Source organism: Ptychodera flava, chromosome 13, assembly GCF_041260155.1.
Source record: "Ptychodera flava strain L36383 chromosome 13, AS_Pfla_20210202, whole genome shotgun sequence".
NCBI lineage: Eukaryota > Metazoa > Hemichordata > Enteropneusta > Ptychoderidae > Ptychodera > Ptychodera flava.
This window is the reverse complement of record NC_091940.1, coordinates 22530756-22602844: the sequence shown is the minus strand read 5'-3', so window position 1 is coordinate 22602844 and position 72089 is coordinate 22530756. Positions and strand designations below refer to the sequence as shown.

Sequence of the window (72089 nt, the reverse complement as noted above, 5' to 3'; positions counted from 1 at the left end):
TAATATTATTGTCAGTCACAAAGTCCTGCCTTTCTGTACGATCTGGTCACCTGTTTGATTCCGTCGCGAAGGGTCGAGGAAATGGGGTCGCGGCACATCCGGGTACCTTTGTTCACGCACCGCTTGTAAGATAGGAGACTCTTGCACGGATCTCCGCCCTGTCTCAGCGTGTGGACGAAAGTGATGTCACAGCTCATGATGGCCGCCCTGCCGCAGGAACCGTCTCCTTGACCGTGTTGCAGGGCAGCTGTGAAACGGAAATGGAATGCGATAGAGTTAGGCACAGAATTGTCGCTTACCCTTTTTTGACAAACATTGAAAATGTAATGGAGAAAAGCGTACCAATCATAATTTGTGATGTTGACACCATTTCCAAAAGTCGTAAGTCAAAACATCATCATCAGACTAGAAATTATCATAGATTTACGCTATCCTCTTTCAGAACAACAACATCATATAATTCCTTCATTTATCATACTATTGAAAATTTCAACAGTCTGTTTTTAACGGTATCACCTCTTTACGGCAATTTAAACATCCTCCTATGTGAATTTTGTGTAGTTTATTGATAGTGCTGATTTTATTGTGCATGTATCGTGTTTTGGTTTGCCATGTGATTTTAATTGTTCTAGCTTGAGTTTTTATGTATTATAATATTTTATTTTATTCACACTGGTCCACCCTACCAATCAGTACAATTTTTACTGAGGGAACTAACCAGTATAAATATGAATAAATAAATGAATAAATAAATAAGTGACTGAGCAACTTCAATAACTCTGTTGAGTTTATTACTACTAAACTCCATTTTTCGATCAAGGAAGACGATGAAACTCCAAAAACTTCTAATTTCAATGAGTTTAGGAGTTGTTCACGTTTACCTTCTCGCCTTTGTCGTAATCGGAGTTCAGAATTGATCAGTGTCTGTAAACCTGCCGAATCGACACTGGAGCAAACGTGTTCTGCCTTGAATGACGTCACGACGTCCAGAACGGCTAGCGTGAAACTCTCGCTTTCACAGACGTGGGTGATGAGATTCCGCGAGACACAGTCTACATAGACCTGTCAAAATAGAAGTTAGCAAATAAAAAGATAAATGAGAATAAAACTTGTTGTTGGAAAGTATACACCAAGCATAGCGCTTCCTTTATTGTTGACATGTACAATATGTCTCACGTTTAATGGTTTTCAGACACTTTCACGCACAGTTACACACGTAAAAGGCTTGATCACCTTCGATACGTAAGCTTATTGTCACAGAGGAACATAGACAGTCTATGTTTCTCTGTGGTATTGTAGGGACAGAAGCCGTAACTCTTGATATAACATTTTAAAATTATTCTTCTGATAAAGAAGACCTTGTTCACTTTATTTTCCTTCTCCCTGAAGTAAGATGAAACTGCCGTTTCACACACAACGCTTCATGTATGATAGTTTATTGTCATTGGTCGCGGCTGAACTCTGTTTCATTTTATTTTATTTTATTTTTTTTAAAAAATGAGTGAATAAACTGGAAATGTGTCTCACCTGTAGAGCAAGGCATACACCTTCACTGTTGTCGTTGGTCAACCTGACCGCCTTGATGAAAGAAACACCACACTGGTGCAGAGCCATGACGTCACAGCCGACCGAGTGGGACACTTCGAATTGACCAAAAAAACCTTAGTTGTGAAAAGCAGCAAGGCGGTATCCGATGTGGTCCGATCGAAGCCGATGTATAGCGAGGCAGGCAACCGGCAAGAGACACAGCGTTTTGGTTTCAGGAAGCGATTTGCCACAAGGAGTTTGCAGAGAGAGAAAGAATAGGACGATAATTAGCATGATGCACGTTTTCCGTAGCAGCGCTTTACTGCAAAAATAGACTGATTGCATGGCGCAAGAAATATTACGTCGCTTCCATAGTCTCTGAGAGACAAACAGAGACAGACAGATACAGACAGACTGATAGACTGACAGACGACAGATAGATAGATAGATAGATAGATAGATAGATAGATAGATAGATAGATAGATAGATAGATAGATAGATAGATAGATAGATAGATAGATAGATAGATACAGAAACAGACACTGAGAGGAACAGAAACTTGAAGGAGACGAGAAACGAGACAACGATGGAAAAATATCGGAAACCGACAATGGCTTATAGTCAGGGTAGAATGTCACATGGATAGACAGACAGTCAGACAGACAGACAATAGGGCAGAGAAAATAGCCAGCCTACACTAATTTTTACGAGCAAAAAGAGGGGAAATGAGCCAGGAAAGAAATAAAAGGGGGAAAGATGGATGAAGCTGATAGGAAAGCCAGATTAAGCCATTGAAAGTAAAAAATGCGATTTCAGCAACATCTTAAGAAGCCGTACGTTTAAAGCCAAATATTTAAAAATACCACCTGCAGAAAATACTGCAAAGGATAAGATCTAATATGTAAAGGTACACTCCGAAGATATAGGCAATATTGCGAAGGTTGGCTTAAATTTATTATCAAGGTCTTGTAAAAGAATTTGAAGGGATTCTTATCGTATGCATGTTTCTTTAACCTTTATACAGATATTAATAATTTTGTCAACTTTCCTTTTTGCGGGAAATATTCACAATCATTCACAAATTCACAAACACTCCCGAAAAGGGATGGGGTAAAAGTATCTCATGTTAAGCTACTCGGAGTCATTCCGATGAACTCGTTAATATCAATTTTTCCTTCAAAACATTATCAAAATCAAGAACATTATGCAAAGTGTAATTTTGCAAGGTTTCAGAAGACTAAGTTCCAATCTTTGCTGCAATATAGTTCGTGCAATTTCCTTAATGCCATGCAGTTTTACAATGAAAAAGGCAGGTGTGTGTTGACACTTTTTTCAACTACGCAGGTGCAGCGTCTTCCCTATGGCCAATAATTTTGAATGATTTGGTTTTAGTTTACATAGCTATTTGTGGTATATATTATACGCAAATAGAAAGTAAAATATCCCTATATAAAATTTAATCAAGAATATCGCATGCCATTCTCTACTAAAGCTGAAGGGATAAATATTTTAGGTCCGACTTGCATGGAAGTGCCATGAATAGGATGCTCCCATGATACTACTTTAGAACCATGAAATGTTTTCAATAGAATTTACAAAGGCGCCAATGCCTTGCGATACAATCCCACAAACACTGTTTATATGATGTTTCCCATTAACATCTAACACAGTTTGAAAGTCAAATACAGTTGGAAATTACTCATGCGATTAAAATTGTCATCGAATGAAGACTAAAATCTAGTCAACTTTTTCCTATCACCACAGTTATAATCATAATGTAACGAATCGCGTGAGTTTCTGTAAAATTCTAAATTGTTTTGGTACATAATTCGCCTGTCTCCTCAATTCTTTGCTGACTATTGTTCATTTACAGTGAGAACTTTTCAACCAAACAACGCCTCTAAAATAAATCTTTGGCCACCCAATTTTGATTTCATTTTTTGATCTCCCCGCCTTTCCTGGAAATGTTTGTGAACTAGTACTCTTCCTTCAAAATCATACTTTCAGGGATGATTTCTATATCGATGTAATATTGATACCAAGTGTCAAATGACTTGGAGATGTAACTCTCCGTTCAGAAAACAATCCGAGGGAGTTCATTGAAAATTATAAAACTCACCAGCATTGCCTTCGTTAAGAAACTCTGACTGAGAGACTCTCTTGTCGCCATTTTTGTCGTACACTTCCATCACGATCCTCGTATCGTCCTCGGTCATTGTCGGGTTGTTCTCGCGGTATTCATCCGACGTGATGAATCCGTCCGAATTTGAATCGGTCTTCCTGAAGATCTGCAGGTGACCTCTCTGCGAATTTGCGTTCTGCAGTTGGGGTATCTGTCTCCTTTGCCTGTAATACAATGCAAACACAAAATTGAGATACGGCCTAAAGGTCTATACTTTGTTATCCTATACATCACGTGATGCTCCATTAACTATGAATTTTTTTATGTATTTTCCACCAGTTTATGTTCTGCTTGCAGTAGTTTCTTGTTCTCCTCCCAATATCATATCGAAATGCCCAGCTTTCAACTGTTCAATACAGCATACACAGTAGTGTCTATGAACACAGCCTGTATGTGTATAATGATATCGTTAATTCTGAATTATAAATCACTTGTCAAAAACAAAATGGCAATGCATTTTTTGTAAGGGATAATAATTTGTGTTTCAATAACGGAGAACAATTAGAAACAATGAAAATGAAATCAAAGACCCGTTCATCGCCATTTAACAAAATCCTAGCCATATCATTTAGGTCTTACACACAACCTAAACGATTAAAAATATCTTCATCAAAAGTACTGTTGTACCGAGTCACGAAAATTGATATACCTAATGTATTTGGTTACCATGATCATACCCTAAGAATGCTGTAAGAGAAAATGAAGCTTTACGCAGCCTGTGAAGAAAAAAGGCATATTGCTGTAATTGTCGAAATGAAAAGACAGGGGATAACATGACCACGAAAATAAAAAAAATGCGAATAAAACTAAAGAAAATGAAAGAAAGTAAAAACTGAAAACAGAATCTCGTCAGCGCATGACTGTACAAAAAGTCAGCCGTAACAATTTTTCGTCTACTTCTTTCCATTTCTTTCGAATCCGTGCATTGTATCTATAACCATAGAGAAAGATAGATGTTTCTCTGTGCTATAACTGACTCAGAGATAACTTTTGTCATCTCTCAAATTTGAAACTTCATGACGTGACCATGCAGGTTTTGAAACGCAAGCGGTCGTTACACCGTTACCGCCAGGTACGAATCCATCATTTCATCCGCCCCTATGCACATGACAAGATGTTTGATATGCTATTGTGCCGTCCGAAACATGATACAAGTTGCATGCCCGCTTGCAGGAGTACAAATAACATTTTTGTTGGTTTTACGGGGTGCTGAACTTTTTATCCTGCATGTTATCTGCTGAAAGCCCGCATGGTGTTCAAATCCGTCGATTCGTAATGCCAAGATAACGTCCGGGGACTACATTCCATTGGTAATCTTCGAAACATGTTATAAGGTATGGGATAAAAGGGAGCAAACAACAGGAAATATCTCTGTCTACAGAAACACTAAGGATCATGACAGTTGTCGTGTCGCGAGGTAATAACCGAGCAAATACCAACACAAGCATGCATATAGAAAACTTTGAAATTGCAATGCCGGAACATGACGACTGAAAATCATCGCAAATCTTGGCGATTTTCAAGCATTTGGTAATTACCCGCAGGTGAGAATTTCTCCATCCAAAAACGTGACTCACCTGTAATTATCGTCATCCTCCCATATTTGGCTCAGGACGTCAATGTTTACGGGCATTTTTTCATCGCTCTCTGTCTGTTCTTCGGCCGTGGGCAAGTCTTGCGTCCCAAGTCCCTTCGTGTAGATGGGATCGAATTCTTCTCCCTTGGCTCCCACGTTAAACCTCGTGCATCCGGTTACCATGACAACGGCGCAGTACAGTAGCAGAATGTGCGTGTATAGTCTGGTCCTCTGCATTGTCTTTGACCTATAACCCAGAAACAATACAAACGGCAAAATGAGCGAGGCATCGCGTTGATGTGTCTTGAGCCGTCTTACCAAATGCAACCAGACTCACGTCACTACACGCGTCATGGGTGATATGCCTGCCTGTCCACCTGAAAAACACTTGTGATTACGTTTGTGTCAAAAGTTAAGTCTTGATGTAAAAGTTGGACTGGGTATCTTTGTTTCGATATCAATATTGGCACAGGTATTAGTTCGACACAGAAAGCCAAACGTCGCACATGGTCGACTAAGTCTATGAAATACTCAAGAGCATCTGACACCTGTTGCAGTGTATTGCTAGAAATTTTAGCGCAAAATATTTCAGTTCGAAAATTCAAGAGTGGCGCTCCTCGGACGCGCGTTCCTCCTGTATATGTTTGTAAGTCAGTTGGCATGTCTGTCAACGTCAATGCTCTGCCCTCTCCCTTCCGCCTCGTTTTCGTCAATTTTGCGAACGTGCTCTCCTACTGAGACGGCCACGGCTCCTGTAAAATATTTAATTCTAACACTCTTGCAAATTAATCCATGGTACTCCGTTGCTATAAAATATTACAAAGACAGAAAGTTTCGGAGATAGACTCTGATAACACTGTAAATGGAACACTGCATCTGAAAAATCTATCGCTGCAAAAGCTGCAGGCTCCCACGATTACAGTGAAAAGCCTACTATTGGTTTGAGCAGATGACGCTCTTAAACACGAAATTGAGAAGAAACAGGCCTTTGCTATCTTTACAGCTCTGTATTGTGTCTTCCGTTCAGCTGAAATGTCTGGTAGAGATGGCTGTCTACGCGGTTGTGATCGAATGGGTCTTGTGTCTATATAATCTAGCGCTGTTTAGACAGCTTGAGCTAAGACGAGCTCTTCAGGCTAAATCGCCCGCTTCTTCATTTGCCAGTCTCTGTTTGGCATTCAAGGGAAACTGAAATTTCTGGATAATTCACCTGAAGCATGGACGTTATCGTACACCTGGAATACTGATCTGCATAAAAGAAATGAACAAGCTATGTCGACGCATTTTCAAATTTTCGGTTGATTGGTTATTTAGACAGGGTCAGCACAAAGTATGTGCGGGCATGCTCCCGGGTTGCCTAAAATTCGTTGAGAATGTCCCCTGGATGTTGGATATCTTTATCTCTGAGCAAATAAACTGCATTTGGCGGCTGCCCAGAGTGTTTGTCGTTCAAACAACCCTTATGCAATATAACGTCCCCAGGTAGAACCGACTTTATTGTGTAAGCCCTTCTTCGTGACCAGGACAGAATCAAAAAATTCTGTCGAAATATCTGAACATCTGAATGACAGTCGTGCTTTCTATATTTCACATGCCCGGGGAACAGCCTGAACAGCAGGGCTCTGAACAGAACACGCAAGCTGCAAATCCGAAAAACAGCTAGAGCTCGTCTCAACCGTTAGTTTCACGAAGTCAATTCACATCCAAAGACGTCTCGCTATTATCCAATTTAAGGAGGGCGTGAGAAGGCCCTTGATTACTTTAGCGCTTTTAGTAAGAGCAATTCGAGCAAATAATATCGACACATACTCGTACATCGTGTCCTTGTATTGTTTATTGAGCCGTGTTTTTACCAATAGCAAAACCGTATTGAGCTTGGTAACAGCGGATCTGCCGCAAGTGGGATGAATGGCGAGTGTAATATTGTTAAGCGCAATTTCCCGTCCTCCTTTCATTTTATTTCTCGGCGTAATTCTTTTCTAACAGTGAATATTCAAAGGAAATGCTGAAAGTCCCTCAGTGGTTACTCTTTCTCCGACGTGATGAGAATTTTAAAATCGAAAATAAGCCAACACGAGGAGACAACTTGAACAGACCGGATAGCCTGTCGTCAGGGCGGTAGAATTTCCCGCGGGGCTTTTTAAGGATAATAAGTTCAACGGCTTTTTGACAATAAAGTTAATTCGATTTTCGTTTTTTTTCCTGTACATGCTTTAGCAAGCAAAACGTGTTTTCTTTTTTATTGAGAAAGGTGACTGTAGCCTATTTCAAGATTTCAAATTAAACGCTGAGGTTGATAAACCGTAGCATAGCGGTCAAGTCGGTCGTTAAATCGAAATAAAAACGGAACACAATCGATTGTTGATCGCTTGTCTTCTTTATGTGTCTCAAACGAGGCGTGCACATAAGTCTCAGACGGGACCAATTTCAATTTACAAATTTCCGCACAACACGAACGAAAAAATTCCGAATCAATATCAAAAAACCCACCTGCGTGCAGTGACGAAAATCGACTCTCTCAAACGCCGGCTGTAAGATTCAGCAGGATTTCTTCAAAGTCCGTCTGATATATCACCCCGTTTCCCGGCAATATGCAAGACTCCAGAAACTATCTCCACTTGTTGTATCTGCTAGTCAAGATATAGGTAGCTGCAGTCACGTCTTGGCAGAGAGTGGTCTCGCTTGATCGGTTAGCTAGGTCGGACTCCCGGCGAGGCAGTCTGGGATCCACTTTTATACGTTCGGAGTGGACGTAAAGCGGATTGAGTGTTTTCCCCTCTTATCGTAAATCTGCGTCAGTGCCCCATATTCTTGCGTGAGAGAATTTATCGCCAACTTGATTGATTAAAAATTCATGAGCTTTCCCCGAAAGCAGACGGTTGGCGCGATTTGTATACGTTGTACTACCCCGGAAGTGCTCCGCCTACAGGACCGGGGGACGGGGGGGGGGGGGTTGCAGGAAACGCTTAGCGATATCAAACAGGGGCGAGATCAGAGAAATCTTAATACTGCTTCTAATCAGAATGAAAGGGTCCACAAGACGATGGGGGAGGACAATAATATTAGGATATCGCGAGAAGCTCGATGAGGTGTTGCCAAAGGTGGTCACTGAACTTCGTTGAGAAACCCAGCAAAAAAAGGCGGTGAAAAGTTTACAGACTGAAACCTGTGAAAAAAAAACAGAGTAACACTACAAGTGTGCATAAATTAAATGAAAGCCACTTTTTGTCCTGGGAGTGCATCAAATTTTATGTCACATGCAGTGATAGTTTTTAGTTGAAATTTATTTTCCATTAATTTTACAATCCGTGAAACACAGTTTCCTGTTCCACCCAATATCATGTTTAACATGCCCAGTCTTCAGCTTGTCAACACGGCCTGGGTGTGTATAATGTGCAGTGCTATCGTTAACAACTATATTTTGGCGCCAAACTAAAATCCATTCGCCTGCACCGAAATAGTATGATACATTGCGTGGCGTTTGTGTGGCCAATATTTTGCATTTCCAGCCTTGTACGTTAGGAAGAATACCAAGAACAAATAGTGTTTCTTTGTTTTCTGAAACAAAATGCCATCTATCGACTCCTTTTATATTAACTTTATGTATGTATGTATGTATGTATGTATGTATGTATGTATGTATGTATGTATGTATGTATGTATGTATGTATGTATGTATGTATGTATGTATGTATGTATGTATGTATGTATGTATGTATGTATGTATGTATGTATGTATGTATGTATGTATGTATGTATGCATGCATGCATGCATGCATGCATGCAGGCAGGCAGGCAGGCAGGCAGGCAGGCAGGCAGGCAGGTAGGTAGGTATATAGGTAGGTAGGTATTGAAATCATATATATATATGTATATATATATATATATATATATATATATATATATATATATATATATATATATATATATATATATATATATATATAATGTAAAGGGTTTCGATATGCCAATTGAAGTAACATAAATTACAAATTTTCACTGGGAGACAGTTCAAAATAAACCTAGACAGTTTCTTGTGACTACTCGGAGATATCCTTTGACAAGCAAGATGAGATTCACTTTGGAGGCCAACATCGGTACCGAGGCAACGTTTGACCGGGTCAAACCAATTCAGGGTCGACGTGCAATTTGTATATCGCATTGGCCCTTGAAGAAGGGTGTTACGTCATTTTGCTTTCTTTTGAACAATTCGGATTTGCACGTAAACCGTTACTTTTATGGTCGTTGTACACGCTACTTTACAGGTTAAGTACCCATAACTTTTGAACTTTGCGATAAAAAGAACGCCAGGTATAGTGTGTCTTCCGTTGCAGTATTTACATTTCGAAAGAATCGGACCACGTTATTTTGTGGGTTGTCGTGGAGCGTCGGTTTGTTTCGCACGTATTCGATTCCGGAGGTGGTTCAGTTCTGTCGACTTCCTAAAGGTTTTTACCGCGCAGGTGAAAAAAAACGGAATGTTTTTCTTGTAACTAAAGTGGGAATGTATCACAGTTTGCTGTCGGAATAAGAGAGTTCTCCCCTGGGAAAATATTTACATGTATTCAAAACAGTAGTGATCTGCATAACAAACGGTTTATCGGTCGAAAAACAACGACGCAATGCGTGGAGTTCATTACCTGTTTGTATATCGGGCATTGCCCCCTGTACAACGGTTCGGTCGAGGCATGGCCGGGACCTCCATGCTCACAGAAAAGCAAATCCCGTCAAACCGGTGTCAAAAGGTTTCTTTGTTTCACACTTTCCGTCCTGGATATTAATATCCGATAATATCAACCCGCGGGGCTTTTGTCTCAGATTTTCACCATTGTTGGTGTTTGGACCTGACGAGTACCCGTGAGCCGCCTTGCTTTTGTCAACGCGGGAAGTTATTAACGGATGTACAGATTTTGGTCGATTAAAATCTCTTTTGTACCGCTTCACACCACAGGTGACTTTACGTGCCCTCTGAGTGTTCAATACCTTGCCTCATCGTTTTCCGGGCAATTTGTGTTACGTTTTTTTTTCTTGTTGTGGTTTTCTAAAAACATCGGTTCCACCTTACTATATAACACGAAAGGTAACTATTTCAATCATTCGTGTTTTGTTAGCCTTATTTCCTATAGATAGCGTGTCCTCCATACATGAAGGGTCACTTTTTTTTCTGAGCATCCGTGCCCTCGCCGTGAACACCGTGTCATTTACTCCACCCTTTTTTACAAGTCTTGCCTAACGAGGATAAATAGTTTGGCAGATTTGCTAAAAAGGCGCAATTCATCCAATGATTGTCAAAGAGATGACGGAACGAAAAAAACTCACGTCAAAAGTCTTCTACGCCAATTGTAGGGCGAGGAATTTATGAGCAGTCGTCTGCGTATGTCAACTCTGTACAGACATCGCTCTGTGCTATCTCCAACCCAGTAACATGGTTTTCTTGACGTTATTGGCCACTTAAGTTTCATTGACGTAGATTAGTGTCTGTTTGTGATAAACGATATGTTTATTTGACCTTTGACTCCTGCTCTCAAGCTCTGGAATCGACTTTTCGAATCGCATCCACTCGGAACGGACGTTGTCTTTCGTACAGTGGAGTAAATAAATTTCGCAATAATATTTAAGAAAAAATCATTTTGTCATACTGACGTTGTACCCTCCCTTTATATACATAAAGGTGTAGCCCACATACAGACCAAAACAATCGAGTGTCGCAGGTGAATTTTTCAAAGACGCGACCTCTTGACCGCGTCCTGGTTTGAACTCCGCGTGGAATCGCAAGTTCACCGAAGTTCAAACTGGGCAACCCATACCTTGAACGCCATTTTGAAAGCATTTCAAAATATGCGCACCGCTGCGGAATTCATTCGAGCACCAAGACAGGAGACTGCGAACAGCGACTTTCCGAGATATTCTTTATTTTCCTCAGACAATATCTAACTCACAAAATTGCGAGATACCACACAACACATCATCCGTTTCTGAATGATGACCAGAAACATTCATTTCCGTCAAATTAGCTTGGGTCGGAACTTTTTGATGGGTAACTTCTTTGGTGGACTCTGCCGGAACTTTGTTTCCTAAGTTTTTAGGATAGCTGCACGTAAATCATTGTCCCGGCGACCTAAAACATAATTCGGCGCGACCTTGGATACCAGCCTCTGTAGGGAAAATACCGCCCTACTAACTCAAAAATATAATAACTGAATTTTATAAGCATTGCATTCACTGACGGCGTTTCTTCCGCCTTTGGATTTCCTTGAAGTAGGTAGGTCCCTAAATAACAAGACCTGAATTGTTTTCAATCTACGTTATGTATACCTCCGGCTCATAAATGCTCGAGTAAACGTCGCGACCTTCTTAAATCGAAGCTAAACATCTCAACAAAATAAAAATGTCCTTCGGAGGAGGTGAAACCGCCAGAGGGCTTGGATTTCGAAAGGGTCATTTCTCCAATTACAATCCTGTAAATCCGTTTCTTAATCCATTTCTAAATCTCCACTCTAGATCTGCGCACCATGTCATCTAACATGCTCACAACAGGCGTTTTGACTGTACCATCACTAATTGCACTACTATTTAGTCATCTCAAGATCAGGCCATCCATAAGAGAAAACTCTATGCAGTTCTACGGGACACACATTGCATTGCCACCTCTCTTATCTGTAGGTTTCACCTAAGCATGTATTTCTCAAAGTTTCAGACCTTACTTGAACATGCCCACTTTCCGCATATCTGTCTGTCTGTCTGTCTGTCTGTCTGTCTGCTGTATGTATGCATGAATGTATGTATGTATGTATGTATGTATGTATGTATGTATGTATGAATGTATGTATGTATGTATGTATGTATGTATGTATGTATGTATGTCTCTCGGTCTGTTGGCTCTAAACTCATATGCATCTCTCTCTCTCTCTCTCTCTCTCTCTCTCTCTCTCTCTCTCTCTCTCTCTCTCTCTCTCTCTCATCTCTCTCTCTCTCTCTCTCTCTCTCTCTCTCTCTCTCTCCAGTTTCCTGCGTGGTGTTTGCTGACATATCACTTTGACAATTTAGAAAACAATGAGTAGAATTCATCGAGAAATTGAGAGTCCACAGATTCACAAAAGCCCTTTGAAGACTTTTTTCGTCCGCCGAGACTTACACATGACTTGTCAAATTCCAAACGTTATCTACTAGGTGCAATCTTTGTATCACAGATCCGACCGCCAGCGCCATTCAAAGCGGTGCAAGGGTCAATGTTCTCCAAGGCCGATGAGCTGTCCTTGGGAATAATCTAATAACGCAAATCTCAAAACATGCATTCCTGTGGTCTGCACTTGGCACACTTATTACACCGCTACACAGCCTGTAATTAAAACCTAAGACACTGTTTACAAACTTTGGTGACGCCTCCAGAAATCTTCACGTTCTCTCGAAGATAAAATGACGTCACCACTGGAAAACATCCGGATTTTTGGTCGGGTATAACACACTCTTGACTTAAGGTTTGCTTCGAACATCAGGACATCGAGGCAATGCATGTACGAATACTTCAACAATAGTGGCGTCTATTTCTTATTTTCTCCGTTAAATTTAATTCACGGGGACAGCGTCATCCTATTTGGACATTATGTGTTTTGGATATTTGAATGTATGTGACAGGAACAGTTACAGTAAACATTGCTCGGAATCATGAAATATAGTTCGATTTTTATCCAAACTTTCCGCAAGGAAACTTTAAACCATAGTTTTTTACAATCAAGTATAAAACCCAGGGGTCACGGAGCAAATTTGGTACTAGTAAAACAAATTATCCACTCTTTACCGACACTTGAAATTCAAAATGGCGGCTGTCCCTATGTTAACTCTATGAGGAAAACACAATTTTCGATTTTCACAAAAATAAGCCAACGGAAATTTCATTTACTCCATGAACTTAAAATTAATGGTAGAAAGAATTATTTTAAAAGTTGTTGAGGGTCCGAATATCTGTCTTCGAAACGAATTCTACAGTAAGGAAATCCATAAATATGTCTTAACATATCACAGACGGAATGGACAACTGATGGGTATTTCCTACGTCTACCAGAAATATGTCAATTCATGGCCTCTAGCTGCAAGGTAAAAATCCTTGGTCTATAGGTGATAAGCTTACACTCACGAATATCGCATCAGTCATTCTGAGCGTTCGTGGTGAGTTTTAAGAAGGTAAATTCAATTTTCTATTTGCACAAAAAATTCTCATCGGGCGTATGTATGATATTTTTTCATTATTTAGATTTTTTTTATTTTTTTAATGTCGACCACAGTTCTTGTTCTATTCCCAAAGTTATGTTGAGGTGCTCAGTCTTCAGCTTGTCAACTAAAACTACACTTGTGTAGACTTGCAATCTAATTATTGATTGATCAGTCAATTCTGGTCCGGGCTAGAATTCAAATGCATACAATAACAGAGCATTTTACACACATAAGTGTTGTGTTGACAAGCTTGACTAGGTGTTTTAACATGATCTAGTGAGTTGAAAAAGAACTTGCAATTGGCATACAAAACAAAAATAGTGAAAAATATCAAACATTAAAGCTACTGGCCCTTGAACGACAAACAGACGGGTTTTGCTTTAAATATACAACATCACCTCTCTCATGTATACCTTATTAAGTATAATACTTTGTTCAGTACTAATAAAGGTCTATAGGTTTTAATGATGATCGCGTGATGGCCCCTCCCCCATCTTCCCTTGATATAGAAACAGTATTATATCTTAAAGTGTGAAATTATTGTAAACATAATTTTTACTGGTGTCACGTCATTTCAAAAACCAAGATATATTTGATCTCCGAATTAAGTTCGATCCCTGCCCTTCGCGCGAACATTAATTGTTACAGAAAATGGACACTTGGAAACTCGTTTAAAGATCTAAAATATTCCAAAGAAACTAGATGGAGAGAAAAATCCTGAAAATGAAGAAACATCAGTGAATAGACGGCAGAACTGTTGGTCAAGCTATCTTATAAAACACCCAGATAAAGAAATCTGCGGCTACAATATAGCAAGGCACATTACTTAATCAAAGTTTGAAGAAAGTCGAAGATATCTTGGAGAAGATACAGAAGAAGAAAGAAGAAGATATCTTGGAGAAGATACAGGTTATACGAGAACTACGTAAAAATTCTAATGTAGGAGGATGTGTAATTATGTGACACTCGACAAGCGCCACTGTAGAGCTATGCCTTCGGTCCGGGACGTGAATTCGCGTTTTTTTGTTTCAAAACACGTTTATGACATGCGTAGATGCAAATTAAACTTTTCATGGAGATAACTATAAAGGCTGCGCGTTGCCTCGTTGTCAAGTTTACAGTTCCAATCTATGAAAAGGGCGGAAATGACAACAATACTTCATTGCTCGTACTGTTTTTATCGAAAAGGAAAAACACTGCTTGCATGATCGATTGCCGGATCCCATCCTGCAAGCATAAAAGAAATCACGAATTTCACAAGACAACCTACTTTTGTCCGATTTTTACGGTACATGCAGTTCACTTCCGAAATTAAATTTACACGATACTTTTATTTGCGGTTATCAAATTAACCTCACGTGATTCAAGGTTTGACGGTATTTTGAAAGAAGGCGAGAACGGAAGTTTTTTTTTCCTATAGATCGACGAATTTCCATCAGAGCAGAGATACACACAGAAAACACTCCACTGCATCGTAGCTTCAGTGGCTACTTAAAATCTCTGAATCAATTCGGTTACATCTGACTAAATTGGGTTATGCTTCCAGTAGCAAACAAGTGTCAATTAACTATCGGCACGCTATCCACATACGAAGTACACTTTTGTCGATGTAAAATGTATCTACGCCGTACATATGTATGTATGTATGTATGTATGTATGTATGTATGTATGTATGTATGTATGTATGTATGTATGTATGTGTATGTATGTATGTATGTATGTATGTATGTATGTATGTATGTATGTATGTATGTATGTATGTATGTATTATGTAACGTATATGTTTCTGTGTTAATTTGTATATGTGTAAGTTCAGAAAATATGTACTTGGTTTCATTAACAGTAACAGTAACACCTCATTCGTTTGACATATATTAATATTCACAAAAATCATGGACCACACATTGGCCTATCTGAAAAAAAAACGTACCATTAGACTTACGCAAAGCTTTTATTCAACGGGAGTTGGGTTTTCGCAATCACGTCACTGTGACGCAATCATGGAAATAAAGACAAAGGCCAACATCTGCTGTCAATGGACTTGAGGATGTACGTAACATATGCCAATAGACTATACCAACGCAATTGGAACTAATTTGGGATAATTGAAGGTGAAGTAACGTCTTGAAAATCTGCAAATGTAAGCTCATCTGTTTTTACCTTACACACTTGTTTTTATGAGTAATGCGTAAAATTGAGACATTCAGCTATAGGACACCTAACATTTTTGAGAAATTTGAAAAATATGAAGATCCAATTATCCCAAATTAGTTCCAATCGTGTTTATCGGTAAATGTAACGTTAGATAATTTGTTTCTCTTGTATAAATTTCACCCATGATTTTTATTTTCAATTTGGTAAGAGAATGGTTGAAAGTTTCGCTGAGGAAAGTTTGAGCAAAAGTTAAAGTCTTTCACTTTCAATGCACGTATTAACTTAAAAGAAACATGCCGATTTTAACATTACGTGCCATAATTTCAATATACTGTGAATAAATCAAGGTCAAGAATATAATTAAATTGCTAATGATACACACTTGACTTTACTCATTCGATGTCTCAGCAAGTTATAGACTGAGTTGCGAGCAGAGAGGTGAAACTTTTACTTTTAAAAAAAAATGTGAAAATTAAGTGAAACTCATCGAAAATTACGGATAAAGCAGGTTACATGAAAGTGCCTCAGATGTTGTAGTTTGGCGTTCAGGGGTCTAAAAAGCACCAAAATTGTACACATAATGCTTGTTCTACTCATGGTTTGATATACTCCCTCTAGCGACGGGTTATGTGTCACGGTATCCAATTTTCAATTGCTTGTTTTGACATTTACGAACATCCTATCATATCATTAAACATGTCGCAGGAACATCGCTCTAGAAAAGACGCTGTTGAGAATAATAAATAATGAAAATGAAATAAAACACATACGTCATAGTATTATGCCGAGTAGACCCAATAAAGTCACCGTGCCCTTGAACGAGATGTTCCCGAATGTAAACGATAAGGATCTGATTCTGACACAAGGATAACGCGCCCGATTTGACGTGTTCACCGAGTTGCAGTGACCAACGCTGAGTTTTGTAGTCCGTCGTAACTTGTAACCTTGGAATGCCACCCCTTGTAATCTTTACGGGCGCGTTACCCTAGGCGTTGCACTACCGCAAAACGACGAGCGCTATATGGCCACAAACTGATGATGACTGTCGTAACGTTTTGATAGACCAACAGATCCGACTTGTACGGTGAAAGTTTGAGACAGACCACGGTTTGTAGAGTGACCATGGACAGACCTACCGGTACAACGCTTTGAGGAACTAAAGACATGGCAACAGTTATACGGCAGATACATGTGCATTTAAAAGGGATTTGAGCATTGGAAATTTAGGCTGTAATCATAGACCCTCTGTTTCCCGGGTCCAGTGCATATAATTGTATCTAGTCTTTCATATCGTTTTCAGCTTTGTTCGTAAATAAAGATATGTGTATAGCATGTTTTAAGGTAGTACGCGCAAGTGAGAGACTTAAACTTTTGCTCAAACTTTCCTCAGTGAAACTTTCAACCATTCTCTTACCAATCGGGGTCACCTCGCAAAGTTTCGAACTAGAGAAACAAATTATCCAACATTTTGAGATATTTGAAATTCAAAATGGCCACCATTCCTGTGTTAAATCTGTGTGGGAAAAATTAAATTTTGGATTTTCGAAATACTACGCCGGTAAAAGTTTTTCTTTCTCCAAGAGCTTTAAAATGAGCCTCCACAAGTGGTAGATCAGAAAAGAATTGTAGAAATTTGAGAGTCCGACTATCTGTCCGCGAGAAGAAGAATAGGTCTTTGGAGCACTTTTTCGTACACTCATTTTTTAGAGTATTTTTTTCCAGGTCTGCTGCTCATTTTGACTCATTTTGAAGACTGGTTTAAAAAAGTCTTAAGTTTATATACCCCTTCGAGTAAACACAGGGTATATAACGTCCATTTTGGATTACATATATCGTTAATTCCCATTGGCTATTAGGGAGCCGTCATTATTTATGGCCTGGGGGGTCGGAGGAATCTGAGGGGCGATCACTCAAAAAATCGAAAGCTACAAGGGGGGGTTGCTCAAAAGTGGAGAACAAGAAAGGTGGGCTAGTCAATTTTGTTGATATGTACTGAAGCATTTAGTGGAGCTACGAATTAATACAACAATAATAGTAAAAATATGTATATTCATACCTGGTATTTGTGTACACACACACACACACACACACACACACACACACACACACAAACACACACATAATATATATATATATATATATATATATATATATATATATATATATATATATATATATATATATATATATATAATCATAATACAGGTAGTTTTTCAAGTAGAAACTAAAATCTCATTACACTATGTGTTTCACGTTATTGTGATCTTCAGACGAGAATGATCAGCTATTCGACGTGGCAAGCCTTATGTTAGAGGCTAGTACTGAGTACATTTTTCAGTATTTCCTGATTAAAGATTGATATACTTGCCTGATCATTAATGAGAAACGTCTGCTTTCTATATTCTACATTGTATATATATATATATATATATATATATATATATATATATATATAATATATATATATATATATATAAATCATAATACAGGTAGTTTCAAGTAGAAACTAAAATCTCATTACACTATGTGTTTCACGTTATTGTGATCTTCAGACGAGAATGATCAGCTATTCGACGTGGCAAGCCTTATGTTAGAGGCTAGTACTGAGTACATTTTTCAGTATTTCCTGATTAAAGATTGATATACTTGCCTGATCATTAATGAGAAACGTCTGCTTTCTATATTCTACATTGTATAGGTTACCGATAGGGGAAAATGTGTAAAGCAAGCTTACTGTGATGCTATAAAGTTTAAAACCAGTTGAATGCCTTGACAACAAACCCATCTTTTATTGCAGGAAAATAATAATAAATAAAAAATGTGAATAAATATATGTCTGTCGCTATTAATCAGTGAACTGAAATATAAGTTTTGGAATACTGTCTCAGATTTATTTTCCTTTGAGTTTTTTATACGAAAAAAATACTCCCCAAGTGCCACCAATAACACCATTTTAATCTGTATTTTTCAAAAGCTCCAATGGCAGGAGGGGGACACCCCCTCCTGACCTCCCCCCGCCACCGCTTATGTGGTCTCTTGTGGTGCTTTCGCACCAAATCTTCCCCCTCTTGAAAAAAAATCCTACAGAATAACTGCATGTCACCAGAGCACTGGATACAGACCTGTACATCAGCCCCTGCCACAGCAATTGGAACCTCCTTCCGACAAAGACCTATACCACAGGGTTTAATCAGGGTCTGTACAGGGCCTGTCGCAGCAGCAATCCATTTTACTGTATAGATATTTAACTTTCCCAATTTTTTGGGGGGAAGGGGGGTCACTCAAATTTCTGTAGCAGAGAGGGGGGTTACTCAAACACGTCATGGTTGGCAGGGGGGTTACTCGAATTTTGGAGTTTCGAAAGCAATTCCTCCGACCCCCCCTCCCCAAGCCGTAAATAATGACGGCTCCCTTAACTTGTTTTTCCTGTCCTATCCTGTCCTTTAAGTTGCATGGTGACCACTTATTTTTTTCTATTTTGAAGGGGTCGGTTTGAAAGTTTCTTTGACGAAAGGTCAAGCAAAAGTTAAAATAATTTATTTCAAGGCACGCATCACCTTAATAATATATACATTTTGTTGAAAACAAACTACTTTAAGAACTTCAAATGATATGCGGTGGTTGTTGTTTGTTGTTAATGAAATAACACCAACTTACGAGGCACCGGAGACAGTGGTTAGGGTACTGGACTCACCATCAGAGTTCGAGACCCGGAAATCCAGAGCAACGGACTCACTGTTGAGGGATGGTGAGTTCGAGACTCTAACACGGTGTTGTGCTTTTGACCAAGGCACTTCTCATTAATTGCTCCATTGGGTAGTGGGTTATGGGTACCTCATCCCTTAATTGGGCGTTCGCCTGTTGGATGAAAGACTCACACGGCGTGGTTGCGGCTACTTGTACACATGTCCGACATACAACCATTGGTCCGCCACTAGACACACCACATACATACATTCTCCAAATATAATGGGAGGTCTATACTTATAATCAGTTAATATCATTCAGGGTTGAATTAACCCAAAGCTCACTATTTTACTAAAATAACGATAAATAACAACATAAAGCTCGTTGTTCAATAGATATTCATTTTCAACAAATTAAACATTAAAAAGTGTATATACAAGGAAAAAAAGAACGCAACAAAACAAACAATGATGTGTACAACTAGACCAGAGCCTAATTTCCATTCGCGATGAAAGTTAGTTTTTGCTTTATTCGCCTCTGGTGCTCATAAGACACTGATCTTTACAGGGACAAGACTACCGAGCGCCCGCACCGAGATGATACCCACAAATTTTTTTACGAAAGACAACGTTCATCTTTTTGTCTCGATGATTCCCGCAATTCATGATGTAAGTCCTTCTTGTCTTCGTACATCTTGTAAGCCCGGGCTTTAATGGGCCATAATAACGCTGATGAGCACGCTAGCGGAAACCATTATTGTTGTACGCAATCACAGATTTCCTGTAAGTAGTCAATATGGCTTTATGACGGCAGTTCTTCATTGACTGTCGTAAAAGACCGATCTTAAGAATGCACTACTTTGGATTTTAAGACAGCAAATCCGCTACCGTCGTAAAAATGGTCCCAGCGTTCGCGCCTTGCAGCGTTGCTGCACGCCGCGGAATCCTCTATCAAAATATTGCCGTTTTATCAACATCGTAAAAAGCGTTCCCGGTTACGGATAAGCGGCGCCCTTGCACCGTAGCCGTGGTAATGAAACCCCGTCACCTTGTACGGTGACGAGTTTGCCTCGCCGTTGTCATGGCATCCGCTCATTTATTGATATTTGATGTCTTGATGGGGAGTTAATTAAAATGAATCACTCTGTCAGATAATGATCTTTAACGGACACTTGCCTTAAGTTAGCAAAGGAGGCTTAAAATGCCTCAAGTTGATTTAAGGTAGTACGCATGTCGAAATTGAACGACTTGAACTATTGCTTAAACTTTCTGTGTGAAAACTTGAAATCATTCCAATTCGATACCATTGATCACAGTGCAAAATGTGGTACTTAAGAAACAAGGTACCCTATATTTACCAACTTTTGAAATTTAAAATGACCGCCATCCTTGTGTCAACTCTATGGGGGTGAGGTTTTCAGTTTTCACAACAATAAGTCGGTAAAAGGTTAAGTTACTTAATGAGCTCCCACAAGTGGTAGACCAAAAACAAGTATCTTAAACTATTGAAAGTCCAAATATCTGTCCCCTTGGTGCATTCTTCCTTAATAACAAATTATCTTTGTTACTCCAACATATACTAGAGTCGACAAGATGAAGCGTAAAAATGCAAAATAAATTCACGATGTATTAACATGTGAAACACTCACGATTGCTTATAACACAGTCCCTCCTGTGGTTACAAATATGACAGTTTTTAACCGCTCTTCTTTGATGATAATATATATATATATATATATATATATATATATATATATATATATATATATATATATATATATATATATATATATATTATATATATAAAAGAATCAGTTGCCATAATGCGACTGGTGCAAAACGAATTTAGTGGTAGCGCTTCGCAACCAGTTAGTTTAGAATACAAAGATTGATTACACCGATATATTGGAACTAATACCGTATAGAAGTGAAAACTTTCAAAAAAAGATCACTTCTTACCAATAATAGCATGATCGTTTTCGAGTTTTTACTGACAATTTAAAGGGATATAAGACATTAATGTTACGGATGATAGCTACGTGTATTTTTGCTATCGGACCATTGGGTTCGCTTTTCAAACTAGGAATTATAAGACATGACAATCTAAAACAAAGCAAACCCATGAAAAACGTAAACAACATTTTGAATATGGAATTTAAAAAAATCTGTGAAAACCATTGTGTATCTTCGTCTATTGAATGACTGGATTTAGTGTGAGTATAGGCCGGCGAAACCATAAACCCTCGTGTTTTAGAGTCTATGACGAAACCCAGCCAATATGTACACTTAAGTGGTGCGCCTTCAGCGATCGTACACACTAATTCTCTCGTTGTACGCAATATGTGAAGTGTGTTATGTCTGATGATTAGACAACATCGTTTCGGCATTTACAGTAATGTTACATGATGTACAGAGATTAAAGATAAACGTCAATTTAAATTTTAAAAATTACCCAACAGTACACGCTCAATCGTCAAAATTAATCTGGATAGTAAGTATTGTTAGAGGCCAGACAAAATATTTTAAATGTAAATTTTCCAGTATCAGGGAACCCAGTATTAATCTTAACACCATAATGCTCACTCCGGACGTCTTTCACAACTGATTGACAAACTTTCGACAGACCTAAAGATTTCCCACCATTTTGATGACTTGAAGTAGAATCATACTGAAGGCATCTAAAAATCAAAAGGGAAAAATAAATATTCTTTAAAGGGGCTTTGTCATCATTTATTATCACTGTCGTTAAATATCGTCGATGACTGTTGCTTCTATCAGTGATGACGAGCCGATCTGTCCCAATATTGAAGCGAAATGACAGGTCAGAAGCGACCCGTGCTTTGTCTGACCCATGTCCCTCACGGCTTGAACCCGGACTGCCAGTCACCAACTAACCCTGGGTTATAATTTAAACGGGTACTATAGTGACCAGATATACCTGGTAAAACACAAAGGAGAATATTAATACGGCGACCTCTGGTATTAATTTAACGGTGCATTAACGGCCTGGCACGAACAATGAGCAGACAAAAGGCGGACCGCATGCCAGTTGGTTGTGCGTTATGCTTCCAGTGACGTGACAACACCTGTTGGTTTAAATTTATCCAAACAATGCGTTCGTCACAACAGCAAACATGGTGGACTAATATCGACTGAAATATCATTGCCTCGCGCGTGAAAAAATATTTGACGAGTGGATCTGAAGACCGTGCTATCCGGGTTAGGTAATTGTGCGGAGTTACGTTCGTGCGATACCAAACATTTCGTCAGTGGTCCAAAGACCTGTCGTCTGCCACACCGACCAAGGGCGAGACCACAGAGGGCGTGTATGTTGCCAAGGACGTTCCCTTATCCCTTATGGTGGAAAATCATCACGTGGATATTTTTTTTTTCCATATTGCAAAATATTGATATTTTTCTGCGTATTTCTACCAAACTATTCTTCGACTGTTTTATCATTTTGGTGAATTTCTCCGAAATCCGGTGGTTTGTTACAGTGTTTGCCCAGGCTGTACTCATGAACAGGTGAATTTGTGTCACATGACGAATTTGCACTTCGAACCCATCCAATGTCTGGCAGTCTATCATCAATCGATGATACATCATTTTTGTTTTCACTTTATTGTTTGACTTTTTATTACGTTTTTCATTTCGCTGCACAACGGTGATAAGAAAGCAAGGCCGCATAACGACTTATGTAGTATCAAACTTTCTTGTTTTACGAGCAAAGCGATCCGGGTGTATATGCTGACTAGTGTGAATTTTTTTTGAATTTTAAACTGGACCGTGTCCCACTTAAAACCAACTGCTATCCACATAGTGTGTTCACCTAATGTCATGGACTTCGTCTCGACTGCTGCAACAATCTTGATGTTTCAAATGAAGTGGACGTAAAATGGCAGCCTCTAGTGAGCACTCTGTCGTGCATTTCCCGCAATATTCAATACAAGGGGACTCACATTATCAACGTCGCTCACAAACTTCGATACTGGACCGAGTCACGACAAACCAGACCGACGTAGAAGTCAGACACAGCAGAGCTGGGCCAAGATCTCGGAGACCACGTGGGCTGATTCAGCCCTACGTTTTACGAAGGTAACAAAATAAACATATTTTTTGAGTGCGAGACACAATATACACACGCGAAAACATTATAAGTCTATAGCGGCACTGATTTTGGGGCTTTGGTGATTTGCGGAGTCCCAAACCATTCGCGAAGGGTAGGCCACAAGCTCAGGTATCCAGCTAGGCCTACATCAGAATCATTAACATGGGGAGGGAGGTAGATATTAAAGGTAGATATTCCGTCGGAACTGCGCTCAAAGGTCGCATGGGACCCATACGACCAATGTAAACACTGTATCCAAGGTACGATGGTGATTGATGAAAATTAAAACATGTGTGTCATAATCTACATCGTATAATATAAATGTTGCAGCTATGATGATGAGGTGTATCTAGATATCGTGCACGAAATAATGTACATTGTTTGAAAACAAGAAACTCGCACAGGCGCAGTTCCTACGACGGTTTCCCCCTAATAGGCCTATCGGATAATATTTAGATAAGGGACTGGACATAAATTACAGGGGGGCGGTGTTTTTCGAAAAACCGCTGCATCAAAAATAGTGACCCTTCAAAAGTTTATGCACAAAAATTAGTGACCCTCCCCTTATCCGTGCATGAAAATAAGTGACCCTCCCCTGTTACTCAATACCCCCCAAAAAAACCCGCAATGTGTTCAAGACCTCCTTCTGACTTGCTATACTTTTGAAGTCCCCTCCCAAAAGGAAGACAAAATGCGGCCGATATAACACTTTGTCCAAAAAATATCGAATCATAAGTGTGCGATAATTCATGTAAATGTACTTTGCTTGAAGTGGCAGGTAAAAAGTGCATGCATGTACAAAAAATGTAATTTTTAGATTTCATCGATAATGTCCATTCACTATGCATGGCAGCCTATGATGAAACTATGAATATTTTTTTCCAATACAAAACTTGGTAAATCTGTGCATTTATGTACACTTAATTATTAGTTTTAATGTTCATGATTAGACTAGAGTGGTTTCAAGTCAATGGTTGTGCAAGTAATTTGATATTGGAATTTCACTGAAATGTCCATTCACTATGCATGGCAGCCTATGATGAAACTATGAATATTTTTTTTCCAATACAAAACTTGGTAAATCTTTGCATTTATGTACACCTAATTATTAATATTAATGTTCATAATTAGACTAGAGTGGTTTCAAGTCCATGGTTGTGCAAGAAATTTGATTTTGGAATTTCACCGAATGTTGATTCACTATACATTGTAGGCTATGAGGAAACAACATATAACTCGTAGGTTATCTGATCCTAAATTGTTATTCAAAAGTTGTTCGACCTGAAGCTTCCAGTTGTTATTGATGACATTTTGCACTATTCTGAATAGTTTGTATTCAGTCAAAGTCCTCAAAAAATGAAAAATGTATAACAGCTTCATGAACATTTGACACCGACCTATACCCAATGAATTGTCGATGGGAGAATGATATCAAATAAGTGATCTCCCAAATTGTTATTGAAAGCGTCATTATAGGGGATAGTTTATATGTACAATAGAGGAGTTGGACAAGTAGAAATCATAACAACTTAAATCAATGTGGCTGCTTGGATCATCAATACATTGTTTATTATATACCCTTCAACTTGCGGCCGAAGGGCGCGCCGAAAATGGAAACGACAGAAAATGAAAGTGCCAGGAGGCATTTTTTCTTTTTTCAGTATTCCATATTCTTTAATACGTGCACATGCACTTTCAGCTTTGATGCATTAAAAAGGTGACCCTCCCCCATAGGCTTGCACAAAATTTTATGACCCTTCAAAAATGCTTGCGCGAAAAATGGCGACCCACCCCCAAAAAACACCGGCCCACCCCCCCCCTGGAATTTGTGTCCAGTCCCTAACTGTATGTAAATAGGCATGGGGTCGACGTATACGTCCACAGTCGCTCGAGAGCTATTCAGCTCTGAAACTATTCGCCCCATAGACGAGTATACAGAAGTATTTCTCGCTTCTGTATGAATAGCTCTCGAGCGACTGTGATACGTCATATGGTAATAGACGTTTTCATTTTAGTCCACAAGGCACTGACATACAATCTATGTACACACACACAGACATACATACACAAACAAAAAACAAACAAACAAACATAGATACATAGATACACACATACATAAATTGATACATAGATACATTCATACATACATACATACATACATACATACATACATACATACATACATACATACATACATACAAAGTCATACGTATGTATATAATACATCATGGCGGTTCGAACTACAAAACACAAAGCTACATTTTCCCGTAAAACTTCGGGTCAAAAATTAAAGACCTAAATTTCAAGCCAAAATATTGGCGTCAAAACTCAACATCATTTTCGAAAAAAAGAAAGATTATTGGTCATAAACGTAAGCTTATTAGAGGCAAAAGCCTACATTTTATCAAAATTCCATTGGTCAATTATATCCATACATGCATACCATACCTATGGCTGAGGGGGGAGGGGGTCAATCAATCTGAAGTTATCGTGTACATATGACATATATCAGTACACTGACTGATCGATTGATAAATTAATTGATTAGTTGGTTGATTGATTTATTGATTCATCATCGATGATAAAATGTCGGTAATATTTTCCGGGATTGGTGTATTGAGTCAGGAAATGCAATGGCCTAGATGCATTTGCCAACTTTTGGAATGCAATTGTATATTTATTTATGCACTTAATTCGTAAATGATTACAGTATCCTGAGGAAGAATATCAAATGACAATGATTCATCTGTTTAGCGCCCCCTAGTGTTAATGTTTCGATTATTGTAATAATGGCGGACGATGTTACGCTCAAAGTGATACTGAATCCGAAACGTCGGTCCGCGGGTCGATACCACAGGTCCTACAGGTATTGTTAAAGTAATTAATAATTTATTGAGGTATTTTCCTTGCGTCTTGTAAATTTAACCCACAACTTCTCCTGCTTTGACGTGAAATCTGTTATCGGTCAAACCGGAAGAGGAATATGGGAGAGCGCCGTAGCAGGTGACACAATGGACTTTCTGTTCTTGGTGTTGTGTGATTTCGCTATTATGTGGATGTATTTGCATAAATCACCATAAAAAAAGCCTCAGTAAAGGCGAGGGCTCAGCTAAGACTTGGTGGGTAGCGCCGTTTACCGGTACACGTCAACTGGGCCGACATCATGACGGCCAAATATGCGTAAAGCTTCCGTCAAGAGCACCGCTGTTTACGTCCGACTCAGCCGTGTCAGGTAAAAATTCGTGAACCAACAGCGCCACGTATCTATTTTTAAAATGACGCGTTGGTTATTTTTGTCTCAAATAACAGGCGCAGGTAGAAATGCAGTTATACCCTTGCTGTTGTGTTGCTGATCAGTTAACACCAGTCTTCATGGCCAGCCATGATTTCATGGATTTGTGTTGGTGGCCACAACTTCTTCAAACTGCCGGTGGAGAGTCAACGTCCGGTAGTGACGATCGAACCCCTAGCCTTCTCTGCATAAAAATATCATAATTTACATTCTCCCAAGCTTCACCCTATACCCCGTTCTCATACTAGTATTCAAATATGAATCCTATGAGGTTGCCTGAGGCGTGAACAAGCTTATGTTTCATTCACTATACAGTAACACAGTCCCTGTGAGTGTGACTGTAAAGTGTATGGGACCCAGAGATCTGGTGATTGTTATGTGTATTGTTGTTTATGTTTATATCAGTCGTGTTGTTGTTGACCAATAAAATTCAACGAACACAACTATTGTGTTGTTGTTGTTTCAAATGTAATGTAGATGTCATAAGAAACAGTATAAGGACGCTATAATTATTTGACCCAATGCAACGTATGGAGGGACCCGAGCTGCATTGGGTCAAATAATTATAACGTCCTTACACTGTTTCTAATGACATCTACTTTACATTTGAATGAAACAACAAAAAGACAATAGTTATGTTCGTCTAATTTTATGGTCAACAACAACAACAACACAACTAATATGAAAATAAAAGCAATACAAACAACAACAAAAACCAGACTACTGTGTCCCCTGTGGTGTAATTCATCTGAGCGTTGTACATACCATGTTACTGTAGCTATGTTAACTGTTGTACTTGGTTGATTGTAATTTTCCAAAGAATATCTGTTCATGGACTGTTGTTTGGCACAAGAACACATATCAAGATTTTTTTTATTTTATAAACCATGATAGGCTTAGTGTTTGACCTGGTAATTTGGTCTGATTGAGTCATACACAGCTGTAGACTATAGACAGTAGCTGTAGACTAGATTAGTGTTTCAGAACCAAATCAAAGCATTGTATCCATGCATTGCGATAGTATTCTATATGGTAGACAGCAAAGCTGATCACATGATGTGTGTACCCTTTTCTCAATGTTGGATATAGCACAGTCCCTCTATAGAGGATATATAGTGGATAGAGGGACTGTGGATATAGGTTAACTGTACACCGCTATGTGGTAGTATGGAGTTCAACACACTAATCTGACAGCCAAGTGCGGTTGTCCTTCATAATACATTCTCCTCCATACATGTCGTTTAGCCCTTAGCCGGTCTAACATATCTGTGGAGTGGGTAAATTCATTTTAATCAAATACAATCAAAGCATATCTCAGATGTCAGACCCTGAATCTGTGTATCCCTGCCGAAGTTGCTTCGCCATATACTGAAACAAAAAGAGTAGCAATGTTAAGATTGAAAGGAACTTGTTGGAAGCTATATCTAGCCCGTGGATTGTTGCAGTGCTGTTAAGTGGAATGTTACAATCAAACTGTTGTTGACCTGGAGGGTCCCATATATAATATTCTTCCTGACTCTACATTTAGTATGACACCTTGGGCTGGTAATAATAAGCAGGAATTAATATTTTACAACTAATATTCCACCAATAGCAGTACAACCAAGTCTTTACCAACGCTGTAGCAGAACAATATACATGTACCACAACTCAGGTAGTCTAATCAACCCAGGTTTCTGCATGGTTCATCAGTCACTGCCAGGTCAGGTTGGTTCTTATTTCTGCATTAACCCTTTTCCTGCCAAGTCCATATTTCACCACGAGGTCAAGATGGTTAAAATTAATGAAACACAACATATTCCATATGATGTAATACTGTACATTTGAAGGCTGTTGAAAACATAATACTGTAAAGTTGATTTTTTTTGGACTAAAGATACAATACCATACCAAGCCAAGTGGGTGCAATACGTCATGTTTTGGCTCAATACTGCTTTTACTGACTTGGCTGATGGGGAAGTGATACAGTTATTACTGTCTGGCAGGAAAAGGGTTAAGGAAGACACAAGCGCAGTACCCTTTTTTAAGGGGTTCCAAAATAATTATTAGTTCTGAAATGAAGGGACAGCAATAGAAAAGAAATGCAAAGAAAACAGTCATTTGTCCAATCCCTCTCCCCATTATTTGTGTACATGTAGCGTAGGAAGCCCTACAAAAATCAGTCATCATACTGCAGTCAGAGATACAGTATGTGACATGATTTCAAATATTTTGTCTTTCCGTCCTCCTGATATATATAATAGAAAAGAAAACTATGTGATAAACCATACTTGAGTTTCTTTTTCGTAAAAACTATAGCTGGAAATTTTTTTTCAAACTGACTGGTTTTTGAGGTCATCCTACAAAAATCCCAACATGCAGATAGCATGAGATAATATTAGTAACAAGGCCATTTGGCGTCAGTGTCAGACCAAATGTGTTGTGCAGGCCTATGTCGAGAAACCATATTCCTAGTGTAACCAATGGCAGATCATTGAGACTTTAATACTCTGCGGTATGAGTAAATCAAACAGGAGTTTGGATGACATTCACTGTGCATAAACTTGGTTTATAACACACATAGAAATTTAAACAGGACTGAGTCAAACGGAAATTTATACTTGACACGTTGAGTTTTTATTTGCCTGCGATGAAATTTATGGATTCATGCAAAAGAGCTGGGTATGGAAGAGAAATAGATGCAGGTATACATGTAGATTGTTTCATTCAATCTTTTGTAAGCCAGTTTCTCTGTGTAGTGGAATGATCCAGTGGTTGTAAGACAATAAGGCTATTCCAAATTGTTTATCATGAGAGGGGTGTACTGTTGTGTTTGAAACCAGCCTCAATACTTGGATTTGTACAGTGAGAAAAACTGAGTGCAATTGGTGACATTCAACTGTTCTGAGTATACAGGACAGTTTACAGTGTGTATTGTTGGTTGCTGGTAACATGTACACATATGCATATGTATGTTTGATTTAGTTGGAGTGATATTTTTGAAATGTGATGATAAAAGTGTCAGCATCAATGGCAGGATGCCAGTTTGGCTACTTTGATGTGCCACTGGGTATCACTTCTCTGTGATTCAAGAACTGATGTGAAGACATTTGCTGAAATTTCTGATTTGACTCTGGGAGCTCAGAAATGTAGTCTGAAGACACACTGATCTTCGGCTATGAGTTGGTCATGGATTTAGTAGATCAAGAATTACTGGTAATGTTTGGTGTTTCAGTATGCAGAGGTCAAAATTGCTCACCTTCAGGTGTCCAAGGCTATCAGTGTATTGATACTAGAGATGCTGTGTCTATGATAGGGCCATTGGCATGCACGTTCCAAAGCTAGCTACATGTGCAGTATGTATATGTATGGCACACAGTGAAATGAACTGTGGCAGAAGTATAGGAGAAACAAAATATTATGAAAAAATAATAATCATGGACATTTATGATATCAGGCATATATTTGGCACATGTTTTGTCTTCACTTCATTTACATATAACAGTAGTCGTTGACTAGAACTCTCAAATTACAAGGGTGATTGACATATCTCAAAAAATAATGATCCGATAGTTTTTTAGCTACTATAGACTATAGTCTATAGAAGCTATTGGGATGGGTATCCGTCCGGCGTCCGGCGTCAGTCTGTATGTATGTAGTATGTATGTATGTCCGTTTGTGAGGCGTCCGTCCACTCAAATATCTTGAGAACCGCAGTACTTACTGATTTGATATTTGTTGTGTAGATGAAAAATATGATTTTAAGAAACTGTTTTTTTTAATTTTTGATATTGTTGAAAATAGGCAAATTAATGCCAAAAAAGGTGTTTTTGGTAAAAAATCTTCTTCTTCATAACCGCTGGTCAGACAGCTTTGTTATTTGGTATACAGGTCCCTAAGGATAACCGAACTTAGATTTGTTCAAATTGTGATGAAATGTGCAAAGGTGTATTTTTAAGGAATTTTTTTGTCATTTTTGGTCAAGGTTTGACTTACATTGTATGTAATTCTTGTACTGTATAAACCCTATCAATTCACCCAGAAAAAAATAATTAATATGATTTTAAATAATTGAATTAATTAGGAAATCATCAAAGCCAAAATAATTTTCAGTGTGGAATTATCAGAAAGTTCAATTTTTTCTACAGTTCATAGTGAATTGAGGATTAAAACATGTAAAGGCAACTTTCCTGAATCCCAACTTTGATATATTCTGAACCACCATTTATGTTATCTAAAAGAAATTGCTCATAATAGTTTGTCATGATAGGGTGCTCAAATAAATAGAGATAGAGAAAGTTCTAATTTCCATTTATGGTTGACTTGGTAAGGATAAAATAAGATTACTTTTTGAGGAAAAAAATAGAGTGGTCAATTAAAAGAGTGGTCAAAGTGATAGGGTTTTTATGGTAAAGCTTGGCTGTAAGATTCCTCATGTGCTATTTATAGCAATTATGCAATCGTAATATTGTGTAAACAGTGCAATGAAAGTGTAACATGATTCCTTATGATGCTTTTGATGACCTTGAACTTCTTAAGTTTCAAACATTTGTCTCTTCAGTGTGCTTTCTCTGAGTACTTACAGTCTCAACTTATTCAACAGAACTTACTTATAATGTTAATTTGAAAGTTAAAATGTGCTTGGTTAATAGGATGAAAATACTGATATTAAAAGATAACTAGCTCAAGATTCTTTATAACCTGACAGATATGCTGTTTTTTTATGACGTAAATCTTGATTGAAGCAAGTCTTGTTTACTTTAATTAGAATGTAATTAACTCTTGTTTATTTGCTATTATAGACTAATATACCGGTAGTCTGATGAAATATGCAAATCTGTATTTTTACGGAATTTTTTTCCATTTTTGGTCAGGCCATCCTGAAATGAGCTATCAAAGATATCCACCTTCTTCATCAATACATGTGTCACAAAAGGTTATTCTCTACATAACACAGCAGAGCTCTGTACACTGTTGAGTCTCTTGTTTTTTCAAAACCGCTGGTCAGACAGCTTTAATATTTGGTTTACATGTCCCTAGGATGACCTTAGTGAGATAATTTCTACAGTCAGGAAATACTTAATTTTGTATCCATGTCTGTAGTAGCTTCAGGGACTTTGGCCCTATGTTTGTAATTCTGGTTACCCATTGATGATACAAGGGTAACTTGTCATCATAATAGGTCTCCTCTGTCATGTTGTGGTAAAATATTAAATTTGATCCAGTTCACTGGATGGTGTCATTAGTTCAGCGCTGTTGTGTTAGGCCAGCGTCCGTTCATTTTCGTGTCTAATGACTATTTCCATAAACAGTGGTCTTGCTCACTTTGCTTTTTTTATGTCGTTTTATCCACTTGTTTCATTTTCTATGCCAGTAGGATGAGAATACATTTCAGCATCAGCAGTCACATCAATAGATTGTACACATAGCTTAAAATCCAGTCACTTTTCTGTCAGAATTTGCAACCAGCCAGTGGTCGGAGTGGTCTGATAATGACAATCCCTCATCATTAAATATAATGCATCCATTTGCTTGATTAAAATTTGAATATTCATTGTTAAATGAAACATAGTGTCTGATGGTCTAGGTCGTATTGTGTGTATATTTCATTTGTCATATTCACAATGACATTGGTGCAGGTTGCCAATATGGCAGATTTCAATGACACACTGTCAAAATGCTAATTTCGCTATAGTAATATGACAAATGTGCCATCATGGATATGCGATTGATTTGACAAAGTAGGGCCAAACCATTGCGTTGTTAGGGTATGATAGCGAGGTGTGTGAGGGTTGATAAAAAACCGGAGTGTAAATTTTCAAAATAATTTCATATAATAGGAAAAATCTTTGAACCCAATAGAGCATTTTAGACTCTCCTGAAATTGCATATTTGTACATAGTGGGGAATTAGACTGAAACCTGCGCTCCCCACTCCTCCACCCTGTGACAAAGTGGAACATCCCACAGACATGACTGTTCCTGTAGCCAACGTATCACTTGTTACAGTGATGTCAAATGCTTTCAATGCAGCTCTTTCCCAACACACCCACTTCATTTTCTGCGGAAATCTATCATAGGGACTAGACTTAACTTTGGCCGGGATCTTTCTGAGTGTGTGCACCCTTCTCTTAGGCTTCCTCGTCCATGGTTTGTCAGGGTACCTGTCAGTGAGTGCTTCTTTAACCTTCCTATCGCAGCCACAGCCATCTGTTACACAGCATTGCTGGTAAGCACTGTACCATTTAAAATCCTTGTAGTTCTTTTTTTCTGATCCATACACATGTTAAAATTTCTAATGAAAATTTGAATGTTTTAATATCATTTCTAAACTACAGCATAATGACGCAGTTTGTTGAAGAATTCAGCTAATTTACAATTACAACCATTGATGCTGCGAATTTTATTCACTCAATTAACGTGTTGCGTTATTAGGCATTTATTTGACAGTGACACAGATCATCAAACCCATTTATTCATGACCAAGGGCAAAGTGTGTCCAGTAGTATATTTGTCAACATTTTGCCAGTGTGTGTGTCAGGATGGGATGTGCGATATTCTCTGCTTGACATGATAAGTGTTTCATCTTTGCGAAACAAGTTGATGTTTTAATCCCGTCCATGTGATCAGATTATGTCAGACAGGAATAGATTATGTCAGACAGGAATAGCGATGTCGCCATGCCCGGCAACTACCCTGCCTGAAATGTCAAACGAAACCTATGTAAACAACAAGTATCGATGTGTCAATATTTTTACAAGCGGATAGTTGATCACAGCTCGCTGAAGTTGTCAATTTATGAATGAAATATTTCTTTTTGATAAAGAGAATACCTGCAGATATTAAACCTTCAACATTGTATACAGCTCAGCAAAATTATTTTCCAAAAAGTGTTTTCTTGGTTTTGTATCAGACTTTTCAGACATACTGTTTATGCTAATTGTCGTATGTGGGCGACTCCAGACGGTCTTGTCCTTAAATGTCCAAATCCAACAAATGCCATGAAACCGACCTACGCCACTTTGTTTATACATTACGATTTTCTTCTCAATGCTATTGCTGGTGATAGAATTCTGAAAATTATTTGACATATCAGTCATTAGCATATTTTATAAATGAAAAGGTGTCACACTCCAATCAAGATCATATTTCTGTAATCTTCTTATATGTTAGAAGAATATCGATAGATAATTTCACTGAAGAGGGAAATTATGAACCGTGTGGATGGTGCCAGTATAAGGATTGGTGTAGCTGAAAATACAAATTTGTAATAACAAGGTACAAGCTGATGTCATCTGAAATTAGAGATTTTGACCAAAAAATGTTGACGTATTGCAATACATGTGTGCACGTACATTAGCCCACCTCTGTTTTATTTTAGTGAGTGTTTGGTGCATTTTACAGTCATTGAAGAAAGTATTAGTTGTCCGATTTCTGTTATTTATAATCTCGGTTTCTTGTTTGTCAATAAGTCTGTTTAGTCACAATTGTCAGTGTTTGTTTCATGCATAGATTTTAAAATAGTGTATTAATAATGTAAGGCTGATAATATTGTCGTTATGTTTGTTTGTATATGTTTTGTTATTTCCCCAAGCTTAACCCTTTGAGTGCTGTAATTTTTTCCACCAAAATTTTAGCGCAACATTTTACCGATTTTTATGAATTTTTCTGTATTTATTTTGATTATTTTGGAGCAAGTGGACATCACATTTGATTAGCTACAGTCTTTTATCAAAATTTCGGCAAAAATCTGAAAAAATTTGACTGGACAAAAATTGACCTTGGCGCTCAAAGGATTAACTTAGATTTGCCATGAGGTGTCATTGCAGCATAATTTCACTGGTAAGGTCAAAGCACTGCCTTCCGGAACTCCTTCTTTTAATCAGTTTTATGGAATGTCTCATTTCCACCCTCAACAACTTTACAAAAACATTGCAAATTCAAAGTTAATCAAAAAAATAACAGTGAGTGCAATTTTGATAGTAACATCCATACTCAAACTGTTGCTTATGGTAATTGATGGGTGACTTAATTGAATCAAATGGTACCTATGGGAGATAGTATTTATCACAAGTTCACTGCTAAATATTGGCGTACTTTCATCCCTATTTAACCTAGCGAGTTGTGAACTTTAACCTCTAGGGAGAATCAGCTTTCAATGAATATTGATTAACATCATTACAAGTCACGGCATTCATTGCAATGACGTACTATCTGCAAATATCTGTGTTTGGCAGGTTAGCTAGAAAAATATAGTTTTGCAAACAGTAGCGGTCATACGTGTAATATACTGTAAATGCAAAACATGCATTTATGAATATTCAACAGTGGATTGACACAAAGATGCAACTTTTTTGAATTTTGCCTGTGTAACAAGTCATTCTTGGTTGCTTTCTAATGATTTCATTTTAATAACTCCTTGCACTGATGTTACAAAGTATCTGTCAGCTGTACTAGGAATTTGCAAGTACACGTATATTTGTGTCAGTGCTTTCTTTGTCACAGTAAATGTCAGGCGTAAATGTAGCACTATTTCATGTGGACTGTTTTGAACCAAATTTAAGATTCAGTACAGCACTGTTATCTATACAGGCAACACCTTGAAAGTTGCAAAATCAAATGTTGTAACAGGAAGCTTTTTTAGGAGGATGAATTAGAGGGGAAGAAATCATAAAATGGATGCCAAGGATATCAGGATGCAAATAATAGAGATGTAATGACGACAGGAGATTGTAATCTAAATTTCTGACATCACAAAGAGCATTTATAGTTTCCTTAAATATGTTTCCCCAACATAGAAAATGTAATTAGCTTTTTTAATAGTGCTTGCTGTCAGGATGCTTTTTCACATGTAAATGTATGTGAATGAATGCGTAGTTATGTCAGAATAACAGCATAACGTTTTCATCACTACCCAGACTGGCAGGCGATTGTAGTTTCTCTTCTATCAGCTCTGTAGTTCTTAGCCAGTGAATATATCAATTTGTGACAAAATTTGAGTTTGGAATAAAATCACTAGACGCTAATTGTGAAATTGGGCGTTAAAGGCAAAATTGTTAATTCAGTCGTGTCCCAAGACAGTATCACATGATATGCCATATATGGAGCTGTGGTGGAAAAAGCTTGAGACAAGACTCAAATTTGAATACATTAAATTAGTCTGAGACGCACCCTTAGACGATGCTGATTTTTGTACACTAACGTAACCAACTGACCAATTAACAGAATAATATGAGCAGTAATGTAATTCACAGTAAAATAGACATTAAATTTTACTATTTAGTGTTCATGTGAAACCAGGACAACTTTAATTGATATCAGATCAGTACTTTATGATGATGTGTCCACATTATCACATTATCATGTTATCACATTTGCCAAAAAAACTCCATTACACGTAACCTTTATTTTGAATTCTCAAATCATCCTTTGAACAAACTGGCAGCAAATTTGCCACGTTGTAAATATCATTGATGTCAACATCATGTGCACACTACTCAGCTATAAGTATTACTGTTGCTATTTCTAGTTTTTGCCCTTTCATTAATTCATAGCTATGTACTTTTACAAGGCAAGCATTGGCTTTTGAATAGGGAATTCTATCCCATTGTCTCAGACCTTTCATTTTCCTGTTTTATTTGAATAAATTATGTTAATCACATGTCAGTTGCATATCACAGTACTTACAAGTAACTGCATCAATGCCTTGCACTAAATACATGTAAACTATATAAACTGAAAATTTGTAGAAATACATAAATTTATAAAATAATTTACAATTTCTATCGGCTTTGGATAAAAATGACACGTAAGGGTTTTAACATATATTGTTATCATAGATTAATCAATGCTATGGATGTGTCGACTCAGTCTCATTAAAACTGCTTTGGAATTTTCATGACTGTGAATAAATGTTTTATTTATATCCTAGTTATGTAACCATAAATAAAAGTACTTTTGTTAATGTATGTGGTGAAGGTTTATATGAAAGAAAAAGTATTGCAGGGTTTATTCCATGTTAGGCTATCTTCAGGGTCTTGATGTTGTGTCTCAGTGAATTGTCAATGATTTGATGTTGCCAAGAATAAGATATTTCCTGGAACATGCAACTGTTACATGTCCTTTATACATCAACTTTAGATATCCCAAAAACCCAAAAATCTGAGATTATGAATGGTTATGTTAGATGAATGATTTGCTAAAGGAAGAAAGAATTGTCAAGGGTATGCTAGAGTGTCTTGAAGGGTCATAGGTCAGAGGTCAACAGGTATTCACGGATGTTCACCATATTGTAAACACACTTTTTCTTGCCAATTGCTTACTTCTCATCAGTGATCTCTCCATTTCTTTCTTGATCAGATTTACTTCAGAAGATGATTCGTCGTCCCTAGACGAAGTACCGTTAATGATGTCAGAGGACGGGTTCGACAGCGAAAACGACAGTTTAACGAGGCGAAGGAAACAGCGCCGGAGCTATGGCAGCCGACTGGCGTGGTGCCTCTGCTGCGGCTGGAAGGATAACTTATATAGGTAATGATTCCACTTACATTTTTATGATAACTCAAGTATTATGCTACTCTGTGTATAAAATGAAAAAAGGACAAAGTTGCAGTGTTTATCAAATATTTTGCTTATTTTGTTTTTATTGGTGAAGTCATTTATGTTGTTCAGCTCACTGTAACATGTTGAATTGTCAATCATCAGAGCTTTACTCAAACCGTACGTACACACACAGACCATTAAAACATGCTGATGATATAATTTCTGGTATGTACTCTAAAGTATGTCATTGAAGCATTTATTGTTATATCTACAAGTAGAGAGGAAGTGGAGATCTGACAGAGCAGAACACCATGAATAGTTGCTCACATGAAACAAAAATAACCATAATAATATGGGGATATTACAAAAATACCGCAAAGGATGCACAAGGACATTGGCACAGCGTATCGCCCGACGCAAAGCAGAGGGCGGTGCGCGGCGCCAATGTCCGAGTGCATCCTTTGCGGTATTTTTGTGATAACCTTATTATTATACATCTTATATTTGTGACTGTAGCATCAAATTGTCAGAGTAATGACCGTTTTCATGTAATGTCAACAATTTTTCTTCCGATTTATAGCGCAAGTGTGCGCAAGTGTGGAACGCTATCTCGGATGTGCTTCTGCAAGTTCTGGATAGCGTGTGTGCACTACACACGTACGTACAAAGCGCGCGCGAGACATGTTCTGGCACTCGTCCAATGAGTCCCTTGAAACCATTCAACAGTGAACGCGCAGATACAGCCGCAGAGGATGGGGCGCCTTGAAACTGTACGTGTTATGGAACGGGCGTTCCGTACGGCTTTTTTAGCGCACGCAAAATTCTATTGTTCTCGATGGTAGATATATAATAATTTGAAAATATAGCATCTTTAATGATAGCAATAGATTGGTCGTACCTCATAGTTTTCAAGTAATATGATTACATGCAGTGTCTGGAGGACGTAATAACCTTGAGATGAAGTATCTCTGTACAATTACAAGTGCCTAGATGAGAGATTTATCGTTTGCAAAATTGTTTTACCTGGAACTAAAACTGTACTCTTTAATTGAAAGCTTTGAGCACTTGTAGAAAGAAAATATTGACGTGTGTTCATACATGTAAATTTGTATGTTGGTATGATAACGACCGTCAAGCGATATTTTTTTATGAGTTACTCGAGAATGCCCTGTACCAGTATTTTTTCATTTCTAATCCTAGAATTTCACCTGTATGAATAACAATTGCTACCTTTCAAAACAAGATTTATGACCCCTGACCTCAACCAATGTAATGTGTGCCTCCCATGAAACACTCACAGACCCTCAGAATTTTATTATGCTAATGTTTGTCACCTTACATACCGTCACGCAGTCTGTGAGCATTTTCTTTCACCAATTCAAACATTTTTAACTCTTTGAGCGCCAAAGTCAATTTTTGTTGCCTATATCAAAATATACACCAGTCAACTTTTTTCTAAATTTTGCTAAAATTTTGATAAAAATCTGAAGCCAATAAAAAGTGATGTTCATTGGATCCAAAATTGTCAAAAAAATTACAGAAAAATTCACAAAATTGGTAAAATGTTGCACACAATAATTTTGGTGGGAAAAATTGCAGGGCTGAAAGGGTTAAACTCCTAAGGTCATTAGATGCACTCAAAACGGAATAAACTGACCTCTAAATATAGAATCACATACCAGGAGAATTTTTTACGCATGAGAGAAACAAAATTGGTTTTTATTATTTCTTTCTACTCTAAAGCTAGACTCATCACTCATTAGAATAAAATGCTGATTGCTTTGCCGAAGAAAAGAATTATATATGTGTAAATTAGTGAAACTGATTCTATGTGTATCTGTTCAGCTTATGTCTGTTACAAACGATAGACACTTGATAATAGTTTGTCGATGCATGTCCCATCCCCAGCACAGGTACATGTATATTGCGTTCTCTGTCAGAGCATGCACACCGGTTTGAGCCTTAATTTGCATAATTCTGTCCATCACCCTACAATGCACAAAGCTGTTATTGTCACCTCTCACATACATACTAGGCCAGTCTTGTTCAATACAGTGGCCTGGAGATTTATCACATAAATGCAGGGCCGGGCATCTTCACCTGCCCAAGTTCATGGTCTGGTAGTTCTTTGTGACCAAGCTAGTCACTTTGGTTCTTTTAACCTGACAAACTATGTTATAATTACTTTAAATAAAAATGTTGACTTGTTGGTTACTGGAAATAGTAAGTTTGGCCAGTGATCTCTTTTTTGGCTTCTAGGAATGGAAAATGATTTGCTCACCCCTACAAATAACAGCATTTTTAGTAGCATTTTGTGTGACAGCCTGGGCCAGTCATGCTCAATAAATTATGATGACTCTTTTGTGCAGAGCTGCAAAAAAAGTTCTATGACAGGTAGCTGATGTTATGTATATCCTGTGTACATGTGTACTGTCTTTTAGAAAAAAGCAAGTGGCCTAAATATCAGATTTTGTTTCCTGTAAACAAACATATACCATATTTTTTATGTCTTTAATTGAACAAAGATCAGGGACACTATACGTGAGTATTAAATTTGGCATATTTCTTCCCATCCATGGTATGTCATTTCTGTACTCTTGATAGAAACTATCTTGATATCATGACCTTCTTCGTTATGTACACAGTATTTCATGTGATTATAGTTTTGAAACCACGGAGGTCAAAGGACACTTTCAGGTAGCTTGACCCTACAAAATGAAAGTGCTAAATTTGGCTGATATTACAGTGTGTAAGAAACATTTAAACTAGCCATTGGGGCATTTTGTGGATTACCGGGATCCAAAGTCAGCTACATTTTAAACTTAGTAAGCTTTCGATTTTCATACCGCTAAGAGTCTAAAAAAATTTGTTATTATTCACTAGCTTCAAAATGAATCAAGACAGCCTAGAGACTAAAATAGAATTGAAAATTTCAGTGTCACTAGGTCATTTTGCCTCTGTCCTTTCATTTTATACTCTTTCTGAAAACTCACAATAAGTAGCTGTTGGTTTCACATCAACAGAAACTTAAAAAAGCGGATGTTTCAGACGTTTGTGTAGTTGGACTTGGAAATGCAAATGTGCTCCAAAAATACTTCTTTTTCTTTCAAGACAGGTAACATGATTTATAATCCAAACAATTGGCCGATGATAGCTTAATAACAAAATCTATTCTGAGTGCATTCAGAAACATTTATAATATTGACCAACTTGTAGATTCAAAAATGACGCCCAGTGTTTGTCCTTGTTCATCCTTGTCTGGACTGCGAGGAATAACATTCTTGCATTCATGTTCTTAAAAGGTGCCTTTTTAACACCCTGGTTCTGGCTCGCTGACAATTCATCAATCTTTTGTACCACATGGAATTGTTCATCAACTATAATAAATCCCTTTAAAAATAGTCTTAATTCGACCTGTTTTTAGCTCCGCTGTCAGCGACGCGGAGCTTATCAAATAGGTTGATTATCCGTCGTCGTCCGTCGTCCGGCATCCGTCGTCCGTCGTCGTCCGTCAACAATTGCCTTCTCCTCTGAAACCACAAGTCCAATTGCTTTGAAATTTCATATGCAGTTCACTTGGGGTGACCTCACTTAAGGATGATAAATACCTTTTAGACACTTTCAGATTTTATTTTTTTCTCAATTGAACATGTCCCAAACCCCAATAAAGTATACATTTCTGAAAGCCCTGATATAGAGCTATCCGACCAAGAACAGTGGACGGTCATTATTTGCATAAGAGTCACGTGACAAGCGTTTTGCTGAACCTTCCAAAACCGGTTTTCCCGGCCTTATGCGAACACGCTGCAAGATTTCCGGTTGGAATTTCTCATTGACAAGCCTTAACAATATCCTTCAAAACCGTGTCTGCGATTTTTTCTCGGAGGCTCCATTCAAATTATATGGCGTGATAATTAAAATTCCTTGAAAAGCACCTTCGTCCAACACCTTTAAGAGCGCATTAAAAAATAACAAAGGCATATAAAGGAAATCCCAGACACGGATTTTGAGTTCATTATGTTTCCAATGGACGGTGTGAATTTCAAGCAGCTAGTGTTTGTGAGCGCGAATTGACGAGGTGCCAAAGAAGGGTACTTCATTCACACATTGAATTCGAGAAAAACGCAAAAAACATGTTTTGATACTTCTACGCTACGGCATTTGATAATTAGACGTGCACGAGCCTCAACACGGAAATACTTTGTTACCAAGTGATGATGTCGGCCGGGAATGACAGTTGTTCAGAGAAAAAGTCCCAGGAAAATAAAATAAATCGCGGAAAACTACCAATTTTTGGAGCCTTGCGCGTCGACACATCGCCACAGCGAATGGCTTCAGTGGGAAAAACAATGACGTCAGCAGTCATTACTGATAGCGGGCGTGTCCTAAATTCATATGCAGATAAGCTTGTTTGCGTTCCCCAGATCACACTCCCCTCACACGCTATATAGACATTGCAGAACCGTAAACTTGATAGCGTACTATCGCACTAATTGCAGAGTTAATTCTAGGACGCGCCATTGCGCAATAAAATCTCGAATGGCCCTCATTTCTACGTTTGACGCGCCACTAAGGGCGCAACATTATATGAATGGGTCGATCACGCAGAGTTCACGTAGTTCATACATTCGCGTAGCTCCCCGAAGGTCATTACCACAGTCATAGTGTGACATGTAAAACGATTCAGTTACCTATCAACCTTTGCAATTAAATACCCACTACAGCATATATGGTGGTACATAGGAAGCTGGGTAGAAAGGACTGATGTAGGGGCAACGGTGTTTTGGAGCCGTACGCATGTGGCATGGCCGATGAATATAAAACAACGGCACTGGCCGCTGCGTAAAGGTGGAAAGCTAGTCGACACTCGGATTTTTAACGCCGGTATAGTTGATGAACCCAGGATGATCGGGCAGTCCCTTAAATTGAAGCGTTTGCAACGTCTACCGTCCGTACAAACGAAACGTTGAACACTGCAAGGAAAACGTCCATGATCGTTTTGAAGAGCAACACATTTTAGGTCGGACACATCTCGTTTTCCAGAGTAGCCAGGTCATTGCATTGAACAACACCGCTGTGTAAAACCCTTTGGCCAGAACCAATGATCGTAAATTTGCTAATACATACGAGTTATGTTTAAAAGTTGATGTATCGATCACTTTATTTAGGTCGTACGGGTTACAGTCTCGTGCTATATCAGTGTATGAGTAGCCCATGGTTTGTCGATGCGTGCAAATCGAGGGCCACTCCCGGAGAAATCCTACCGGTGCGCTAAGCTTTGATCATGATCGTTTTCACTGTCAAAATCACAGTCCTTAGCAATTTGTACAGTTGTTCAAGTCCGACATATCAATAATTCATCACATAAGTTACGTAAACAATTGAATCAAACCAAACGGTTTGCTGTTGCCATTATTGGGCCTGTTGCTTACGTACAAGGGACAACTTTGCAGTAGGCTTGGTTGGTTACGGGGGGGGGGGGGGGGGGGGGGGGGGGGGGGGCGATCTCCAGTATTCTCCTTTTCTTGACTTGATAGACTATTGTATTTTCTGCAGAAAATTCAAGGTTTTTACATGTGTGATGATGATGGCCCCCGATTTTCTAAAATGGCCCCCTTGGAACAGGAGTTGGGGCCAACAGTGGCCCGTTGTTTTTAAATCCTAGAATGAACACTGTGTAATTGTTTATCTAACATTGCGAAAAAGACGTCAACCACCGTAAAGCGGCGTGTGCAGGCTCCGACCAACCCTAAGCAAAGAGTGATAAAACGTCGCACTGCTGAGAAATCGTCGTTGACACGATGTCTGACCACACTAAGAAAAATGACTTGCTTTCTGGTGTAGACTATGTCTGGAACTGTACGAATACTTGTTTATTGGACTAGGCTTCGACAAAACATTAATTACGGTTTATTGTTTACAGACGGAAGTAATCCTGGTGTTTGGAGAAGTCACAGCACGTCATTATGTAAATTAGCTAGTGCAACGCAACGTTGTGTCACTCAAGATGGATTATGGAAATAGCAATGCAAATGTGTCCACAATGTTTACAAAAGCTCCCCGATTTAATCGGGATAGCCACGTGCATTTGTTTTGATTTTTAAAAATCGTGAATTACACGGAAACCATTCCTTATCTTGAACTGGCGACACATCTCAATTCTGGGTCTTACTTCAAGGCGTATTCTCAGAGAATTTTGAAAATTGACAGAAAAATGAACGATTGGTATTTATCATCTTAAGTTTGTTCAAATCATGGTTGAAATTGCATATTTGTATTTTTGGGGCATTTTTTGGTGTTTTTGGTAAAAAAATCTTCTGCTCTGAAACCGCTCGTCCGATTGCTTTGAAATTTGATATGCAGTTTGCTTAGGGTGACTTAAATCAGATTTGTTCAAATGGTGGTGAAATTTGCATATTTGTATTTTAAGGCAATTTTTGTCATTTTGGTAAAAAAATCTTTAAAAATCTTCTTCTTCAAAACTACTGGTCAGATAGCTTTGATATTTGGTACATATGTCCCTAGGGATGATCTATTTCAGATTTGTTCAAATTGTGCAGAAATATGCAAATTTGCATTTTTAAGGCAATTTTTGCCATTTTTGGTCAAAAAATGTATTTCTCAAAAAGTACTGGTCTGATAGTTTTGAAATTTGGTATACAGGTTTTTATAGATGAACTAAGTAATATATATTGAATTTCTGATGAAATCTGTAATTTTGTATTTTGGGGCAATTTTTGCCACTTTTGGTCAAAAAATGTGTATTTCCAAAACTATTCATCTGATAGCTTTGAAATTTGGTATAGAGATTTCTACAGATAAACTAAATGATATTTATGGAAATAATGATGAAATCTGCAATTTTGTAATTTTGGGGCAATTATTTCCATTTTTGGTCAAAAATGTGTTTCTCATAAAGTACTGGTCTGATAGCTTTGAAATTTGGTATACAGGTTTCTACAGATAAGCTTAGTAATAATATATATTGAATTTCTGATGAAATCTGTAATTTTTTATTTTTTGGGCAATTTTTGCCACTTTTGGTCAAAAAATGTGTATTTCCAAAACTATTCATCTGATAGCTTTGAAATTTGGTATAGAGGTTTCTACAGATAAACTAAATGATATTTATGGAAATAATGATGAAATCTGCAATTTTGTAATTTTGGGGCAATTTTTCCCATTTTGGTCAAAAAATGTGTTTCTCATAAAGTACTGGTCTGATAGCTTTGAAATTTGGTATACAGGTTTCTACAGATAAGCTTAGTAATATATATTGAATTTCTGATGAAATCTGTAATTTTGTATTTTTTGGGCAATTTTTGCCATTTTTGGTCAAAAAATGTGTATTACCAAACTACTTATCTGATAGCTTTGAAATTTGGTATACAGGTTTCCATAGATGAACTAAATGATATTTATTGAAATAATGATGACATCTGCAATTTTGAATTTTTGGGGCAATTTTTCCCATTTTTGGTCAAAAAATGCGTTTCTCAAAAAGTACTGGTCTAACAGCTTTGAAATTTGGTATACAGGTTTCTATATATGAACTAAGTGTGATGTTTTGAAATTATGATGAAATCTGCAATTTTTATTTTTGGGGGCAATTGTTGCCATTTTTGGTCAGAATATTTTATTCTCAAAAAACTACTCATCAGATAGCTTTGGTTGACATATTCTTAGGGATGATCGGATGTGATATATTCAAAGTATGATGAAATCTTCAATTTTGTATTTTTGCAGCTTATTTTAGCCACTTTTTTCTGGCCACTGCATTGAGTTATCAAAGATTTCCACCTTATTTATCAACATGTATCAAAAATAGTTATTCTGTACATAAACACAGCGGAGCTATATCGGCCGCTAGGTCGCTTGTTGTTTTTATCCATTTACCAATGCAATTGTGTCAGTCTGATCTTCACTCAGCATGACATATCTACTGAGATTACAGGTGCATAAATTAGCATATCATTATAAACACTGTAGTTTGTACCGTAGGATAACATGGATGTACATCCATATTCTTCTGTTTATGTCTTTCTGGACAGTACATGAGACACAAACCAAACAATCTGTAAAACCAAGGTCACATATTTGTTTATATTCAAGTACCTGTTAGTATGTAAATTATGTGTCAAAACACGAGTTAGTGAAAAAGCATCAGTAATTGAGTGCCTTTTATTCAGTAATTTCATGACATAATGTATCTATCTATCGTGACATAATGTATCTATCTATCGTGACATAATGTATCTATCTATCATGACATAATGTATCTATCAATCATGATTGTAATATTCAGATCCAGTGAATGATCTATTCACTGATAACATCAGAGCATCAAATCAGTCTGCAGTCTGTATACCCCAAGCTGCATCAAAACACAGAGACAATTTCTGAGAAACGCAGCGGAAATATTCATGAGAAAAATAAATCTTTTTAACCTGTTCCTTTCTTTTTTCCCCCTTGGTTCATCAATACAGCTATCTGGATTCCCTGAAGAACAAATGCTTCAAAAAGAAGGAAGTAAAACCGAGGACGGTTGCCATCGGCAGAAGGGCGGTCTATCAAGAAAAACATGCACCCAACATTATAAGAAATCAGAAATATAGTATCATTACATTTATTCCATTGGTAAGTTTACTTAAAAGTTTAAGCCAGCTCGATATCAGTGTATGCTATTGTGTATTGTGTATGTAAATCTGTATTCTATTTTGGTAGTTTTTGCCAATATATAAAATTTAGATTCAATTCATATTTTAGGGTATTTTGTCTAAATTGGAAGAAAACTGTGTGTTGAGAAATACTCAGGAAAACTGATAAATACTTGATACATTATGTGCCATATTGCAATGAAACATCATTTTAGGGGGTATTTTTTGTATATTTTTATCATGAAAAACACCCTAAGACAAAACAGATTGATACGTTGAGCTATATTGTACCCATAATATTTGAAAGTGCTGAATGCTGTCTTTTTGTATACATACTTGTAGTTATTTTGTGTACGTGTTGTTTATCTTTGAGAGATTACATATATTAAACTAGCTTGAAATATTTGATTTTACCTAAGAGTAGAAAGGTGCAGTATTTTTTTCAACATATTGAGATTTTAAATTTTTTTTTGCAAAACATTCTGGTATAACCTTTTCACTGCCATGGTTTGGCCCAATCCCATTGTTTTCTGTGATAATGTTGGATCCCTGTACAGAAAAATGGGGGAAAGAGGTGAAAGGGTTAATGAAGTCAGGCAGAAATATTCAGTAGCAGTAGTTACTTTTCAGTAGATTTGACAGACGTGAAAAATCTAAGTCACAGGGGAGTTTAGGTCTGAATCGTAGGATATCTGAACATAACATTTTTTGCTAGTCTCCAGAGAGAGACTTGCAGTATGATCTATGATTATCATAGCGGAATCTTAACACCATGGATTGCATGCGGAATGTTACATCAGATGTAAATATGTCATGTAAAGAAAACTTCACAGGGTACGACTGTGATGTATTTGCACAATCTGTGAATTCACTGCTGCCATCAGACAGCTATCGGCATGCCAGATGAAATGACAAATGATCTGTAGTGACATCCCAGTTTTGCCAGTGACACGTAAATGAGAAATGTTCTTTTCCCCGCAGTTGCAAAAATTAGCCATGCAAGTTTATCACAAAAGGAAAATGCCGGTGACATTTTGTTATTGCTTTTCATCCATCAAAATGAAAAACAAGCCTGAACTTTGGTTGCCATGGAGAATCATGATTCATTTATTTCCCTGGTGATAGTTACTTTGCTTGTCGGTTCTGTTGGGGAAACTTGACATTCACACAGTACAGAACAGTTCCATATGACTTGATGGGTTAAGATAGAATGTGCCTTGGGGACAGATATTCAGACTCTCAAACTTTTACAATTCTTTTCTGATATACCACTTTTGGGCTCATTTTAAAGCTCTTGGAGTAAGAAAACTTTTCATTGGCTTTGTATTTTGAAATTCAAAAATTTTATTTTTCTCCATAGAGTTTACACAGGGATGGCGGCCATTTCGAATTTTGAATATTGGTAAATCCTAGGTTATTTGTTTTTCTTAACAAAATTTGCACGGTGATCCCCGATTTTTATTCTTGATTTTTGAAAGAGAGTGGTTGAAGTTTCATTAAGAAAAGTTTGAGCAGAAGTTTAAGTCTTTCACTTCTGAGGCGCATACTACCTTAAAGAGTAGGATTTAGGAAGTGTTTTTTCACCACTATTTGCCAAAAATATCAGAATGCCTATATGAATGCAAATTTTCCTGTGGTACTTATCAAAGAAAAGCCTTTTATTTGAAAAATTTCCTAGACATATTATTTCAATGTCAGTAGTCAATATGTTAGAAATCAATGACAAATTTATGTCTTCTTTGGAGTGGTGTGCTTTTCAAAGGCCAAGCAGTATTTATTTCTGAAGGTTGAACATTCGTCACTGACTTCCTCATAAACACAAATCCCGATGAAGCATGCATTACATGCACAGCCAGGATATGCAGCTTGGCACAGTTTTGAAGTAAACGTTTACCCAAGTGAGTTGAAATACTGAACACAACACCCCAGAAATAAAAATGTAAGCAAACTAAGGCAAAGGCTCTCTGTTAGTTCAGAACAGTTTGTTCTTGATATTTAGCTGAGTGTGCTTTGTCGCTTTTCCTCAGCTCCTTAGGATGGTTTTGGTAAGAATGGCAACAAACCGTCAGAACCAGTTGAATCTAGTGCAGGGCAAATTGATCAGTGTGTAACTGCCATGTAAAATATGGACCGTTGACATTAAATAGTCTGTGTACCAGAAAACAAAGGACTGCCTCATTGATGTCACCATATTGGCCATAGAATGGTCAATAAAACTTGCCAACATTTTTCATCAAGTTCATGGGTGTATGTGGGAGTGGGCAGAAAGTGTCAATCTTCTTTTCCCAGATCAACAAAAGTTCATTGTAGTCTCAAGTGTAGAGATGTGCAAATATCAGTGTGGCTTTGGAAACATTGGAATGTGTCTTGTATATAGAGGGTTTTTTGTTCTGCTGTCTTTGTCATTTGTCTACTGTGTTTCTGTGATCCAGTGTGCCAGCTGACTGCTCAGGGTGCATTTAGTGTTTTTCTGGCACAGAGCATTGATTATTCTGCACTGTGGACCGTTCGTAAATTTGCCCATCTTTGCTGCTGACATGCAATGTGAAAGTTCAGATCTCGTTTATTTACTGACTCTGAACACAACTATCAACTTGTGAATTGTACGTTTGTATTGAACAGTTCATAGGAACACTGTTAGTTTCTGCATACAGTAGTTTGAGATATTTTATAAAGTGTGATCATTAAATTTAGGCTATTTATTGTAGCTAACGTTCTAGTGTCTTGGACGTGAAGAACCATGTAACCTCAAGACCCTACTTTTGCCTCTTTTGCTGACATGCTGTGATGCTAATAAGTTGTTTCCAGTGGTTTGTACAGTGCTTCAATGAATGAACTGGCAGCACCGGTGACTTTGTTCATATAATGATGATGATGATGATGATGATGATGATGATGATGATGAAGCAACACCTGATCCCTTTCCATCATCTCTTAAATGAAAATAATATCAAAAAAGAGTAGAAAGTTGAATTTAATTATTGAAAAAGATCAAAAAAAGGAATAAATATGTAGCAGATCCCAGTCCAAATTCAGGAGATATTTCCTTTCGTTGGACTCAGATGACTCACACAGCACACTGCACAGGTGTCAGGCAATGAATGTCAGGCAATGCATAATTATTGCATTTCAGCTTTTACAAAAGGTGACTTAATTATCTGATGATTTTATCAATCCAAAACCAAACCAAATATTTAATCTTTGCCTTCATTCATGTCTGAGCAAAATTTGCTTCAAATTGAGTTTTACTAGTTTTGAGTGTGAAATTTTATACATGTCAGTGAGGCGTGTAGTGTATCACACCATACCACAGGACATTAAATATTCTATGAATGGCAAATAATGAATAATAATTATGCAAATGCCAACTAAGAATGATGATTTCATTTTTGTCACTTTCATATTGCCAATAAATCATTTTCAGTGACAACCCATCTTATACATGTATATGTTACTTTCATTCTCCATTCAATGAACTAATTTCTGTTCTGACAGTATCCCTGTTACATGATTAAATTAATCTGTCAGACATTTTATCCATGACTTATTCAGTAAATCTGTATCATCTTGAAGGCATAAAGACGAACACTCGTATATGTGTCTTCACTATGTGAGGCTGCTATACAGCATGGCTAGACAACTTAGCATTTTGTCCGCCATAGGATACAATATTTTATGATTTCCCAGCTTCTGTTTTTCCTTGCTGAGGTCATCAGTATACAGGTGTATGTCATCTATACAATTTTCAGTGTACACTGATTTAACAGATATATATGTATATGTATGTTTCTAATCTTTTTTTGTACCTTCTATCATCTAGCAATGACAAACAATGTATGATTTTGCTAGTCACGTCACTTTCAAGTTCAAATGAAAACGATGAATTTCAGCAAAATGTGTATAGGCATCCTTTGAACCAACTTTTATCTGTTGCATATCCTAGACAACTGGAAGAAATCAATGATTTCTCGCAAAACATGCTCTACCTGTAAAATTTCAGAAATCCTTCAGATTATACAGGTCACTTTCATAGAGCAATACACTCACCGTGAGACTTAAAGGCTGACTTTGGAATAATGATTCTTTACAAATATCATCTGTCCTAATAATGTTTTTTTTTTTCTGTTTTTTCTTTTTTTTTCCAGGTGCTTTTCCACCAGTTCAAGTTCTTTCTTAATTTATATTTCCTCATAGTTGCTCTTTCACAGTTTATACCAGCAGTTAGGATTGGTTATTTATACACATACTGGCTTCCATTGGTAAGATAATTGTATGCCCTATTCTCAATTTACAAATTGTGATGTCTGTTCCTACAAATGCTGAACTATTAGACCAAGCCATTGAACTTAAACAAAAAAAAAACACAGGGGAGAACCAGATAAAAGCTGAAAAATACAATTATGAAACTATTCAAATTCTCACACCCATTTATTTTGTTTGCAAATAATTTATCTACCAACTTCTGAGCTTTTGGCAGCATTACTACAATCATATGGTACTTAAGAAAAATACCCAGATATTGTGTCTTGGTAATACTTGTCTATGTTAGTGTATGGGCAAGTATAGATACTGTTACTAGGCTTAGCTCAGTATGTTGTGGATAGTTGTAGTTATCGTCAATGGAATAATAATCAACAAAAAATATATTACGTCAGCTGTTTTCTTCCAAAATTGAATTGACATAGCTGTCTAACATCATATCTCTCTCTCTCTCTCTCTCTCTCTCTCTCTCTCTCTCTCTCTCTCTCTCTCTCTCTCTCTCTCTCTCTCTCTCCCCCCCCCACTCCAGGGTTTTGTAATATTTGTCACAATGTGCCGAGAAGCCGTTGATGATTTCCGGCGATACCGACGAGACAGAGAGGTCAACTGTCAACTGTACAGCAAACTTACCAAAAATGGTATCGTCAAAATACCCAGTTCAGCCATCAAAGTCTCTGACATCATTTTTGTTGAAAAGGTGGGTAGAAGTGATAGGAATAAAAACTCATGTAAGAAAAGTGTATCCAGTATTTAGTTTGTGTGTTTTTTTTGTACTTTACTTCATATTCAGCTGTTGCAAGGAATGTACAAAGTTATTCTGCTTACCACAGTAACACAGACATGTTGTCACAGTTACCAAATTTGCATAATGTACTAGCGTGATTTTTAGATACAACAAATATCTAACATTTTCAGCAACATAATTGGATTTCAAATCCCAGTATTGTAAAAGTCTTTGCCATTTAAAAATTCCTCAATGTTTGCATAAATTTATGAACTGAACATTTAATTACGAACGGCCTATTGCATTGTGTTTGCAATAAACCAGCAGAATTGAACAGATTCTTTCAGTTTATCGTCATAAGTTCCCTTGGAGCTCTATTTCAAACACTGTCAGTGGATAGTCTCTGAAATTTGGATGTCAAATATGAAAAGTCACAGTATTTGCACAAGCCAGTAGATAAGTACACTTTACAATGCACTGTTCTGTGTAAGTAATCTGACATCATGGACCTTTCTCTTGTACATTTGTCTATTTACTCTAGGATCAGAGAGTGCCAGCTGATATGGTGTTTCTACGGACCACGGAAAAATCCGGTAAGAACAGAGGAATGGTCGCTATTGGCACAGCTGCCGGCAATGGACAGGCCGATTGCCATGGTTACCAAATATCAGATTAAAAAATTGGATTTGTTTTGTAGATTTTACTTTGGAGTGGAATGAATTTCCTATCAAAATTTCACCAGTCACATTTTGAATACAATTTGTACTTCAGGGTTCAAAGAAATGCACCAGCAAAAGTTTAATTTTAAATTTATTTTATTTTGTAGTGAATAAAAAATTATTTCTCAGTAATAGTTGAAGGCAGCAAATTATTTAATTATCATTCAAAAAAGACCTTCAGTAATGTTCTAAATTACTGCAGAGAGACCTTGTGTGTGTGTAATAGTGATTGACATATTCAATGATGTTTTTATTTCTGAAAAAGACTGGCACGGATGAATCAGTACTTTCACTGACTAATATTATCATGATAAGCACATGTGTTGGACACAGCTGTGCAGCAGATTCAGCCAGATTTAATATCCTAATCTTGTGAGGCCAACAATCCCATAGATATTTCTCTGTTTTAAAGTCTAACTTTCCTGTGAATATAAACTGAATGATTTTTTGTTTCAGTCAATAAATCTGTCATCATTTATGGGCAGGATTATATCCATGTGCTAATACATGTAGCAGTAACTTTTGATGTATTGTCCAGTATTTTCACTCTGTTTGTAAAACACAGTTTGTTGTTTCACGCACACAATCAAGTCCTAATGCCCAGTGTCCATGCATCCTGTACGCGATGTCCAAAGTAATTGTCGACGACTGAATCTCAGTTTGGACTAGAATTTATTTTTCAACACTAATTTGTACTTTGTAGGGAGAAGAAAAATAAAAACGTATGCGTTTGCTGGGGACAAATTTTAAAAACTATTATCAAAAGTATACTGTAATACAATATAAGAAAATTAAGCACAACGATGACTAAATTGGTCAGTTCTAAGTGATAAAAGATATTTTTACACAAGATGAGCACATGTAAGTCACAAAAATATAGCGAGATTATTCTACTGGTATGGACAGTTAATTTATTTTTTTCATCACTACAGTATTTGTACTCTTTTTTTTTTTTTGCTGTTATGTGTCAATTTTTTGAAACTATCTCTCTCTGTGATACCATATGTCAGTCTGAGTCTTAAAAATGTGATGAAAACATTCCACCAAACATAGACATGAGTGGACATAAAATAGCACTTTACAAACTTTCAACAATGTAGTTTTGTCCAAAATTATATACAGAACAAAAATTCTACAATTACAAGGATTAGCATTCATAAAGAATATCCAAGCAACCAAAGTATTGCAAACCAATATCTGGATTCTGAAATTTGAATGAAGGATTCTGATTTAAAAAATTCAAGCTAGCTTGTATTTCAAATGTTGCAGCAAGAACTACTGACCAACCAATATTTTGTCAATATTTTTTTCACATCCACAGGATCTTGTTTCATCCGTACTGACCAGCTGGATGGTGAAACAGACTGGAAGTTGAGACTGGCTGTCTCGTCATGTCAGAGACTTCCTAACCATCAAGTAAGTTTTCCTTTAGACCAGAGTTTGTTACCACTCATTTGGTATGTGTGTGTGTGTACCAGTGTATACCAGTAGGAACTACATGGACGGGATTAGTCAGTGTTTGTCTGTATACATGTCTGTATGTATGTTTGTATGTTTGTGTATGCATATATGTGTATACACATCTATGTATGTATCTCTTTAACTTTGTATGGATGTATATTTGTATGTTTATGTACATATACAGGGTTCGCACTAGTGTTGGCAATTGATGGGTCCCTGGGACTCACCCCTGGTGAAAATGTGGGGTCCCTAAATATTTTCGTGGGTCTGTATATACATATACCTATGTTTCTCAGATGCGTTTTAGCTGAGTGGACCCGTTTACCGTCAGTCTTTGGTATGCTGTTTCATTTTGTACTGCATACAGGGAAGAGCAGCTGAACGGATTAAACTCTTACATGTATGCAAACAATGCAGACATCTTTGATAGTTTTCAAACTGTGCATAGAACAGCATTGTGTACGTGTCACTATCGTCCTCTACATGTTTTGACTTTGACATTGAAATTGAGTGGCTTGAGCTGACAATAGTTAATCCAGACAACTTTTAGAATTTAAACTTTGTTTTCATGTATTGAGCCTATCCACCTTGATTTCAAATTTACATTAACGTCACACTCGCCCAGTTTTTGTTTTCAGTGCTTTTGGACAACTTACCTTCAGAGACCTGATAGCAATTTTTCTCCTTTTCAGAAAATTAAAACAACATGATTGAAAGTCTTGTGGACCCCATGAATTATTTCCAGCTACTCCAAATACAATAACAAACCGTAAGAAAATTTTTTCCATAGTCTTCAAGTGTAATAAAACTGTTAATACAAGTATTTTCTCTTTTGTTTCAGGATTTATTTGAAATCTCAGCGGAAGTGTACGTTGAGAAACCACAGAAAGATATTTACAGTTTTGTAGGTACATTTTCAAGATTTGATGATGGGAGGGAAGAATTTCCTCTTTCCACAGAGAATACATTATGGGCCGACACAGTAGTAGCGTCAGGTAAGAATAATCTAGTCTATATTTCATCAGACAGTTCGCATTAAACTTAATGAGTTTAATATTACATGAAATTGTGGCACACATCAAGAACGATCAGCCCAGTATCCATTGTTGGGACGGTTAGGTTTCCTAGGGGGTCCACTGATAGCTTTCTGTAGCAACTAGACCCTTTAGGGTTATAATGGTTTTTTCAAAATTGTTCAGTTTTAGGCCCAGTATTGTCCATTCTTACTTAATTTGTTCTGGATTTTTCAAGGGGACAACTTAAAAGACTCCAGCTTTTGGAATTTAATTTGATTATTCCTTGGGAAAATGTTGACAATATTACTTCAACTGTACAGAGGATTACCTCATATTTCTGAGCCATTTCACTTTTACGATTATTTTTCCAGCACATAGAGTTTTTCTGTTAGTTATGCATCAGGTTTACCAGCAAGATGAGAGCCGTGTTCTTTAACGCTTTTCCTGCCAAGTCCATATTTCACCACCAGGTCAAGATGGTTAAAATTAATGAAACAACATATTCCATATGGTGTGTTTTAACATAATACTGTACATTTGAAAGCTGTTGAAAACATAAATACTGTAAACTTGATTTTTTTGGACTAAAGATTCTATAACAGACCAAGCCAAGTGGGTGAAATTACGTCGTGTTTTGGCTCAATACCGCTTTTTACTGACTTGGCTGATGGGGAAGTGATACAGTTATTACTGTCTGGCAGGAAAAGGGTTAAATGTACAGCCTACAAATAAACATTTTCTAGTCACCCAAATGCAATGAAATACTCATATGAAAACCGTGATGATCAAGTTTGTCCAAATTTAAAAGTTCATCCATGCACACATATATGTAACATAGATTTCCTTCCTCTTGAAGCAGATATTTTGTGTGCTCCTACCGCATGTCTTGACTTTGATAGGTACTGCCGTTGGAATTGTAATTTACACTGGTAGGGAGACCAGAGCCGTGATGAACACATCCAGACCCTCTGCCAAAGTAGGACTTCTGGACTTGGAAGTCAACACACAGACCAAAGTGCTCTTTGTTGCAACGCTTATTCTGTCACTGGCTTTGACTGCCCTCAAGGTGAGATAAATGAAGCTGTCTCACTCATTCTGGGATTTTTTTTCCCCGTCTGTGTTTGATATGCTCCGCTGCATAGCAGTGCTATGGTGCACTTAATACTTTACCGTTAAAAATAGAATCGCACCCAGTGATTGTAGGAAATTTCAATTTAAGCAGTTATATTTTGATGTTATTGGCACAACATGTTGGTACAGCCATCCTGATGGGCTATCATATTTAGCTCTGATTTCGCCCTGGTCATGTATTTTTTGATCAACACATATGGTATCTTTGTCTGTATCTAGCCATAAATGTGCTGGCAAATGGATAGGCCTGTATATATTTAGAGTGTAAATACCATACATTGACTGACAGCAACCTAGCAAGTATGAAGAAGTGCCCACCTGAAAAAATACATGACATTTTGAAGATGCATGCTCTCAAAAACACTCATCTGTTATTAAGAATGCTGAGATTTCATGTCCTGTTTTTTTCACGTCACAGGGTTTTACCGGTCTCTGGTACAGATACTTCTTTCGGTTTGTGCTCCTCTTTTCATCCATTATTCCACTAAGGTGAGTAGACACTCCACAAACAAACAAACACATCCTCCACTTCAGAGCTGAAAGCATTCTTTGGGAGAGGGGTTGGTTCTTAGCTACCTACTGTAGTCAATAATTATTTCAGCCAGATAACCAACAAATTTTAATACATCCTAGTTGTTTTCAGTTTGGTAGCTCAACCTCTATACAGGGAAATACAGCTTTTTAGTTCTGATTTAAACTTGGTACATGAGAGAGAGAGAGAGAGAGAGAGAGAGAGAGAGAGAGAGAATCTTTGTTGTGGGGTTCTGTGATATATGTTATCAGCATATGATATCTATATTTTTTCTCAGTTTGCGTGTCAATCTGGACATGGGGAAGATGGTGTACTCGTTCATGATCCAGAGAGACAAGGAGATTCCGGACACAGTGGTCCGGTCAACCACAATACCGGAAGAACTGGGACGGATACAGTATGTACTGTCAGACAAAACGGGAACACTCACTCAAAACGACATGGTAAGATTTTTGCTAGAATTGGTATTTATTTTATACAGTCTGGTATCATCGGGACATAGCAAACAAAGCTTCAGTATATCTGTGTTATCAGAAAATCCAGAGTTTTGTCATGGATGTTTGACTTTGTGTCAACAGTGATTATATGTAGTTGTATCTCATACTTATGTGACCCTACGTTTTTTTTATCAGCAAGGAAAACATGATTACAACTCGATGGACAGTAAGTCTTGAGTAACTGCATAAATTTACACATACACTCTAATGCATATATATATATATATATATATATATATATATATATATATATATATATATATATATATATATATATATATATATATATATATATATATATATATATATCTAATATATATTACACACACATACACACACACAATACCCACACAAGCGTGTGTGTATATATATATATATATATATATATATATATATATATATATATATATATATATATATATATATATATATATATATATATATATATATATATTACACACACACACACACACACACACAATACCCACACAAGCGTGTATAGAGTCAGCCCCGGACCAGCCCATATATGCCATGTGCACCTTGACGTAGACATTTTTCAATTTTTCGGCATCTCTGTGTTTATCTATATTGTTCGTAGGTGTTTAAGAGGTTGCACCTTGGCACTGTATCATTCGGCCAGGATTCCATCGATGATGTCATCAGCCACTTGCAGACCTACTACATGCAGCACGGTACGGGAAGCAGTACGACATCAACGCCGACGAAACGATCCAGCGCCGTGAGACGCACCATCGTCTCCCGCGTACACGAGGCAGTCAAGGCGCTAGCCCTGTGTCATAATGTCACTCCAGTCTATGAAGATGTGGACATGGACGTGGCAGAAAACGGCGTCCTTCCAGGTGAAAAACCAGTTGATAGAGCAGTTAACTATCAAGCTGCAAGTCCTGATGAGGTAATCATTTTCAGTGAATGGTGAAAAACTACATTATAATCTAGTCATTCACCTATCAACCCTCTCCATCATTCAAACATTTGCATGTTTTCAGTTTAATTCATAAAATTCTTTGTTTTGTGTCCGCGTGCTGGTAGGTTTTCAGAGAAAATTAAGAAAACAAACACAATGTTAATGCTACTACGAATAAAAATATTATATTTCCAACATAAACCAAATAAAAACTGAGCTTATGTAAACACACTTTTGTTTTTTTTGTGTGTGTTTGTTTTTTTCCCTGGCCGGCTGGTAGGTTTTTCAAAAATCCAAGGACGGCAAACAAAGAATTTTCTTTAAATGGCCTTACAGCTCTCAACAAAACAAATAATTAGCTCACATTTTCTCAAAAAAATGATTTTTTCCCCCTTCAAAGTTTAGCTATAAATCAGCAATCCTTTGATTTATAACAGAAAAGACTAAATTTTTCTGTTTATTCCTAATTCTTTCCAAGTCAGACAATAAATATGAAGACAGCAGTGTTGAAAAAGCAATGTACTTTCAAAGATTTTGAAATTAGGAAGACAATGTTCATCACATATTGACAGTGTGTGTATTTTCTGCATTGGGTATCAGGTAGCCTTGGTGAGTTGGACTGAGGAAGTTGGTCTGGCATTGGTGGAACGTAACCTGACCGGCATGCAGCTCAGGACACCGACGGACACTCTGCTATCGTTTACAATCTTGCAGTTGTTTCCATTCACATCAGAGAGGAAGAGAATGGGTATTATATTGAGGGTGAGTCATAATGCAATGTTTTTTTTAAACTAGCAACTGAGCTGCGTGCAAGCCTTTCTAATGTGTGTAACCATCCTTTGCACAGGGTCTATACACTCCTTGAAATCCTTGCAAGTCCTTGAATTGAAAGCATCTTGGAAACTCCTGGAAAAGTCCTTGAAATTGAAATTGAATCCCTGAAACACCAGGAAAATTGATAATCCACCCACAATTTTCAAAAATGACAATATTATCAGTTGTGATATCGTGAAAATGATATGTAAAATGATGTATGAAAACTAATGTGTTAAAAATGATGTATTGGGACCTTAAAAAACGTCTGTGAGAATTGCTGAAAAGTCATTGAATGTCCTTGAATGTCCTTTAATTTTAATGACTTTGAGTGTATGGACTGTTTGTATGCTGTTCTTTTTGTCTGTTAGTACAAATAGTTGTAAAGAAACTACCGATACAGTTTTGCAGGGAATATTCAGCAAATGCAGTCCACCATGATGTGATAGTCGGTCCCAAAGACTCACAGAGTGGTATATACAAAATTTCATCAATTATTGATCTCTTTGTGCAATCACTAACTTTAGTAAGTCTCAAAAACTCAGTGTGCCATCCAATATGCAAGATTTCAATACTTTATGTATCAATATTAGGAATTTTTTCCTTGAGTCAGCTCTGACCCAAAATATCTGATATGAAAATTACTTCCTCCAACCCTGTTAGTCAGCAGCATGTCAAATTGGCTGTGAGAACATGCTGCAAGAAATGTACTGTTCATATGGATGGGCTTTACTGGCTCCTTAGAGGGAAACTTACATACAAATTAGGAGATCTTTCTCAACTCTTCAATTTAGAGATACAGTGTTGTTCTGAGGGTGGATACCTCGGTAAATTTTACCAGGGTTTTCAAAGTCTGTCACCAGACTTTACACTGATATATCCACAAAATTCTATCAGGGGACAACTGTACTTGGTTTCCCAAACCATTCACCGATGTGCACACACACCTTAGGAAAAAACACTGTAATAACTTTGAGCGTGTTGCTTTCACTCTTACAGGAGGAGAGTACTGGAGACATCATCTTCTACATGAAGGGTGCCGATGTTGTCATGTGTAACATTGTACAGTACAATGATTGGTTGGATGAAGAGGTCAGTAGGTCAACTTGTTTTTAAAAAAATTAGTATATGTAATTTTCCAATGGGAAATCCTATCTTGCTGTGCAACATAAAAAGACAGATTTTTGATCACTGAGGGTGACTACAGTACCAAACCAAGCGTCACTCACAAACTTCAATCATGTTTAACAGATTTGCTCTTACACATCACATGGTATCTCAGCTAAGTCTTTTGCAGCGTTACTCAGGCTTGTCTCCTGTTATTTGGCTTTAAAGAATGTGTTTGTGCTAATGTGTGCTCTCTGTCGTCACTCTCAGTCTGCCTGCCTGTCTGCCTGTCTTTCTCAGCAATGCTGTGTCTTTGATCTTCCTCTGTCTCTCACACTGTTCCCTCTCCTGTCATTGTCACTCTGTGTATGCCCTTTTGTCTGTGTATGTGCCTCTATCAGTATATCTCTTATGTTTTCACCATGTCCAACACAGCATTTGTGTGTTTTGTCTCTCCTGCAGTGCGGAAACATGGCTAGAGAGGGTCTGAGAACATTGGTTGTTGCCAAGAAACGTCTTACTGAAGAACAGTACAATGACTTTGAGGTAAGAAGGATTTTGTGGTAAAAAAATGACATTATGAGATCTTCTTACAAGGCACCGTTCACAATATCACCTCATAAATTGAAATAACCAAGGATATAAACAACAAATTATTGGAATCTGTCATATTCTTTCATTTTTGTGAACTTTATGCCACATAGGTTTCATTGGCATACTTTTTATAAAAAAATTAAACTCCAGAATATTTTTGCAAATTTATAAACTGTCCTACAGCTGACTCAAACAGTTTTCCCGAAATTCATATTTAGACTCAAAAAGAGTTCAGAAATTGGAAAAAATGGTTGACATGACTTTGAACTTAAAATCTAGCAATTTTCAAAAGTAGTCCGTACTTCTCTGTGGTTTCACAGAAGGAGGCTCAAGTTTTTATGTTTTTATTCAAAAAACTTCTGAAAACTCTGGTGTTATTTCAATGTGTATGTAACATGACAAATGTCAATTAAAAACTCTTGTATATCAGATGAGGTACAACCAAGCCAAGCTCAGCATTCAGGACAGGACATCCAAAGTAGCGGCAGTTGAGGAGAGTCTGGAGAGAGACATGGAATTGCTCTGTATCACTGGAGTTGAAGATCAGCTACAAGTTGATGTCAGACCAACTCTGGAACTGCTTAGAAATGCAGGCATTAAGGTATGTTGGGTTGAATTCTGGTTAGCAGTTTCTACAGTAAATCTGCTCCTTTGGGTGAAAAATTTGTGACGATCTGAAGTGTGATTGACAGGTAGGATCATACCATTTATTTACAGGGAGGGAGGTACTAGCATTTCTGTACCTGTTTGATAACAGCTGCTGTTTTCCTAGGTACCTTAGAAATGTAGGTAAACATTCAGATCAAAACACAACACAACAAAAAACCCAGTGAAATGATTCTGTATGCCAACTTGGACTTCATGTAGTCATTAAAAAAAGAGATTTAATGGAGGGACCAACTGTGTCTTAAATAGAACTACATGTACCAATATGTATAATGTTTCAAAACAAAGTTTCTTCGTAAAATTTTAAAAATAATGTTTTAGTTGATTTTACTCAGAAAGAAGCTGCATTGGCTGATTACCAGAAAAATATACAGAGTTCAGTATTTTTAACCAATAAGCAATTGTTTCCCAAATATATGATACTCATACAGTTTACCCTTTTATCGCTCAGGTGTGGATGTTGACAGGAGATAAACTGGAAACCGCAACCTGCATTGCCAAAAGTTCCAGGTTGGTCTCCAGAACCCAAGACATCCACGTCTTCAGGAACGTCCTGAACAGAACAGATGCCCATCTGGAGTTAAACGCCTTCAGAAGGAAAAACGACTGTGCCTTAGTCATCAAAGGAGATGACATGGATGTGAGTTTTGTCACTTCCATCAGGGTTTTTTTTTTTGCTGAAAGCCAATGTCTTGCAGCATCAGAATTCCCTGTTGACAGTTAAACTGAGCCTTTGAACACCGATGGCGCCCTTCAAAAGTGAGAGTGCCCTCAATGCGTCTAATATGGCCTTGAATCATTCACAGTCAAAATGTCTGTGTCAGTAGGGTTGTTGTCCTGAAAGCCAATGTCTCTGCAGCATACAGAATTCCTCATTGGATAGTTAAACTGAACTTTGATAACCGATGGCATCTTTTAAAAGTGAAAGCGCCTTCAATGTGTGTAATTTAGCCTTGGAGTCGTTTGCAGTGAAAATGAGTGTCAGTAGTTCAAAAACTTTGCCTCAGTCGTGGATGTATGAAAAATAAATGTCATTTCAGAAATCCATGTAACCAGACATGCTATCATTATCAACCGTAGTTTTTCATGAATTGTTTACAAATTTGTTTTCTCGGCACGCAATGAAAATTTTACTCAAAGTTTCTCTGTTCATTGCATCCATCCGCAAACAGATGTGTTTACAGTTTTACGAGCATGAGTTCATGGAGTTGGCGTGTCAGTGCCCGGCTGTGGTGTGTTGTAGGTGCTCCCCGACACAGAAAGCTGACATCGTACAGCTGATTAAAACTCACACCAAAAAACGAACATGTGCAATAGGTGAGTGCTTTCCAGCATTAAAAGAACATGTGCTTGTCAATCTCTTGAGTGCAGCAATACTGTAAAATTACTTACCATACCAAACATACTGTGCAGTGTACATGTTTAGGATGTCACCAGAATGTCCAACACTCAACTTCAAGGTATATAGTAGTGCTTTATAGCAGCGTAAATTTTCATCATTCTCTTAAATAATAATAATGGTAATATATTTATTTCTGTAGAAATGCTTTCCCTGTAACCAACATCTCAAAGTGATGTACAGCGCAATCACAAGGATAAACAAGTACAACTAAAGAGGCATAAATTAAAAATTACAAAATCATGAAAACTGTTTAAGAGAGATATCAAGATGTTAAAGGACATCTGCTCTGAAAACAGTGAGCCTTTTTCAATATCTGACATAAAGCCTGTGTATTTTCGTGTCTTGCTCATATTATACCCTCAGAGATCTAGGAAAGTCATTCGGGTTAGGGTTAGAGATTTACTACCTGAGGTCTCCCTATAAAACCCTTTGTAGTTCCTATCTAACGGATTGAGTCCACTTACATTGACTTGTGACATTTGAAGAATCTCAATAGCATAGACACCCAGTCACAAGAAAGTGCAAAGGTCCAGAGTTGTGCACCCTGAATATTTGAAACTGAAACTGATTGATTATAATTGGCAGAAATAACAAAAGTCTTTCAAGCATTTGTAGCTACTATAGACTATAGTCTATAGAAGCTATTGGGATGGGTATGCGTCCGTCGTCAGTCTGTATGTATGTATGTATGTATGTATGTATGTATGTATGTATGTATGTATGTATGTATGTATGTATGTATGTATGTATGTATGTATGTATGTATGTATGTATGTATGTATGTCCGTTTGTGAGGCGTTCGTTCACTCAAATATCTTGAGAACCGCAGTACTTACTGATTTGATATTTGTTGTGTAGATTGAAAATATGATTATGAGATACCATTTTTTTTAAATTTTTGGTATTGTTGAAAATATGCAAATTAGCGCCAAAAAAGGCGTTTTGGTAAAACATCTTCTTCTTCATAACCGCTGGTCAGACAGCTTTGTTATTTGGTATACAGGTCCCTAGGGACAACCCAACTTAGATTTGTTCAAATCGTGATGAAATATGCAAATCTGTATTTTTAAGGAATTTTTTTGTCATTTTTGATCAAAATTTGACTTACATTGTATGTAATTCTTGTACTGTATAAACCCTATCAATTCACCCAGAAAAAAATAATTAATATGATTTTAAATAATTGAATTAATTAGGAAATCATCAAAGCCAAAATAATTTTAGTGTAGAATTATCAGAAAGTTCAACTTTCTTTGACAGTTCATAGTGAAATGCTTACCATCTTGGAGGATTAAAACATGTAAAGGCAACTTTCCTGAATCCCAACTTTGACATATTCTGAACCGTCATTTATTGTGCCCTGTATGTTATCTAAAAGAAATTGTTCAAAATACTGTAGTTTGTCATGATAGGGTGGTCAAATAAATAGAGATAGAGAAAGTTCTAATTTCCCATTACGGTTGACTTGGTAAGGATAAAATAAAATTACTTTTGAGGAAAAAAATAGAGTGGTCAATTAAAAGAGTGGTCAAAGTGATAGGGTTTTTATGGTAAAGCTGGGCTGTAAGATTCCTCATGTGCTATTTATAGCAATTATGCAATCTGTGTAAACAGTGCAATGAAAGTGTTACATGATGCTTTTGATGACCTTGAACTTCTTAAGTTTCAAACATTTGTCTCTTCAGTGTGCTTTCTCTGAGTATGTACAGTCTCAACTTATTCAACAGAACTTACTTACAATGTTAATTTGAAAGTTAAAATGTGCTTGGTTAATAGGATGATAACCAGCTTAAGATTCTTTATAACCTGACAGATATGCTGTTTTTTTATGACGAAAATCTTGATTTAAGCAAGTCTTGTTTACTTTAATTAGAATGTAATTAACTCTTGTTTATTAGCTACTATAGACTAATATAGTCTATAGAAGCTATTGGGATGGGTATCTGTCCGGCGTGCACTGTCAGTATGTACCATGTATGTATGTATGTATGTATGTATGTATGTCCATTTGTGAGGTGTCCATCCACTCAAATATCTTTAGAACTGCAGTACTTACTTATTGATATTTGTTGTGTGGATAAAATATATGATTTTGAGAAACTCTTTTATTAATTTTTGATAGTGTTGAAATATGCAAATTAGCACCAAAAAAGGCGTTTTTGGTAAAAAATCTTCTTCTTCATAACCACTGGTCAGACAGCTTGTTATTTGGTATACAGGTCCCCAGGGATAATACAAGTTAGATTTGTTAAAATTGTGATGAAATATGCAAATCTGTATTTTACGGAATTTTTTTCCATTTTTGGTAAGGCCGTCCTGAAATGAGCTATCAAAGATATCCACCTTCTTCATCAATACATGTGTCACAAAAGGTTGTTCTCTACATAACACAGCAGAGCTCTGTCAACTGTTGAGTCGCTTGTTTTTTCAAAACCGCTGGTCAGACAGCTTTAATATTTGGTTTACAGGTCCCTAGGATGACCTTAGTGAGATAATTTCATACAGTCAGGAAATACTTAATTTTGTATCCATGTCTATAGTAGCTTCAGGGACTTGGCCCTATGTTTACATTATTTATGTAATATGACTCGATTAATCAGTCTCAAATCTGTTTTGAATCTTTCACAGGTGATGGTGGTAATGATGTTAGCATGATACAAGTGTCTGATGCTGGTATTGGTATCGTTGGCAAGGTCAGTTTCTCCATTCTCTCAAACCCCCCACCCCTGAAAAGGAAACTGCTTAGTGAATTTCTCCATACAGCAAGATTTTATTGTACCGCGAATCTGAACTTCAAGTTGACACAAAATGCTCACTTACGTAAACAGTTTATGCAGAAAAGTGATAACTGGAAGAAAACCATGTAAAGAAAACATGGAAATTTTCGAAGATTTTACATGAAAAGGCATGTACAAAGTTGAATATTGATAAGGTGACCTGACTGGATCCCATTCTTTTAGCGTTATGACATAGTTATTTGCTTGTCATGGGTTGCTTTCAAGTGAATATGAAACAGAAGTGTAGCCCTAGTATAATGATAAATTATAATATGGCTGACGGTGACCTGCTATTCTTTGATCTTTCTTTGTGAAATTTTTTGCAAAGTTTACAAATTAAAAAAAGTTTAATACATGAAATCTTTTCCCTTACACAGGAAGGAAGACAGGCGTCATTGGCTGCAGACTTTTCAATCACACAGTTCAAACACGTCGGCAGATTACTTATGGTGCATGGCAGGAACAGTTACAAACGGTCGGCGACGCTGAGTCACTTCGTGATGCACCGTGGTCTCATCATATCAGTCATGCAGGCAATCTTCTCATCTGTCTTCTATCTATCTTCCATTGCACTGTACCAGGGTTTCTTGACTGTCGGGTGAGTGTTTAAATATTCATATATCCAATGTTCTCCGCATAGCATTGTTGCCTGAAAACTAGGTAGAAATTACCTAGTTGTTCCAAGTCACAGTGACACGGTCACCCAACTGTGACCGTGACTGAACATGACAGTAACTATGAATCATAAAACAAAGGAAAGATATGCAAATTTGATATGTAAATTAATGTAAATTAGTCAGTCTTTAAAAAACCCTGCGGAGAGCCCTCTATGTTATGTTATGTACATATTATATCGTGTGTCCATATTGTGCAGTCCTTTGTTAATGAAATGTTTCCTTACCTTTTCCCCAGATATGCCACTGTATACACTATGTTTCCTGTATTTTCCTTGGTGTTGGATGAGGACGTGAGTCCAGAAACAGCCATGCTCTATCCGGAGCTATATAAAGATTTATGCAAGGTACATGCTATATAAATAAATCATCAAAGTCTCTGATTCCTGTATTTTTACTGTGGCAGCTTTGTCTGAGTCAACGTCGTTTACTGTATCAAGCAGATTTCAAACAATCTTGTTGGCTTTCTAAGGTCAAGTTAAGATCAAAATCAAGTGAGCTACATAAATATGAAATCATCAAGAATAGAGCCACTGTCTTTTGGTATTGCATCAATTACAAGAAAAAAAAAAAAATGCCATCCTAAAATAAACCAAGTACTCAAATAATAATCACTGATCAATGACTTTATAAGGATTAATTATAATTTCACTGTTACGCAGCATGCTCTCTGAGCTGCACTGACATGCCATTAACTCTAGAAACTTGTTCTCTGTCACATAAACATTTTGAAAATTAAATGTACTGGTATTTGGCTGACACAAGGACATTTCCATAAACTGATTGACCCTTTCAGGCCTAACTTTCTGATAACTTACCAGAGCTAGCCCTCTATATATATTGGGATTTAGGCCTGAGTTAAGGAAGTACGCACCTCTGAAACTTTCCTCAAGGAATCTTTCAACCATTCTCTTTAAAAATCGAGAATGAAAATCAGGGATCACTGTACAAAGTTTGGTACTAGAGAAACAAATTACCTAACATATACCGATATTTGAAATTCAAAATGGCTGCCATCCCTGTGTTTACTCTATGAGCAAAAATAAAATTATTCAATTACAAAAAATTAAGACTGAAATTTTTCTTACTCCAAGAGCTTTGAAATGAGACCCCTCAAGTAGTAGATTTGAAAAGAATTGTAAAAGTGTGAGAGTTCTAATATCTATCCTCCAAGCGCATTCTACCTTAATTTGACCCAAAGAGTAACTCTGTTACTGTAAAGTTGGCATTGCAGCCGGCGCTAGAAATTCTGTCATTGCGTTTATTATCTCTTCATATTGTGTACATAATGCTGAAGGTCTGTTTCAAAAACTACCCCAACTTTCAGGGTGCTGAGTAATTTCACTGACATCTCAAAAAATACAAAATTGAGGTAATAATAAAAGGGCGTTTTTGTTTATTCAATATCATACTCATAACAATAGGGTGCAGCTCAATCAATTTGGACTTTTTTTTGTCCATCCAAAAGTGAAAGAACATCAGAGAACTTTATACCAGTGTTTTAATCTCCCTGAAGGGAACCAAACAAACTGAGAAAAGAATTATTGCATCCCTGCTAAAGTGATCTTGCAATGTCTTCTTTTTGCCGTTTCACTCAGGGTCGAGAACTGTCCTTCAAGATGTTTTTCCTGTGGATTGTGATTAGTATATACCAAGGCAGCATTAACATGTACGGCGCCCTCCTGCTCTTTGAAGATGAGTTCATCCACATAGTTGCCATATCATTCACCGCGCTGATCCTGACGGAATTGTTGATGGTTGCCCTGACGATTCGAACCTGGCACTGGTTGATGATAGCGGCAGAATTTCTGAGTCTTGTCATATACATTGCATCATTGTTTATCTTCAAAGATTACTTTGGTAAGTCACCTTCTCATCTCTCTCCTGTTTTCCATCCCCCAATGACATTATTAATGTTATTATCTCCACTTCTCTTCCTCACTAACAGTCGCCTCTGTATCCCCTCTCTGTCCCTCCAAAATTGCATACGTATAGAACCTCAGAAACACATTTTCATTGTTCAGACTCACATACCTTGTATCTCTCAGTGTTTTTTTTTAACTTTCTTTTTCACGTTTAGCTTTCCAATTTCTTGTTTCTTTTAGTGCAATATATATCAGTATATTTGACATGCTGTTGGTTGTAATTTCGATGGCCCAGTGCAAGAAAGGCGTATCTCCAATGCTTTAACACAGGCGATACGCCCTTCTTGCACTTGGCCATCAATTTGTGCTTGTCTTTGCGTGGAACACTAACACAGACGCTTTTCCATTCTCATAACAAAGTTTCCTGAATTATAATGTACTACATGTCAGAGTCAGTGCTAGCCCTAACCAGACACCTGTCATAGTTATACACCTCCAATAATTGTTATCAGTCTATTTATTGACACTTTCACACTATTGCTATGTTAAGACATCTTATTTTATCATGCACATAATTTGACAAAACTAAACCATGGTCGTCAATGGTTGAACCTTGAAACTGAAATTGCAGTGGTCAGATTTACATTCAGCCAGATGATTACTTTTAAACAACACTAATTCTTTCTCATTCGTATTTCTTTCAGATCCTGCATTTTTTCTGACATGGACGTTTGTCTGGAAGGTGGTGGTCATAACTCTCATCAGTTGTGTCCCACTCTACATACTGAAATATCTTCGAAGGCGATTTTCACCACCGAGCTATTCCAAACTGACATAGGAAAGAAACAACAGACACACACTCTGAAGGTCAAAGGTCACCCATCCTTTTTGGACCTCATTTGTGTTCTGTTTGTGGAGATCAGACACTTGCAGTGACAATGGATTGTCCCACTGTACAGAATAGTTTGTTGTATTATCAAATCATGAAATTTTTATACCCGCGGACGATTGCATGCTACAGTTGGGTAGAAACAGGCCAATGTGAATATTTCTTATTTTCAACCCTTTCAAAAAGATTACCCCGAGGAAAGAAGGTTTGTAAATATTGCCGAGACCATAGACACAGTAGAGTGTCTATGCTAACACCCAATTGTAAATTTTAGACATCTGTCACTAGCTTTTATAAAAAATGTACTTTTCTGGCCACGTTTGCCATGTTGGCAATAGTTACACCGTATGTAATTTGTCGTATTTATGAGATTCGCTGTCACAATGCAGTGCCGAAACAGAGAATAAGGGAAAAGCATCACAGTATACTAGTGTTGGTTTTCAAAGCCTTTAACAGAGGAATTTCAACAGTCCGTTCATTTTCTGGTCTTGATGTTTTCTGCTACATTTTACAGCAACTTAGTCATTTGGCTATGTGTATTCCAGAACATCTCGCTGCAGCTTTGAGTGTAGTGACATACACACACACACACATGCGCTGCAACAACACTAATGCAATGACCTTACGTCTGGTGTTAGTGGCATCACGACCAAGGTGAACAATATCATAGCTTTCTCTATTTGGTGCAAGAACCATCTATTCGGCTTTCGCTATTCCTTGCAATGCAATTGTATTCTGCAAGAGCGGATGGCGTTTTCAACTGATGTTTCATCGCATTGATCATCATAGAATATGCAGGGCAGCAGCAGTTTTACTTACAGAGCTGTATGTGCCGTACAAAATATTCAGGCGATATGTTCTTCTTTTTACTGAAGCAGCACTAAAACTAAGAGGTAGGTTTGTAATTTCTTACATAGATGTACACTGCAGATTTTCATCGCAAATTGTAAGCATATTTCATCATAAATATTCCTGCTTTTACCACAGTAAATGTATTCTTGAAAAGATGACTCCATTTTCTGCTCGCAGATACGCTTTTCAAAATAGTCAAGAGATTTTTACAACTCTTTACTTGAAGTGAAGGTCATTTTAATCGTGTGCGTTTTTGTGAACTATTTCATAGATGGTTCTCTGTGCACAAGTCTGTCTGTTCACGTCTCCCGTGAAAAATGACGTCGATGAAAACGGTTGACAAACCATTGTAAAGTATATGTAGATCATGGCTGCGTTAGCAATAAAGACACATACAAGAGTAACGTGATCTTGTCGCAGAAGTCACATTTATTTATTGATGTGCGTTTGTAATCACTGACAGCATCACTGTCAGTCAAACGGTGCTTCACAAAACACTCCACCATACACGTAGCCTCATGGGTCCAAGATGCAAACCTACAAAGCACACAGCTGTGGTTGGTTAAAAGTTATGTAAATTAGTCGGTGGACCTGATCATCAGCCAATCATGTATCGTGTTATTGTAAATGCCATATTGATAGCCAAGAGTTGACGGTATGAATCCTGATGATATACATAGAAATAATTCAACTCTGTGAATTTGAAACAAAAACTTGACAGAAATAATTGACTTATAGGCAGCAAAGTTAATACATTCGACATTTCATAATAAAACTCATAATAATAGGTCTGCTATTCATGAAAAAACTCTTACAACTTAATTCTGCAATCGTCAAAATTCACGATATTATCAAATTTAGCATTTCCTCTCGTACATGTGTACTTGTTTGACTTTGCTTGACGATATCGCCATGGAGACATTACATTTTTTTATAAACTTTTGAATAACATTGCGTTGTCAAATATTACGCCAAAATGTCCATATTTACTGAAAAACTTGCTTCTTGACATTATACAATTTCTCTGTTTCCGTGGGAAACTTCAGTACCAATGCTGGTAAAGCCGTGAATACACCCTTATTTAAAGTTCAAACAAACCTTTTTAAGAGTTAAAAAACCACCCATCAAATCAACATGATTTAAACATTCTCACCTGTAAATGGTAAAAGACCATGTAGGTTGTAATAAAGTCTTAACCTGCTTACCCCCATTTCCTTGTCAAGCAGTCCATACTTTGCCTTGAAAACAATAGGTTTGGGCAAAACCATGGTGGTGAAGGGGTTAAGTTTCATATCAGCTAGTGTGGTGACTTTGCTGTTGTAGTGTCAACTGGTGAGGATGAGGTTGTATTGCATGGGAGGGGGGAAGGGGTAGGGGGTTATTCATGAACTTTTGAGGATTGGCAGATTTCACAACTGATGGAAATACCACAGAAAGAGACAACATGCCAAGTATGCATGAAAACAGCCCTTTTCATGTACAACTGAAAGTTACAAAATCGTCAAAGCATTAAAGTGGAATTGTAACAGATGGAGGCACACTGGCAGAATTCTTCAATGCACAAATCAGTGAAACAATCACAAAATACATGGTGAGTATCACAACTGTATTCAACCCAGTACAAATAACATGACAGTGTATGATTCACATATCAATGTGTGTTCACTTGCAAATTATATCATAGGCACCAGTTTTATTCATTGGCTCTTTGTAAAATAGTGAAATTTTGCAAAACCCCGCTCATCTGGCAAAATTTGCTGTATGCTCACCCTTAACTGGTCTTGTTACCTTTGAAAAAACCTGACAACCAGAAATTCTCTGTATCACATGTTAAATGATACTAAGTATGAACAAAATGCCACCAAATATTTGATCTTTGCACAAGACAAAAATTGTTCTATCGTTAATGAAGCTATGCTACTGAAGTGCCTTATTTGGTTCTCAATTTCCACTCACTGAGTGTGCTTTCTCACCTGCAAAAAGATATTCTTCACAGTGATTTTCTTTCTTTGCAAGATACCCATGCTTTGCAGCAGTCTCCACATAAACATTTTTGCATAAAATTTCATAATTTGTCCTCTCTATAGACCCTTTTCATAAGTCTAGCGCCCTCCTGTGGCCACTGTAAATTTGAAGTCACAGCGAGGCCACTGGGAAAACCCTCCAGTCCCTGCCCAGGGTTTTCCCCAGTGGCCTCGCTTTAACTTCAAATTCACAGTGGCCACAGGAGGGCGCTAGACTTATGAAAAGGGTCCATTAAACAGACCATTAAAGGGACAAAGTCGGCCATTTTTCATGAATTTTGTTTGATGCAAGATACTTCTCATATTGTTTGACATGTTGCAAGATAATTAATGGGCGACCATGCATATATTAGACCCCGGATTTAGACAAATTAAATGAAACCATCGCGAAAATGAATTAATGGTCATGACCATTAATTCATTTTCGCGATGGTTTCATGTATCGTGTATAAAACCAGGGTCGAATATATGCATGGTCACCCATTCATTCCGTATCTTTCAACATGTCAAACAATATATGTAGTATCTCGTATAAAACAAAATTCATGAAAAATGGCCGACTTTGTCTTTCAGCAGTGTTAATTTCCTTTCAATTCGACAATTTCAAATTAGAATTATTTTTGTTCTTGTCATATTTTAAGGGTTTTTATGGTAGGTAAATAATGGTGTCAGTAATCCTCTTCAAAATTCAATCCCTGAATCTTGCTAGAAATTTTAGCACATTTCTATATTTTTCTTTCAGAGTCTCTTAATGATAGAATTTTCTCTCTACATTAGAAATTTATTTTACAATTTGTTCAAACAATATATCATCTTTTTGTCTGTCTTCATTGTTATGCTACTGTTTACAAAATTTTAGTTTCTAACTCCTCTGTTTTCTGGCACACAAGACACTGTCTAGCCCTGAGCCAAAGCCATAGCACCAATGTACAACATGTAAATTTATTTGCAATCATTAGCATTTCAGTTTCCAACTTGCCAAAACGAAATAATTGCTTTGAACTGTGTAGCACCACTTAGGCAAGGTGACAAAGTGCGATTAATTTTCACAAAAATTGAATTGTTTTGATGAAATACAGTTACCGTGACAACAACATCACTCATATGTACATACGTCCAGTGTTTCGAAATAACAACACTTCACCTTCACAAAGCCGATGTGCGCTTGAACAAGTTCTACAAAGTATTACGCCACTATACGGTTAATACGACAAGGAGAGATATGTTCAAAAATGGCTGAGATATC

At 37.3% G+C, this 72089-nt stretch overlaps 2 protein-coding genes across 5 annotated transcripts in view; one reads left to right on the top strand and one right to left on the bottom strand.

Moving 5' to 3' along the window:
• The window catches only part of LOC139147845 (uncharacterized), an 8330-nt gene extending 335 nt beyond the window's left edge, over positions 1 to 7995 (bottom strand). The window contains exons 1-6 of the mRNA XM_070719059.1: positions 7777 to 7995; positions 5288 to 5533; positions 3648 to 3874; positions 1528 to 1661; positions 882 to 1062; positions 1 to 247 (exon numbers count right to left, since the gene is read on the bottom strand). The exon at positions 1 to 247 is cut by the window's left edge and continues 335 nt beyond it. Of these exons, the coding sequence (XP_070575160.1) occupies positions 12 to 247; positions 882 to 1062; positions 1528 to 1661; positions 3648 to 3874; positions 5288 to 5523 (1014 nt within the window). The 5' untranslated portion in view covers positions 5524 to 5533; positions 7777 to 7995 and the 3' untranslated portion in view covers positions 1 to 11. The remainder of the gene's footprint in view (positions 248 to 881; positions 1063 to 1527; positions 1662 to 3647; positions 3875 to 5287; positions 5534 to 7776) is intronic.
• A 14465-nt stretch (positions 7996 to 22460) lies between these two features.
• Positions 22461 to 69228, top strand: LOC139147843 (probable phospholipid-transporting ATPase IIB). Of its 4 annotated transcripts, none has more exons than XM_070719054.1 (23): positions 22461 to 23433; positions 37076 to 37246; positions 45745 to 45895; positions 50061 to 50174; positions 50705 to 50872; positions 51441 to 51492; positions 52940 to 53034; positions 53921 to 54074; positions 54995 to 55161; positions 55645 to 55715; positions 56036 to 56201; positions 56854 to 57168; positions 57781 to 57942; positions 58993 to 59085; positions 59563 to 59646; positions 60125 to 60295; positions 60812 to 61000; positions 61533 to 61677; positions 64391 to 64455; positions 64917 to 65137; positions 65452 to 65560; positions 66812 to 67073; positions 67783 to 69228. In XM_070719054.1, exons 1-23 carry the CDS (start codon positions 23234 to 23236, stop codon positions 67914 to 67916), a joined length of 3459 nt encoding a protein of 1152 aa, XP_070575155.1. In that variant the 5' UTR covers positions 22461 to 23233; the 3' UTR covers positions 67917 to 69228. The 4 variants fall into 4 exon arrangements, with proteins under 4 accessions (XP_070575155.1, XP_070575156.1, XP_070575157.1 ...); XM_070719055.1 differs by lacking the exon at positions 22461 to 23433 and adding an exon at positions 26215 to 26312; XM_070719056.1 differs by lacking the exon at positions 22461 to 23433 and adding an exon at positions 26421 to 26678.
• The last annotated feature ends 2861 nt before the right edge of the window (positions 69229 to 72089 follow it).

Excerpts from the sequence above, each read along its gene's own strand:
- LOC139147843 (XM_070719054.1), top strand. The coding sequence starts at position 23,234 with ATGGCAGCCTCTAGTGAGCACTCTGTCGTGCATTTCCCGCAATATTCA. Across the intron at positions 57,169-57,780 it reads AAGCTGCAAGTCCTGATGAG|GTAGCCTTGGTGAGTTGGAC; the intron begins GTAATCATTTTC and ends ATTGGGTATCAG. Across the intron at positions 67,074-67,782 it reads TATCTTCAAAGATTACTTTG|ATCCTGCATTTTTTCTGACA; the intron begins GTAAGTCACCTT and ends TATTTCTTTCAG.